Source organism: Triticum aestivum, chromosome 7A (genome assembly GCF_018294505.1).
Source record: "Triticum aestivum cultivar Chinese Spring chromosome 7A, IWGSC CS RefSeq v2.1, whole genome shotgun sequence".
In the NCBI taxonomy this organism is placed as follows: Eukaryota; Viridiplantae; Streptophyta; class Magnoliopsida; order Poales; family Poaceae; genus Triticum; species Triticum aestivum.
Window position 1 is genome coordinate 428,942,111 of NC_057812.1, and position 72,089 is coordinate 429,014,199.

Below are 72,089 nucleotides of genomic sequence, written 5' to 3' on the forward strand. Positions count from 1 at the left end.
TTTTATACATGTCACTCTTGATTCACTGCACATCCCGGTACACCGCCGGAGGCATTCACATCGAGTCATATTTTTGTTCTAGTATCGAGTTGTAATTCTTGAGTTGTAAGTAAATAGAAGTGTGATGCATTGTCCCATGCGAGGAAATAAAAAAACAGAGAAATGCCAAAAAAAGGCCCAAAAATGAGAGAAAAATATAGAAGGGACAATGTTACTATCCTTTTTGCCACACTTGTGCTTCAAACTAGCACCATGATCTTCATGATAGAGAGTCTCCTATGATATCACTTTCATATGCTGGTGGGAATTTTTCATTAGAGAACTTGGCTTGTATGTTCCAACGATGGGCTTTCTCAAACGCCCTGGGTCTTCATGAGCAAGCAAGTTGGATGCACACCCACTTATTTTCTTTTTTGAGCTTTCATAAACTTATAGCTCTAGTGCATCCATTGCATGGAAATCCCTACTCACTCACATTGATATCTATTGATGGGCATCTCCATAGCCTGTTGATACGCCTAGTTGATGTGAGAATATCTCCTTCGTTTTGTCTTCTCCACAACCACCATCTATTCCACCTATAATGCTATGTCCATGGCTCACGCTCATGTATTGCGTGAAAGTTGAAAAGGTTAGAGAACGTCAAAAGTATGAAACAATTGCTTGGCTTGTCATCGGGGTTGTGCATGATTTGAATATTTTGTGTGATGAAGACGGAGCATAGCCAGACTATATGATTTTGTAGGGATAAGTTTTCTTTGGCCATGTTATTTTGAGAAGACATAATTATTTTGTTAGTATGCTTGAAGTATTATTGTTTTTATGTCAATATTAAACTCTTGTTTTGAATCTTAAGGATCTGAACATTCATGCCACAATAAAGAGAACTACATGGATAAATATGTTAGCTAACATTCCACATCAAAAATTCTGTTTTTATCATTTACCTACTCGAGGACGAGCAAGAATTAAGCTTGGGATGCTTGATACGTCTCCAAAGTATCTATACTTTTGATTGTTCGATGCTATTATATTCTCTGTTTTGGATGTTTTATATGCATTAATATGCTATTTTATATGATTTTGGGACAAACCTATTAACCTAGAGCCCAGTGCCAATTTCTGTTTTTTCCTTGCTTTAGAGTTTCGCAGAAAAGGAATACCAAACGGAGTCCAAACAGAATAAAACTTTTGCCATGATTTTTCTTGGACCAGAAGACACCCAGGAGACTTGGAGTACAAGTCAGAGGAGCCTCGAGGCGGCCACAAGGGTGGAGGGCGCGCCCAGGGGGTGGGGCGCGCCCCCTGACCATGTGGGCCCCTCGTAGCTCCCCTGACCTAATTCTTTCACCTATATATACACTTATACCCCAAAAAACATACAGGGCAGCCAGGAGACCACTTTTCCACCGCCGCAACCTTCTGTACCTGTGAGCTGCCATCTTGGGGCCTTTTTCGGCATCCTGCCGGAGGGGGAATCGATCACGAAGGGCTTCTACATCAACACCATTGCCTCTCTGATGAAGCGTGAGTAGTTTACTTCAGACCTACAGGTCCATAGCTAGTAGCTAGATGGCTTCTTCTCTCTCTTTGATTCTCGATACAGAGTTCTCCTTGATGTTCTTGGAGATCTATTCGATGTAATACTCTTTTGCGGTGTGTTTGCCGAGATCCGATGAATTGTGGATCTATGATCAGCTTATCTATGAATATTATTTGAATCTCCTCTGAATTCTTTTATGCATGATTTGATATCTTTGCAAGTCTCTTCGAACTATTGATTTGGTTTGGCCAACTAGATTGGTTTCTCTTGCAATGGGAGAAGTGCTTAGCTTTGGGTTCAATCTTGCGGTGTCCTTTCCCAATGATAGTAGGGGCAGCAAGGCACGTATTGTATTGTTGCCATTGAGGATAACAAGATGGGGTTTTCATCATATTGCTTGAGTTAATCCTGATACATCATGTCATCTTGCTTAATGTGTTACTCTGTTCTTATGAACTTAATACTCTAGATGTAGGCAGGAGTCGGTCGATGTGTGGAGTAATAGTAGTAGATGTGGAATCGTTTCGATCTACTTGACACGGACGTGATGCCTATATTCATGATCATTGCCTTAGATATCGTCATAACTTTGCGCTTTTCTATCAATTGCTCGGCAGTAATTTGTTCACCCGCCGTAATAATTTCTATCTTGAGAGAAGCCTCTAGTGAAACCTATGGCCCCCGGGTCTATTTTACATCATATTAGTTTCCCATCAACTTGCTAATTTATGTCACCGTTCCCTTACTTTGCAATCTTTTACTTTCCGTTCCATAAACCAAAACTACCAAAAATATTACTTTGTCGTTTATCCATCTCTATCAGATCTCACTTTGCGAATAACCGTGAAGGGATTGACAACCCCTTTGTTGCGTTGGTTGCAAGTTGGTGTTTGTTTGTGCAGGTATTCGGTGGCTTGTTGCGTAGTCTCCTACTGGATTGATACCTTGGTTCTCAAAACTGAGGGAAATACTTATGCTCCTTTGCTACATCACCCTTTCCTCTTCAAGGGAAAAACCAACGCAAGCTCAAGAGGTAGCATTGATTTCAGCTCGTGAAGCTTAATGAGCTTAACGAGCGAGCTAAGGAGTTTCATGAGTAGCTCGTTAAACTCATTAGTAACAACACAACACATATTTTCATCTTATGTGACAAACTTTTTGTAGCATGTCAGCGCATCTATTCAATCTAATCGACATATGAGGCAACAAACTACTGAAATTTTTATAGTCACCATAATTCATCTTGAAAACCACACCTACACATTCATCATGTATATCGTAACACATTATAATCTGTTAACAAGAGCTCACGAGCTTAACGAGCTTGAAACGAACCGAGCCGAGCAGGGTTTTTTGCTCGTTAATCTTAACGAGCTTAACGAGCCGAGCCTTAACGAGCACGAGCTTAACGAGTACGGGCTTAACGAGTCAAGCTATTCATTAGTCCACCCCTACGTGTATGCACTGAGGGATTCAATATAGGCAGGCGGTTTCTCAGTTGGCCCTTAGAGGTTAGTGCTAAGTTCATCATTTTACTTGAGTTAATGCCACCGCTCATCCTGAATACTATTTAACATTGGCAGGGATATGAGGCTTGTGCCTTTGTTAACTGGATGGATGAAGAATGGCATGGCAGGGCTCGGAGTGTTATCACCAAGCTCATAGAAGATAACATAAAGCAGAAGAAGAAACTGGCTGACCTGGAATGTACAATCGGTATGATGAAGTAAGAAAGAATCAATCACATGCAACAGATGAAAGCAAGAGACAAGAAGGAACTAGCATGTGTAGTTGTGGTTGTCGCATTAGCCATGTTCTATGCGTTGTTTGCAATGATGATTAGGAGTTCTGTTTGACAGTATTGCTAAAGCACATCTAGATGTGCTCTAAGTAATGCACATCTAGGTCCTATGCCATTGATGTTACGCGAAGATTCATGCATATATTTTCCTTTGTCTTTTCTTCTTTTCCTTTGTAGTTTGATTATTATTGGCTTCATCAATAAGAAGAGCTCAATGTATTGCTTGCCAATAGTCCTACTCCATTCGTATCGGTATCGGTGCATAATCCCAAAACTCGTTCCTTGTTTTTGTCCTAAAAAATGAAATCAGCCAATAGGAGTCATGCGGCTAGTATGCATCCAATGACTTCAGACTACTTAGCATAACATGCATGGAATGTTCAATTCTCTGCACGCAATGGTATTGATTACCAAATAACCCCTCCGTCCCAAAATAAGTGACTCAACTTTGTACTAAAGTTAGTGCAATGTTGAGTCACTTATTTTGGGACACAGGGAGTAATCATCAAGTTATCTCGTTTTCCCCCACCTAGGTCATCGATACGAAGGGAGTAGAAGTACTACGAAAAATGCTTGTTTCATATTTGGAAGCTCCAACGTGTATGTGTAATTAATTATCACATTGAGAACTACGCAACCCCGAGAATTTGGAGCGACTGTGTACAAATAATTGCGGTTGATTATATCAGCGGTTAGATAATACGGTAACCCCCACTTCAATTGGCATTTCCTCTTCTCTGCATACCCCGCTTAAGTGTCCACCATCTTCATCGTCCCCGGCAGGCCGCGCTACGGACTTGCACACACTCTGCAATCTCGCTTTCTAGCGGTTTTTATATGACCACAGCCATGTCGAGCGACAACGAGGATGACAGTTCGTCCAACAGTCTAGCACCTGATGATAGGTCAACATCGGAATCATCCCGCTCGTCTTCCATGAGTCCGGCGTCGAGCCCAGACCTCGATTATATCTGGATCATGGAAGGGACGCCACCTCCGGAGTCGTCAGACGACAACGAGACAGACAAGGAGCCGTCGTAGGACGAAGAAGAGGACGACGATGATGAGTAGGAGGAATGGTCAAATGAGGAGGAGGAGGACAATGACAGCAATGATGATGATGACGAGGGTGGCAATGAAAAGCCAACGGTCAGCGGCAAGAACGTCCTAGCGAAGACGATGTCGCGGGGCCATCCAACAAGAAGAATAAGAAGAAGGACTAAGTTAAGAATATTGTATATATATATCTCTGTTTCCGTTCGCTCATATTAATTTGTTATCTCTCTTTATCCTGTCAATCTCATTGCAGACGGTTAGTAATACGTATTCGACAGAGATCTTCTACATTTTTGCTCACAGGTTGGTTTGTTGAACTGTGTGCCCTGACGAGCACACAATTCACAAAAAAAGACCGTATGGGTTGTCTATAATGATCGCACACAATTCTGATTACCGACCTGTTTGCTGGGTATCACACACATCTTGTTACGCCGAATCTTTTGTGTTCATCTCAATCATCGCAAATGGTTCATTGGAGCGAATTGTATGCCGTATATTGCACACACCTTGATCTGGCTGCCCGTTTCTGATGTTCTGTGTCATCGCAAACAATTAGTATGGATCAACCGTATGCCCCACGTCGCACACGCAACTAAAATCAGAACCATGTTTGGTGTATCATTCATTGCAAATGTTTTGCATCTTTTTTGACGGGTTTTTACATCACCGTTTGCGACTAATGCATCGCACATAGTTTCTCAAAGGGTCTTTGATCGTAGTGTCGCGTTAGCAGCATCCTGCAGTAGTGGTTACCCCCGGTTCACGCGCGGGCGCCCTAATTAGCCCCCCACGAATGTGACCCACGTCATTTTGGCGTCGCACATGCCGCGGGGGGGGGGGGAAGGGTTAACTCAGTCCTAGGTCAATGAAGAAGCAAAGAAGATCTCAAAAGAAAACACGGATTCCACTGCGACAAGGCCAGGGTGCAGGCTTATGCATTGTTTGGGGATTACCCCAGCGATGCCCGACAACATGTATGGGCCAGGCCCAGGGGCTCATGTCGGTGCAGCAACTATTCACGTTTGCTAACGAACTCATGCACAGGCGTGTTGACGATCATACATCCAATACCAGTGCACCAGACAAGGGTAAGACAGAGAATCCGCTCTTCGTGAGATCAAGAAGAGAATTAAGAGGAATAAGCAAGCAAAAGACCACCTCGGGGAGGCCTCCCTTGTCGGGCAGTAGAGCCTGGCTAGGTCGAGGCCGCACCTGAGGACAAGTCCAGTTCGCCCCAGCAAGGTTTTTGGGGCCGCCAAGATCAGGACCCGCCAGGCTCCTTGCCGGCAAACCTTAACCAGGACGTCGTCGCTCCACCTCATCATACCCAAGTCATCAATCTGTGCGGTGTCAAGCTATCAAGCAGCTAGGTGGATCCGTTCAAGCACGTGGCAGCATAGAAGAGAAGAGATTAGCTTTATTGACACCCGTCCTGGAGGCGTGTCAAGCTAATAAGGAAATAATGGATAAGCGGCGCGGAAGGCTTGCCGGGCTTCAACCTCAGCACGACACCTAGCAGTGCATTTAACACACTTTGTCCTAACTGCCAGAGTTAGGTATGATAGCACTGTTGGCTATCTAATCACCCTGAAATGACTATTGCCACTATGGTCGCCCCTTAACCTATAAAAGCAGGCCCAAGGCAACCTAGCAAGGGGTTCGAACATTTGATCCCTCAACACTTGTACGTTCACACTGCTCTTCCCGAGGCAACCTTGCCGGGCTAGAGCACGTTATGTATTCGTGTTCCTCCGGATCAATCCACGATAGCAGGAGTAGGGTTTTATGCTGCAAAGCGGCCCGAACTTGGGTAGAAGAGAGTAGTCCATGGTCATGATGTCCCCTACTGCTTCTGCTCTTTGCGCAACGTGGCCATCCCCATGCCGAACCACAAAGGGGAACTCCTACCCCATAGGTGATAGTGCTTCCACGCCGACAAACATTAACCCTCACAATCTCATGTGATCTAGATCACAACCGCACCTACTCATATAACTACTCATGATGCCACTATTGGGAAACGTAGTATAAAATAAAACAAAAATCGTGCCTACGCACACCTAAGATCAACATGAAGTTGCATAACAGGTTGCGATCACGATCGTTACCATCACTGAGTTGCAGCGGAAGAATAACGTGTCGGTGTAGATCATACTTGGAGTCCCTCCAACCGTCAATGAACGATCCCTCGAACTGCCCATGAATAGTCCCTCAAACTGAAGACCGAAAGCACAACCTCTCTACTTGGTTGCAAGCGTGCAACCTTCATGATCCGGCAGCGCTTCGCCGTCTAGAGCTAATCATCACCGGAGAATTAGAGGGAGGAGATTAGAACTACACGAGGCTTCTAATTATGAGGATTAGAGGATTAGTCTAGCTCTAATTATTCAACTAGGACAAACTAGAACTAGAAATAGAAGAACTAGAGGAAGCTCCAAAACTTGTGTGTCAAAAGGGTGGAAATGCTCTACTCCCTCCGTCTAGGTGTATAAGTAACCTTACTAAAACCAAATAATCCCAAAACACTCAGGCATGGTGCATTAAATCCCACCTCGTTTCTTATTTCTTGACATATCAACCAATAAGAGATGTGGGGCGTGCATATTTTTAATGACTCAAGACTACCAAACACAACATGCAGTGGTTAGTTCATTGCATGCAATGCTATTAATTAGAAAATAAACATTAAGTTCTCATGTTTTCCCCTCCTTCTTGGTCACCGTGCACAACCTAAGATGACTTATTCACCTAGACGGAGGGAGTAGTATATATAGGTTGGAGGGGAGAGGAGGGGCGCCGCAACGGGGGGGACGGGAAAGTCCCTCCCCTTTGTCCGGCCAAGGGAGGAGGAGTTGGACTCCTCCCCCATTTCAATTCGGCCTCCTTCTTAGGGAAGGGAGGCGCCTCCCCACTTGGGCCTTCGCGGCCAAAGTTGTCTTCCACCTCTTCGCCTTTTAAAGCCCGTTGATATTTAATTAAATATAAAATAGTTCTAAATACTTTAAGACCATTTTATATATAATTTAACATCCCGTAAACATTTTCCACCTATATATATATTTATTAGTAATACTCAGTATTACCCGATATTCACCGAATCCTTCCAATGACCCTGAAACGCTTCCAGATCCTCTCGGAACTATTTCAAATACTAATGAAAACATTCCACAAATATATTCTCATCACTTCGTTCTACTAACACTCACCAGATCATGATTGCCTTAATCTTGTGACCCCTTAGGTTCGGTAACTCATAGACATGAACGAAACCCCTTCGTTCAATGACCGATAGCGGAACCGTGGATGTCCATATCGATCCCTATGAGCACACGAATGACATTCGAGAGAACCTTTGGTTATCATGTGATGTTCTTGTTTGCTTCACGATACTTGACAAAACCCGGGATGCATCGGTATCATCCTGAGTCAACACATGTTCATTATACTGAAAGCCTCGTTACCGGTTTTGTTCCTTGTTCTCGTTATCATGTTTCGGCATCCCCGTGACATAGTCACCTGTGTCTGGCCAGACGATGATGGATGTCGTTGTCACATCAAGAGGGCCCTAAGAATATCTCTCCCTCGTCGGAGGAGCAAATCCCACTCTCAAGCTATCTAGTCCCTTGTCAAACTTTCTGATGAACCTATAAGTTGTCATTATGATCACCGTGTTATAGGTAACGTTTGAGCAACTCCAAAGCTCACCGTATGGTAAGAAGTGACTACGATACTCTCATGGTCTAAGGATCAAAATCACACATTAACACTCCGTGTTATTACAATTGATTACAAATGATATTATCTCAATTCATAACAAACAAGTTTGAGTCGATTCAATATGAATGTTATTCCTACGTCATAACCTCAATGTTGTTTTAGGACTATCATTACATTTAGCGATATCCTAAGATCTAGAAAACGTGATCGCCACCAAAATTTGAGCTAGTCTTAGAGGCGAGACTAGGAATCTTTATATTATCTGTTTATCATTTCACACGTGCATGTGGGTTTTCCACTGAATCGCATATTCCAAGACCATAGTAGTTATGACATGAAATATAAACACTTAATTATGAATATGGAAATATAATAATTCAAATATTATTATCTCTAGGGCATATTTCCAACACAACCCTAGCCGCTATCATTTCCCATCTCCATAGCCACAACCTTCACCACCACCACCATAGTTCTCAGCAATCTAATCATATTTGTAATCGTGCATCACACACGGCATCCATTGTAGGACATATTATCAATCAATCAATCTTCATGATGTGCTCTTCGATGTGTTCTTTGATGTGTTCTTCGTGTGATCTAATTTCCATGTGTGGATATTTCAGTAAGGTCATGGGTTGAGGCAAGAGCCTTGCAACCCGATGTATTTGTTGGAGGGATCAATGGAAGTACTTTAAATTAACGTCTTGCATGTGTAACATAAAATTGTTTTGTAGTTGTCTCTTGTCTCATTCGCGTTCTGCATCCCTATAGGTACCCAGGATCCTGGAAAGCAAGCCACGAAGAGGCTATGGGCAGGGAGACCGTGAAGTGCTATCTGAACACCAGTGATAGAAATGTTTAGTACGGTAAAACGGATCCTATCCTTGGGAACTAAAGAGGTGTAGTCATTAAACACCCAATGCTTTTGTGTGATTACTGGAGTCTTAATTATCGAGGCAACTCCACGCGACAGACAAGGCATTTGATTGGAAAATTGACTCTTGATGTGGGACGTGTGTCGGTCAAGACGTAATTTAGAAACATCCCCCATTTCGATACGTAACAAGCAGATCTTGATGGATGACTTTCTGAGCATAAATTAAGATCATATTTGGTCCCGTCCCAAATATATGTTTGTAAGCATAGGTCCTCATACCAATGCCTATTTTTATTATAAATGTTTTCAATGTCAGCTTGATTTACGATCCGGTCAAAAACTGGAACTAATTCTCTAGCAAAAGCTTGTTTGAACCCTAGCTTAAAGGGCACCGTCCTCCCGTGGGTTCGATAACTCAGAGTCACCTCTGGAAAAAGCGAGAATCCATTCTGCTCCATTTCCGGATCACTAAAGGAAGTAATCACGTGCCTCGCCTAGATCTCCTCCTCGATCTGGAACCAGCGCTTTGATATTAGCATAGCATACGTCGTCTTCTCTTGTCGGGTCATGGTAAAGCCGGACGGCGTGGGAAGAGTGAGGCGAAGCGGGGGAGAGGTGGATGGGCTCGGGCTGGCGGCATGGAGAGGAGAAGGTGGATGTGGCTAGGGCTGGGGGTGTTGTTCGGCTTAAATAGATGGACTTTGGACCTTGGGCGGCGAGCCGAGTGTTTTCCTTTAGGACCCAAACGTTAGCCCGGCGTGACGGACGTGCCCGATCGCGCATGGTCCGTCCCATATTCACCCCAGATTTGGGCTGGATATGAGAGGGGCCGGTCAGCCCGGACATTTGAGACCCGTTTGAGGCGCCCGTCTGGATCACATTTTTTTAACCAGTCACTGATCGGGCCGCCCGCCCGGCCGGGTGTTTGACGGGGATTTGAGGAGCCCGGTTGTAGATGTTCTAAGGTGTTTGATTAGAAACACATGGTAGTTTTGTTTTGAGTATAAGTGAAACAAGGTAAAATAGGACGAAAGAGTTGCAATCTTTGGGTTTTGGCTTGAGGCCCGGCCTTGGTACGACAGAGAACACGCATGCCGTCCAACTCCGACGTGGACCATTATTGTGTTCTTTTCTATTTTTGGCAAAGCATGCCTACTTTTATGTTGAGCACGGCTTAGCATTGATAGAGAATGAGAGGGCCAATGGGGCCAGGGGCAAGGGGTGGTCAAATACCTATCCCCTGACAGCTTGACTCCCTCTTTCCTCTGTGATCTCATCCCCATCTTCTGCCATTGCCATCAGTCGACCTGCTACTTCACAACTACAGTAGTGACGGTACAAGCCAAAAAAGTGGGGTATCCTCTCTTTCAGAAGCCCCTCCGGTATCCCTTTTTACAAATTCAAACTCGCCTCAACATTAAAAAAAAATCAAACTCGCCTCGTGCAAAGAAAAGTAATAATTCAAACTTGTTCCATCCAAAAAAGTATATCTGTTTTTTTTAATCCAAGGCCCCGACTGGATTATTGGATTTCTTATCCTGCTGTAAACATATATACTTGTATTTTACCGGGCTCGAGCAAAATCTGGGTGTAATCGCAGCTTCGCTGCTAGGCACAAAACAATTGGTCCAGGTGTGTATCCGATACTAGCTTTATGTAAGGGCATCTTCAACGGCGACTCATAAATTTTCTTCCTCATCCGTTCTTAAACAAGATGAGACCAGTCCACGGATACAGATACGGGAGGCTGTCATTCTTCAATTGTAGTCGCGTCCTCCATTACATTTTGAACTATCCGAACAAAATTCATTCAAAAACGATCGGATTTCGTATAAATAGGCCAGATTTCATTACATTTCGGATATACTTCAACTACAGACGGTGCTCGTCTCGCTCTGGAGGTATAATTAATTAATCTAAAATATGATCGTCGGCGTCCATTTCCCGTGTCCGGCCATGAGCCCCGAGAACTGAAGCTTCAACTTCTCCAGTTCCGCCTCGGAGCTCTCTAGCTCCGCCTCCGTAACCTCAGCCTCCGAAGCCCCAGGAACGAAAGTTGTCCGCCTCCACGTCGCCACAAAGCGGCTAATCGGTCGACGATGCTCAGCCCACTAACCTTGGCGTTGTGAAAGGAGAGGAGCGGTGGCCTTCCTGGGACCAAAGCAGCGGTGACCTGCCATGCACTACTTTTCCTCGCTGTCGGCGGCACCCTCGGATGTGTCGGCTTCGTGGTCGTGGTGGCGGGCCACGGCCTCGGCGGAGCCAGCGATGTCGTCCTCGTCATCGGTCTTGTCAGGCGATACCGCCAGCGGGTGAGGCAGATCTCGCGGGCGGAGCGGTAGCAGTCGAACAACGCCACCTGCTCCTCCAAGTCGGCGTCCAACGTGATCGCCCTGCCGGCAGCGAGCTACTCCTCCGCCTGTAGGTGCTCCTATAGGAGTTGGTGGTTGTAGGTGGCGCCAGCCTGCGCCTCCCGGAACTGCTCTTCCAGGTCGTCATCCGGCATGATCTGTTGGGGAACGCTATAATTTCAATAATTTTCCTACGCACACGCAAGATCTATCATGATGATGCATAGAAATGAGAGGGGAAGAGTGTTGTCCACGTACCCTCGTAGACCATAAGCGTAAGTATTATGACAACGCGGTTGATGTACTCGTGCATCTTCACGATCCGACCGATCCTAGTACCGAAAGTACGGCACCTCCGCGATCTGCACACGTTCGGCTCGGTGACGTCCCACGAACTCTCGATCCAGCTGAGTGTCGATGGAGAGCTTCCTCAGCACGACGGCGTGATGACGGTGATGATGATGCTACCATCACAGGGCTTCGCCTAAGCACTACGATGATATGACCGAGGTGGATTATGGTGGAGGGGGGCACCGCACACGGCTAAGGGATCAATGATTAACTTGTGTGTCTATGGGATACCCCCTCCCCCGTATATAAATGAGTGGAGAAGGGGGAGAGGGCCGGCCTCCTAGGCGTGCCCAAGGGGGGAGTCCTACTCTCGGTGGGAATAGGATCCCCCCTTCCCTAGTTGGAATAGGAGAGGGAAGGAAGGGGGAGAAGGAGAGAAGGAAAGCCCCCCCTCCAATTCGGATTGGGCTTGGGGGGCGCCCCCACCTTGGCCGCCTCCTCCTCCTTTCCACTATGGCCCATTAAGGCACATTGACTCCCCGAGGGGTTCCGGTAACCCCCCGGTACTCCAGTATATGCCCAAACTCTCTCAAAACCTTTCCGATGTCCAAACATAGTCATCCAATATATTGATCTTTATGTCTCGACCATTTCGAGACTCCTCGTCATGTCCGTGATCACATCCGCGACTCCGAACTACCTTCGGTACATCAAAACACATAAACTCATAATGCCGATCATCATCGAACGTTAAGCGTGCGGACCCTACGGGTTCGAGAACTATGTAGACATGACTGAGACACGTCTTCGGTCAATAACCAATAGCGGAACCTAGATGTCCATATTGGCTCCCACATATTCTACGAAGATCTTTATCGGTCAAACCGCATAACAATATACGTTGTTCCCTTTGTCATCGGTATGTTACTTGCCCGAGATTCGATCATCGGTACCTCAATACCTAGTTCAATCTCGTTACTGGCAAGTCTCTTTACTCGTTCTATAATGCATCATCCTATAACTAACTCTTAGTTATATTGCTTTCAAGGCTTATAGTGTTGTGCATTATCGAGAGGGCCCAGAGATACCTCTCTGATACTCGGAGTGACAAATCCTAATCTCGATCTATGCCAACTCAACAAACACCATTGGAGACACATGTAGAGCATCTTTATAGTTACCCAGTTACGTTGTGACGTTTGATAGCACACAAGGTGTTCCTTCGGTATTCGGGAGTTGCATAATCTCATAGTCAGAGGAACATGTATAAGTCATGAAGAAAGCAGTAGCAATAAAACTGAACGATCATTATGATAAGCTAACGGATGGGTCTTGTCCATCACATCATTCTCTAATGATGTGATCCTGTTCATCAAATGACAACACATGTCCATGGCTAGGAAACTTAACCATCTTTGATTAACGAGTTAGTCAAGTAGAGGCATACTAGGGACACTCTGTTTGTCTATGTATTCACGCATGTACTAAGTTTCCGGTTAATACAATTCTAGCATGAATAATAAACATTTATCATGATATAAGGAAATATAAATAACAACTTTATTATTGCCTCTAGGGCATATTTCCTTCAGTCTCCCACTTGCACTAGAGTCAATAATCTAGTTCACGTCGTCATGTGATTTAACACCAATAGTTCACATCTTTATGTTATTAGTTCACATCTCCATGTGACTAACACCCAAAGGGTTTACTAGAGTCAATAATCTAGTTCACGTCGCTATGTGATTAACACCCAAATAGTGATCATGTTTTGCTTGTGAGAGAAATTTAGTCAACGGGTCTGCCACATTCAGAGCCGTATGTATTTTGCAAATTTTCTATGTCTAGAATGCTTTGCACAAAGCTACTCTAGCTAATTGCTCCCACTTTCAATATGTATCTAGATCGAGACTTAGAGTCATCCATATCGGTGTCAAAGCTTGCATCGGCGTAACTCTTTACGACGAACTCTTTGTCACCTCCATAACCGAGAAACATTTCCTTATTCCACTAAGGATAATTTTGACTGCTGTTCAGTGATCCACTCCTAGATTACTATTGTACCCTCTTGCCATACTCATGGTGAGGTACACAATAGGTCTGGTACATAGCATAGCATAATTTATAGAACCTATGACTGAGGCATAGGGAATGACTTCTCATTCTCTTTCTATTTTCTGTCGTGGTCGAGTTTTGAGTCTTTACTCAACTTCACACCTTGCAACACATGCAAGAACTCCTTCTTTGACTGTTCCATTTTGAACTACTTCAAAAACTTGTCAAGGTATGTATTCATTGAAAAAACTTATCAAGCGTATTGCTCTATCTCTATAGATCTTGATGCTCAGTGTGTAAGCAGCTTCACCGAGGTCTTTCTTTGAAAAACTCTTTTTCAAACACTCCTTTATGCTTTCCAGAAAATTCTACATCATTTCCGATCAACAATATGTCACTCACATATACTTATCAGAAAGGCTGTAGTGCTCCCACTCACTTTCTTGTAAATACAGGCTTCACCGCAAGTCTGTATAAAACTATATGCTTTGAGCAACTCATCAAAGCGTATATTCCAACTCTGAGATGTTTGCACCAGTCCATAGATGGATCGCTGGAGCTTGCACACTTTGTTAGCACCTTTAGGATTGACATAACTTTCTTCTTGTATCATATACAACTCTTCTTTAAGAAATCCATTAAGGAATGCAGTTTTGACATCCATTTGCCAGATTTCATAAAATGTGGCAATTGCTAACATGATTCAGACAGACTTAAGCATCGCTACGAGTGAGAAAATCTCATCGTAGTCAACACCTTGAACTTGTCGAAAACCTTTTTGCGACAATTCGAGCTTTGTAGATAGTAACACTACTATCAGCGTCCGTCTTCCTCTTGAAGATCCATTTATTCTCAATGGCTTGCCGATCAACGGGCAAGTCCACCAAAGTCCACACTTTGTTCTCATACATGGATTCTATCTCAGATTTCATGGCCTCAAGCCATTTTGTGGAATCTGGGCTCATCATCGCTTCCTCATAGTTCATAGGTTCGTCATGGTCAAGTAACATGACCTCTAGAATAGGATTACCGTACCACTCTGGTGCGGATCTTACTCTGGTTGACCTACGAGGGTCGGCAGTAACTTGATCAGAAGTTTTCATGATCATCATCATTAGCTTCATCACTAATTGGTGTAGAAATCACTAGAACTGATTTCTGTGATGAACTACTTTCCAATAAGGGAGCAGGTACAATTACCTCATCAAGTTCTACTTTCCTCCCACTCACTTCTTTTGAGAGAAACTCGTTCTCTAGAAAGAATCCACTCTTAGCAACAAAGATCTTGCCTTCGGATCTGTAATAGAAGGTGTACCCAACAGTTTCCTTTTGGGTATCCTATGAAGACGCACTTCTCCGATTTGGGTTTGAGCTTATCAGATTGAAACTTTTTCACATAAGCATCGCAACCACAAACTTTAAGAAATAACAGCTTAGGTTTCTTGCTAAACCATAGTTCATATGGTGTCGTCTCAACGGATTTTTAGACGGTGCCCTATTTAACGTGAATGCAACTATCTCTAATGCATAACCCCAAAACGATAGTGGTAATTCGGTAAGAGACATCATATGTTGCACCATATCTAATAAAGTACGTTTATGACGTTCGGACACACCATTACATTGTGGTGTTCCAGGTGGCATGAGTTGCGAAACTATTCCACATTGTTTCAAATGAAGACCAAACTCGTAATCAAATATTTGTTTCCGCGATCAGATCGTAGAAACTTTAATTTTCTTGTTACGATGATTTTCCACTTCACTCTGAAATTCTTTGAACTTTTCAAATGTTTCAGACTTATGTTTCATCAAGTAGATATACCCATATCTGCTCAAATCATCTGTGAAGGTCAGAAAATAACGATACCCGCCGCGAGCCTCAACACTCATTGGACCGCACACATCAGTATGTATTATTTCCAACAAGTCTGTTGCTCGCTCCATTGTTCCAAAGAACGGAGTCTTAGTCATCTTGCCCATGAGGCATGGTTCGCAAGCATCAAGTGATTCATAATCAAGTGATTCCAAAAGTCCATCAGCATGGAGTTTCTTCATGCGCTTTACACCAATCCAACCTAAACGGTAGTGCCACATCAATGTTGGGGATATCGCTTATCGGGAACTTATCGGTCGACCTATGATAAGGGGTAAATCGGCCAATTTATCGGCATATCAGCCGATTTATCGCCATATCGGTTGATTTATCGGCCGATTTATCTTATCGTTCAGACCACGATAAGAGATAAATCGGCCGATTTATCGGAATATCGGAAGATATCTTGAACAGTGTGCCACATATAAGTTGCACTATCATTATTACCTTTGCATCTTTTGGGTTCAATATTATGAATATGTGTATCACTACGATCGAGATTGAATAAACCATTTATATTGAGTGTATGACCATAGAAGGTTTTATTCATGTAAATAGAACAACAATCATTCTTTGATTTAAATGAATAACCGTATTGCAATAAACATGATCCAATCATATTTATGCTCAACGCAAACACCAAATAACATTTATTTTAGGTTCAACACTAATCCCGAAGGTAAAGGGAGTGTGCGATGGTGATCTTATCAACCTTGGAATCACTTCTAACTCACATCATCACCTCGCCCTTAACTAGTCTTTATTTTGCAACTCCTGTTTCGAGTTACTATTCCTAGCAACTGAACCAATATCAAATACCGAGGGGTTGCTATAAACACTAGTAAAGTACACATCAATAACGTGTATATCAAATATACATTTGTTCACTTTGCCATCCTTCTTATCCGCCAAGTATCTAGGGCAGTTCCACTTCCAATGACCATTTCCTTTGCAGTAGAAGCACTCAGTTTCAGGCTTGGGCTTCTTCATGGGAGTGGCAACTTGCTTGCCATTCTTCTTGAAGTTCCGTTTCTTTCCCTTGCCCTTTTACTTGAAACTAGTGGTCTTGTAAACCATCAACGCTTGATGCTTTTCTTGATTTCTACCCTCACTGCTTTCAGCATCGCGAAGATCTTGGGAATCGTTTCCGTTATCCCTTGCATATTATAGTTCATCACGAAGTTCTACTAACTTGGTGATAGTGACTAGAGAACTCTGTCAATCATTATCTTATCTGGAAGATTAACTCCCACTTGATTCAAGTGATTGTAGTACTCAGACATTCTAAGCACATGCTCACTAGCTGAGCTATTCTCCTCCATCTTGTAGGCAAAGTACTTGTCGGAGGTCTCATACCTCTCGATTCGGGCATGAGTCTGAAATACCAATTTCATCTCTTGGAACATCTTATATGCTCCATGGTGTTCAAAACATTTTTGAAGTCCTGGTTCTAAACCGTAAAGCATGGCGCACTAAACTATCAAGTAGTCATCATACCGAGCTTGCCAAACGTTCATAACTTCTGCATCTGCTCCTGGAATAGGTCCGTCACCTAGCAGTGCATCAAGGACATAATTCTTCTGTGCAGCAATGAGGATAATCCTCAGATCACGGATCTAGTCCGCATCATTGCTACTAACATCTTTCAACATAGTTTTCTCTAGGAACATATCATAAATAAAACGGGGAAGCTATACACGAGCAATTGATCTACAACATAGATATGCAAATACTATCAGGACTAAGTTCATGATAAATTTAAGTTCAATTAATCATATTACTTAAGAACTCCCACTTAGATATACATCCCTCTAATCATCTAAGTGATCACGTGATCCATATCAACTAAACCATGCCCGATCATCACGTGAGATGGAGTAGTTTTCAATGGTGAACATCACTATGTTGATCATATGTACTATATGATTCACGCTCGACCTTTCGGTCTCAGTGGTCCGAGGCCATATCTTCATATGCTAGGCTCGTCAAGTTTAACCCGAGTATTCCGCGTGTGCAAAACTGGCTTGCACCCGTTGTATGTGAACATAGAGCTTATCACACCCGATCATCACGTGGTGTCTCGGCACGACGAACTGTCGCAACGGTGCATACTTAGGGAGAACACTTATACCTTGAAATTTTAGTAAGGGGTCATCTCATAATGCTACCGTCGTACTAAGCAAAATAGGATGCATAAAAGATAAACATCACATGCAATCAAAATATGTGACATGATATGGCCATCATCATCTTATGGCTTTGATCTCCATCTCTAAAGTACAGTCATGATCACCATTGTCGGTGTCAAAACCGGCGGATGTCGGGTAGGGGGTCCCGAACTGTGCGTCTAGGCCGGATGGTAACAGGAGGCAAGGGACACGAAGTTTTACCCAGGTTCGGGCCCTCTTGATGGAGGTAAAACCCTACGTCCTGCTTGATTAATATTGATGATATGGGTAGTACAAGAGTAGATCTACCACGAGATCGGAGAGGCTAAACCCTAGAAGCTAGCCTATGGTATGATTGTTGTTCTGTATCTTGTCCTACGGACTAAAACCCTCCGGTTTATATAGACACCGGAGAGGGTTAGGGTTACACAAAGTCGGTTACAATGGCAGGAGATCTGCATATCCGTATCGCCAAGCTTGCCTTCCACGCCAAGGAAAGTCCTTTTCGAACACGGGACGAAGTCTTCAATCTTGTATCTTCGTAGTCCTGGAGTCCGGCTAAAGGTATAGTCCGGCCATCCGAACGCCCCCTAATCCAGGACTCCCTCAACCATCGTCACCGGCATGACACCATGATCTCCATCATCTTGATCTTTATCAATGTGTCGTCACATGGTCGTCTTGCCAACTATTGCTTTTGCAACTATTGCTATCGCATAGCGATAAAGTAAAGCAATTGTATGGCGCTTGCATCTTATGCAATAAAGAGACAACCATAAGGCTTCTGCCAGTTGCTGATAACTTTAACAAAACATGATCATCTCATACAACAATTTATATCTCATCACGTCTTGACCATATCACATCACAACATGCCCTGCAAAAACAAGTTAGACGTCCTCTACTTTGTTGCTACAAGTTTTACGTGGCTGCTACGGGCTGAGCAAAAACCGTTCTTACCTACGCATCAAAAAACCACAACGCGGTATAGTGATTGCTTTTTGATCTTCAGAAAGAACCCTGTTCAGTGAATCCGATTCAACTAAAGTTGGAGAAACTGACACCCACCAGCCATCTGTGTGCGAAGCACGTCGGTAGAACCAGTCTCGTGTAAGCGTACGCGTAATGTCGGTCTGAGCCGCTTCATCCAACAATACCGCTGAATCAAGAATCAACTAGTGATGGCAAGCAATATGTATATACCCATGCCCACAACTCCTTTGTGTTCTACTCGTGCATATAACATCTACGCATAGACCTGGCTCGGATACCAATGTTGGGGAACGCAGTAATTTCAATAATTTTCCTACGCACACGCAAGATCTATCATGGTGATGCATAGCAACGAGAGGGGAAGAGTGTTGTCTATGTACCCTCATAGACCGTAAGCGAAAGCGTTATGACGACGCGGTTGATGTAGTCATACGTCTTCATGATCCGACCGATCCTAGTACCGAAAGTACGGCACCTCCGCGATCTGCAAACGTTTGGCTCGATGACGTCCCACGAACTCTCGATCCAGCTGAGTGTCGAGGGAGAGCTTCGTCAGCACGACGGCATGATGACGGTGATGGTGATGCTACCGTCGTAGGGCTTCTCCTAAGCACTACGATGATATGACTGAGGTGGATTATGGTGGAGGGGGGCACCACACACGGCTAAGGGATCAATAATCAACTTGTGTGTCTATGGGTTGCCCCCTCCCCCGTATATAAAAGGAGTGGAGGCGGGGGAGAGGTCCAGCCTCCTAGGCGCGCCCAAGGGGGGAGTCCTACTCCCGGTGGGAGTAGGATTCCCCCTTCCCTAGTTGGAGTAGGAGAGGGAAGGAAGGAGGAGAAGGAGAGAAGGAAAGGGGGGCCGCCCCCCCTCCAACTCGGATTGGGCTTGGGGGGCGCCCCCACCTTGGCCGCCTCCTCCTCCTTTCCACTATGGCCCATTAAGGCCCATTGACTCCCCGGGGGGTTTCGCTAACCTCCTGGTACTCCGGTATATGCCCGAACTCTCTCAAAACCTTTTCGATGTCCAAATATAGTCATCCAATATATCGATCTTTATGTCTCGACCATTTCGAGACTCCTCGTCATGTCCGTAATCACATCCGCGACTCCGAACTACCTTCGGTACATCAAAACACATAAACTCATAATACCGATCGTCACCGAACATTAAGCATGAGACCCTACGGGTTCGAGAACTATGTAGACATGACCAAGACACGTCTCCGGTAAATAACCAATAGCGGAACCTGGATGTTCATATTGGCTCCCACATATTCTATGAAGATCTTTATCGGTCAAACCGCATAACAACATACATTGTTCCCTTTGTCATCGGTATGTTACTTGCTCGAGATTCAATCGTCAGTATCTCAATACCTAGTTCAATGTCGTTACCGGCAAGTCTCTTTACTCATTCTGTAATGCATCATCCCGTAACTAACTCATTAGTTATATTGCTTGCAAGGCTTATAGTGATGTGCATTACCGAGAGGGCCCAGAGATACCTCTTCGATACTCGGAGTGACAAATCCTAATCTCGATCTATGCCAACTCAACAAACACCATTGGAGACATCTATAGAGCATCTTTATAGTCACCCAGTTACGTTGTGACGTTTGATAGCACACAAGGTGTTCCTCCAGTATTCGGGAGTTGCATAATCTCATAGTCAGAGGAACATGTATAAGTCATGAAGAAAGCAGTAGCAATAAAACTGAACGATTATTATGCTAAGCTAATGGATAGGTCTTGTCCATCACATCATTCTCTAATGATGTGATCCCGTTCATCAAATGACAACACATGTCCATGGCTAGGAAACTTAATCATCCTTGATTAACGAGCTAGTCAAGTAGAGGCATACTAGGGACACTCTGTTTGTGTATGTATTCACACATGTACTAAGTTTCTGGTTAATATAATTCTAGCATGAATAATAAATAATTATCATGATATAAGGAAATATAAATAACAAGTTTATTATTGCCTTTAGGGCATATTTCCTTCATGATCGCCCTGCCGGCGGCGAGCTACTCCTCCGTCTGTAGGTGCTCCTATAGGAGTTGGTGGTTGTAGGCAGCGTCGGCCTGCGCCTCCCGGAACTGCTCCTCCCATCCCTCGCTATGTTCATGTAATGGGCACGGGCGCTGCCAATGGTCATGGTGCAATGCACCGGCGAGAGTGGCGCGGGCGAGAAGGCAGGCACATACGAGGAGGGTGCCACTGGCTCGTCGTCGACCGCGCCCTCCATTGAGATATCGCCGTCCTCCGGCTGCCTGCCGGCTTGCCAACCGACAACAATGATGGCCATCTCCTTCTTTTGCTCCAATGTCAACCCTTTCTAGAGAGCTTTGGCGTGGGAGGAATCCATGGTGGGAGTGGTGCGGACAGGGATCGGAGGCGCGAGACTGTAGCTATGGCCGGGATAACAGTTTATATAACAATGGTGGGCGGCAGAAGGACGGACGGGTGGCGCCGGAGTAGCTGCATCGACAACTGCATGTCATTAATGTGGGTGGCAGACAGACAGACAGACAGACGGTCGTCGTGTTGTTTGAACACGGAGCAGTCGCGTGCATCGGGAAGCGCTGAAGGTGGCGCTCTTCGGCCGGTGCGCCGCTTCAATGCCGACGCTAGTGAGCAGTCGCGTCTGCTCTGGCCGCGCATAATGCGGGCACTGACGCTCTGGAGCGGCGCGGACCGTCTCGGATAGGAAGCACGCATGGGCAAGGGAGGGGGTTTGGTTGGGCCAGAGCGGTCAGTAGCGGACATGCCAGTGGTCCAGACGCGTGCAAAACCCCTCACATTTGTCTCCGGTTTATGAGGAAAAATACGTCCGAGTCATCGTGCTGACCGATACATGCCCATACTAGATGACTTTCATGATGTCTGACATATATGAACGGTTTGAAGATCGACATTGAAGATGCCCTAGCTAGAAAAAACCCGGTGTAATTATTACAACCATATAAAAGGACAATCCAATAACCAAATCGAGGATCACCTGACTTTTCTACGGAGGGATTTTTTTACGGGTGAATTCGACCGGAATACGACAATCCAATCGGGACCTAGTAGGAGTATATATGTGTTTGGTGTGTCCGGGGCACGTTGTCCCGGTCTGATTCTTTCAACGACAATGGTTTTGTTTTAAAAACTACTTTGGAGGTCCGTAAAGCTATTGATTAGCGATGGAGCCGTGTCGAGCTCGGGTGAAGAGGTGATATGTCTCATTTTCCTTAGTGGAGAAGGACATGCGCTGGTTTTTTCATAGGATTATCCTATCTTTTCAGTCCTGTAATGTCGATGTTTACGTGGCTTGTAAGTGAATCTTTATTTTACGAAAATGTTAACGCCCACACGTGTGGGCGTTTGCATCTCGCCCACACGTGTGGATCCGCGTCCGTTCGTGAGCGCACGAATCTTGGCATGTTTCTAGTGCCACGTAGGACTAGCCTGGTGTGTGGGCGTTCAGCCGGTCGCCCCCACAGCCGTTTCATTACACAGAAGGAGCTGGTGTGTGGGCGTTCAGCAGTTCGCCCACACCCACTTTGCACGCACACACAAGGGCTAGTGTGTGGGCATTTGCCATCTCGCCCACACGTCCGTCTCCTTTCCCACCCAAAGCACATGGCAACTGCCCCTAGTGTGCTTTATAAGCAGGTGACAACTCTCTTTTTTTATCCGAGTTTGCCATGTGTTTTGCAGGGTATACGACAACTGCCTAGTGTGCACGTAAGCAGATGGCAACTCTCTTTTACCGAGTTGCCATATGTTTTTGCATGGTACATGGCAACTGCACTAACGTGCATGTACATGGCAACTGCCCTGACGTACACGTAAGCAGATGGCAACTCTTCCTTTTTACATGACAACTGCCCTAGCATGCTTGTGAGCACATGTCAACTCTCTCAACTGCCTAGTGTTAGTGTGTGGCAACTTCTAAAGTTATGAAATCATGACAACTACAGTAGATCAGACCATACATGGCAACTGCAGTTGAGCAATCATGGCAACTGCAGTTGTCCGACATGGCAACCGTAGTTCAGCGACATGGCAACTGCAGTTAAACGAATATGGACGAGGGTCTGGACCATGGCAACTGCGGGCGCGCGATGACCGTCACGTGTGGCGTGCGGGATCAGGAGGTACGAGACCTGACATATAGGCGTGTGGGCGTTATCAACTTTGCCCACACGCACGCGTGTGAGAGGGATCGGGAAAAAAAAAGAGGCGTGTGGGCGCTAGTTGTTTTGCCCACACGTAGGTGTGTGGGCTGTTTCTCTTATACACCACACAAAATGTGTGAGCGGACTGCGTAACGCCCACACGTGTGGCCGGACTGCCTAACGCCCACACGTGTGGCATTTATCGGCGTCTTTATTTTATTAATAAGACACGTATTACTACGCAAAAAATATATGTATTCAGAAAAAATAGGAGTATATATCTCTTTTTTGGAAGACCGAAAAGTATATCTCGATACGTTTGTTTGGCAATATACAGTACGGAGTATCAAATAGTTGTCCTCTCCCATCCCGCAACAACAATAGTGCCCTGGTTCCCCGCCACGCTTCTCGACGCCGCTCGTCTCCTTCGGTTTTCGCCTTCTTTTCATCTCCTCGCGTGTTTCTGCTCTTCTCTGATCTCTCTTCCCAACTCCTTCTTGACCGTTGTCGCTCTCGCTCGTGCAACACAAACCGCAATGGCGGCCGAGAAGCTCGTCACCTCCGTGGACTTCGAGGACGACACGATCACCGCCACCGTCACGTCCTCCGGCGACGCCGTCAAGGCCTGGCTCCGCCAGATCCGCTACGTCTACCGCTGGGTCTACCACAAGCTCATCGTGGGGCTGGACGTCGAGTGGCGCCCCAGCTACGGCCGCGCGCAGAACCCCGTCGCGCTCCTGCAGCTCTGCGTCGGCCGCCGCTGCCTCGTCTTCCAGCTCCTCCACGCCGACTTCGTCCCGCCGGCCCTCCACCGCTTCCTCGCCAACCCGGACTTCCGATTCGTCGGCGTCGGCGTGCAGGACGACGGCGGCCGCCTCAGCGACGACTACGGCCTCGAGGTCGCCAACGCCGTCGACCTGCGCGACCTCGCGGCCGACGAGATGCGCAGGCCGTGGCTCCGCCAGGCCGGGCTCAAGGACGTCGCGGGCGTCGTCATGGGGGCCAACCTCCAAAAGCCGCGTAGGGTCACGATGGGGCCGTGGGACGCCTGCCGCCTCTCCCAAGAGCAGATCCAGTACGCCTGCATCGACGCCTTCGTCTCCTTCGAGGTCGGCCGGAAGCTCCTCACAGGCGACTACTCCTCCGACGAAGAGGAGAACTACTGAGGTGATCGATTGCCGTCGTCCCATGTCCTGCTAGATCTACCAGCTCCCAACTACTAGTGCATTTAGATTTAGTTGTTTATTATCTCATAACGCTAAGACTAGCCATAATGGGGAGTAACATAGAGTAGTAACATGCATATGTTACTACTCTTTGTTACTACCTCCATAGTGGGTAGTAACATAAAGGTAGTAACATGGAGGTTGCCATTTATTGTTTTGTGGGATCTATAGTAGTACTTTAACTTTGTGATCTATATGTGGCTGATCGGTCCATCAGGTGCACAATTAAAAATCCAATATGTTCACAATAACAATCCATCAAGTTCACACAATAATAATCCATCAGGTTCACACAATAAACTGACCGGGACAACAAAAGTGTTGAACAATCCATCAGGTTCACACAATAAACTGACCGAGACAAAATGCAGCAGGACAATTATCAAGTTCACACAATTAAGGATCCACCTAGTTCACACCATTAACTGACTGAATGTAGCTGAACAACCTATCCTCTGATATGCTTCATAGTGCATCGCTTCTTTCCCTTCAATCAACTTGCCACACAGTAGACAAATAATAATAGTCAGTAGCTGATCCGAATGGTATGATTCAGGTTCACAACAAAAATTAACCGATTAAGAGACAAACTATAAAAATACCTGAATCTCCTTCAGGAAATAACATGGGCTCCATTTTACTCAAAGCCTTAGCAAGTCGAGCCTTTTCAGCGTCATCCATCTTAGATGTGTCCGCTAAAAGCATTTTGGAGTAAACATCCAACAATTTTGTTTTGTTGTTGATCTTCGCAGTCTCAAGCTGTTGATTTGATAGAATCACCTGGCTGTCTATCACCTTTTGACGGTCCTCCATTGATTGATTGTTAACCTCGATGAATTTTTCCAATCTTTCTCCAAGCTCTTGTGAGAGCCCTCCTGACTTGCCTTTACCAGCACGTTCAACCTTAGCCTTATCACGGCCAGCTGATGGGCGCTCCTCGGCCTCCAAGTTAATCATATTTGGTGTGAGATTGGTCTCCACAGATGTTCTGTTCCCTACTTTTTCCGTCATGTTTCTGTAAGAGGCTAGCCATTTACCATCATCCTTGAGTTTTGCCCACATAGTTAAATGTTGGAAAGGCTGGTGATAGTTTTGTTCATACTTCTCCAAAGCCATTTTTTCCAGGTCATGTTGGCTGCAACCACTACGATACACTCCAATTACGTCAATCCACTCACCATGGAAAGCGGCGAGCCTTTTCTTGGTCCTTTGCCACTCCATCTTCAACTGATCCCGATCTCTCTTTCGGTTACTTTGCGTGGCACTGTTGTATAGAGCAGCAATGTTGTATAGAGCAGCAATGTCATCCCAGAACCGCTCATTCTTCTTTCTGTTCCCATTGATGGGATCGAGTGAACACTCCAGCCAAGCGCCTGCCTACATTGCGCCCATTTAATTTAGTTGAGCCCAACAAGCAACAAGAAATTACATGCACGTAATATGGATTTGAGCAATGATTATACTTACCAGTCTTTCATGTTCCTCGGGTAAATAGGGCAGACGATATGCGGTCCTTTCTCCCAATTCATCGTCATCTACATTGGTGACCTTCCGCTTCTTCCTTTTGGAGGAAGTAGAATCCACTTTGGCGGGAGCAGACCGAGATGCAACTTTAGGGTGCAGTGGTGGCGGTGGTGTTGAAAAGGAATCGTGTGGGGAAGCCCCAACAAAATGCAAATTCTCCATATTTTTGTGTCCTTGTTCAGGGTGGTGCATTGGCGGAGGTCGAAAATTATAAGGATGCATTGGAGGGAATTGTCCAAAACTTAGCAAGCCTTCAGGTGCAGGGGTGTACATTGGCCTCCTGTTACAAATATCAGAAGTCATGAGCATAGTACAGTAGCAATGAAATTTTGTACAACACCTCATCTCTCTATCAGCAAACACTTTTGTCACTTCTTATCGGTAGCTTCTTTCCAACAAAAAGATGTGATATATCACTTGTTCAATGAAGCAAGCAAAAACAAAAAGATGTCAAGTGAAGCTCACTGTTTAGGTAATTCAGGCTACACCTACACACGCCGAATCAGACTTACAAATTCAGACTTAGATGTACAAATTCAGACTTAGATGTTAGTAAAGACTTGCCAGTACAAAAATTACCTACTGCTGAACAACAACACACGCTGAGTCAGGTATTCTAGACGCTGAACACAAAATAGAAATTACCTAATGCTGCAAATTCGATCTAAAAAAACTGCAATTGCCGAAGATGGAATTAAAAGCAGAAATTTATACCATGTAGGGTTTGCAGTAGAGGATTCCATGAGAGGGGGGTACAGGTGCGGCGGTGTCGACGGACTGGTGGACGAGCTAGTCGGAGCGCCGGGGTAGAAGAGCGGCTGCCGCACGAGCCTGCCGGGGCGCCGGGGACGTGCTGCGTCGGCGGCGAGGTCGCCGATGACCGGGCTGGTGCCGCCTCCTTACGGGCACCAGACTTGGCCATGATTCAGGTGGCTTTGCCCCGCCGGCCAGAGCCACCGCCGGCCGACGAGACGGAGAGCGGGGCGAGGGAGATCGAGGCGACAGGGAGGGAGGGGATGGAGGTGCAGCCGTGGAGAATGGGGAGCGGCGTTTTTCTTCTTTTACTTTGCGATGGGGACGCCCGCAGCGGATCGGTTCGCATTAAAAAAGTATCGTAAGAAGCGCTATGTTACGGTAACTAGCTATGTTACTGCATCTATCTATCTCCTCATTAACTCGCTGCCACGTAGACAAATTTGCTGAGGTGGACTTGAAGTTACTGCTGAAGTTACCCCCACTATGGCTAGTCTAAGCAATGGATGGTTTATTAGGAGTTTACCTGCAAACTCTAGCTCTTAAGTTTAGGACTTTATGGATCTGTGATGAAAGAATCAGCCAGACATTAGTGATGATGAGGAGTTGAGGACCGTTTCTTCTACAGAGTTGATGGGCTCGTGCTGCTAGTGGCTTTCAATACAAATGCCCACCTTTGATCTTGAGGGTAAAATGCATAATTTGAGCCACAAACTGAAATTGGTGATGGTGAGGAGTTGAGGACCGTTTCTTCTAAAGAGTTGATGACCACGGCGACGCCTGTAGCTAGTGGCTTTCGGTACAAATGTCCACCTTTGATCTTGAGGGTGAAATAATTTGAGCCACAAACTGTTGGTACTCAGTGAAGTTGTTCCACAAAGTTCTCTTTTGTGTGACAAATAATTATGTGCACCCATCTGTCCTAACAACTCCGCAGGCGTGCTTCATCTAGTGAAAATATATGGGTTGTCCTTAATTATCACGGTATTCATAGCCCAAGTTTTCTGATTTTCTAGGACGTGGAAAATGATGTTATCGTAGGAATGTCACATGGGATAATTGCTGAGACAAAGGAGAAAGAACCCAGAAGAAAATAGTTGCCTTCTCTTAATTAAAATATGATCTCCTGGCAACAATATCTTTCATCACATATTTAGAAATATCTAGTTACTAAAGACAAGGCTGGGATAACCCCCATTGTATAATCATTTTTATTACTATTTCTACATTTCGTGGTGGAGTTATCATAAGTATGTCTTGTCAACTAGTACTGGCATGTTTTTAAGGTGGCATTTAGACTTGAGATAATTAGAGCATCTACAAAAGGAGCCTCCCCCCCCCCCCCCCCCCCCCCCCCCCCGCCTCCCCAAAAGAAAAAGAACGGACAGGCTGATCGGACCCCCCATACCTAGCCCGTATGTGGCTAATATGGGGATGTCCGGACGTGTCCGCCACGTCGGACTCGACAAGCCAGACCCATCCCAAATCAACTCTAAATTGTTATGAAGTGAGCCTATATTCCATCGGGCCAACAGGCCAGCACATATACATGAAGGGAAATAAGCAAAGAAGCCCCTATACAATATGATAACTACACACACAGCACAACCCTGTTCTAACACCCCCCCTCAAACTCAAGGGGGATCTTGGACACCGAGTTTGGACAGGAAAAAGCTGTGTTGGGACCGTGTCTGAGCTTTCGTCAGAAAATCAGCAAGCTGAAGCTCCGAGGGCACATACTGAGGGGCCACAATTCTGTCTTGCACCTGAGAACGAGTGTAGGAGGCATCAACACCGATGTGCTTGGTGAGCTCATGCTTAACAGGATCACGGGCAATGCTGAGTGCCCCAGTGCTGTCGGAGAGCAGAGGGGTCGGTGTAGCAGTGGAAACACCAAAATCCTGAAGAAGCCATCGTAGCCAAGTAATTTCTGCAGTCACGGACGCCATAGCTCGCAGCTCAGCCTCAGCACTGGAGCGAGATACAACATTCTGCTTCTTGGTCTTCCAGGCAATCAGGGAGGAGCCAAGAAAAACACAATAGGCAGAGAGAGAGCGGCGATCAGTGGGATCGCTGGCCCAGGTAGCATCACAGTAGGCCTGAAGCTGAAAAGAGCTGGAGTGAGGGAAGAATAAGCGACGAGTCACGGTACCACGAAGGTAACGAAGAACACGAAGAAGGTGACTGTAGTGAAGTTGAGTGGGAGCAGAGACAAACTGACTTAGAATGTGCACAGCATAAGAAATGTCAGGACGAGTGATGCCTAGATAGACAAGGCTCCCAACAAGATGGCGGTAGCGTGTGGGATCTGCAAGGGGTTCACCCTCACCAGGACGAAGATGGAGACCAAACTCCATAGGAGTGTCAACCGTGCGCTGATCAGTGAGGCAGGCACGAGTGAGAAGATCTTGGATGTACTTCTCTTGAGAGAGATAAATACCCTCAGGGGAAGAAATGATCTCAAGTCCAAGAAAGTAGCGAAGAGAACCCAAATCAGTCATCAAGATTGCTCATGTAGACGTTTCTTCACAAAATCAATGAATTGGTGGTCAGCCCCTGTGATAATCATGTCATCAACATAGAGTAGTAAAAGGGTGCGACCGCGAGAAGTGTGAATAAACAGAGCAGGATCATGAACACTAGCAGAGAACCCGATCCTTGTGATGACGGCGGAGAAACGCTCAAACCAGGTACGAGGAGCTTGTTTCAGCCCGTAAAGAGCGCGCCGAAGGCGACAGACAGTGCCATCAGAGACAGTATAGCCAGGAGGCGGCTGCATATAGACCACTTCCCGCAGCTCACCATTCAAGAAGGCATTCTTGACATCTAATTGAGAGATGGACCACCGCCGAACAGCAGCAACAACCAAAAGAGTGCGAACAGTGGTCATGTGAGCAACAGGAGCAAAAGTCTCATCATAGTCACGACCATACTCCTGCTGGAAGCCACGCGCAACAAGACGAGCTTTATAGCGCACGAGAGAACCATCTGAATGTGTCTTAACCTTGTAGACCCATTTGCAAGTGATGGGTCTAATGCCTGTAGGCAGGGGTACAAGGTCCCAAGTGCCTGTGCGCTCAAGAGCATGAATTTCCTCTGCCATAGCATGCTGCCATTCAGAATGAGCAGCAGCCTCACGATACGTAGACGGCTCAACAAGAGTGGTAGCAGCAGCAACATAGTACGCAGGAGGCTGGAGAGTGTGGCGATCACGCAGATTATACCGAGGAGCAGGAGGGGTAGGTGGTTCTGAAGGAATGGGACCCAACAGGGAAGGAGTGGAAGTGGAAGTGGGCGCATCCGAGGGAGAAGGGTGCCGAGCACGACGGGAGTAGACAAAAGGAAGCGGAGAGAGAGGGGAAGTGGAAGGTGGCGCATCAGAGGGAGAAGGGTGTTGAGCACGACGGGAGTAGGTAAAAGGAAAAGGAGAGAGAGTGGATGGCTCAACCCGAGTAGGAGAGTCAGGAATAGAAACCTCATCCTGTGTAAGCTGAAGCTCATGAGCAGACACAGGTGAAAGGCTAGGAGTGGACCTACCAGGTGACGATAAAGGTGAAGAATCAGGTAGAGTCAAAAAAGAGAGAGGCTCGACTAACGACTCGGTTGTGGCAGTAGAAGAATGACGAGGGTAGAAGGAGCGAGACTCATCAAAAGTGACATCTTTGGAGATTCTCAGTCTTCGAGCAATAGGGTCCCAGCAACGGTAACCTTTGTGCTCCAAACTGTAGCCAAGGAAAACACATTCAACAGATTGAGCAGTCAATTTGGTGCGTTCATGAGGGTGGAGAAGAACAAAACAGGCACAACCAAACAGGCGTAGACCACTATAATCAGCTGGACCATCACCTAGATGATCAACTGGTATCCCTCCCTGAAGAGCAACAGAAGGCTGGATATTAATGAGATAAACAGCGGTAGAGACAGCCTCAGCCCAAAAGTGCGGGGGAACAGCAGAAGATAAAAGAAGAGTCCGAGCAGTCTCAAGGACGTGACGATGTTTGCGTTCAGCCACCCCATTTTGAGCGTGTGCACCAGGACAGGAATACTGAGGAAGGGTACCCTGTTCAGCAAGGAAACCACGAAGCGCACGAGATAAGTACTCGCCAGCCGAATCAGCACGAAAAACTCGAACAGAGAAATCATACTGAGTGCGAACCATGGTAGCAAACGACTTGTAAATTTGAAGCACTTGACTACGAGATGACATAAAGTAGATCCAAGTGTGGCGAGAGAAATCATCAATGAAAATTATATAATATTTGTGACCCCCTTTCGAAACAAAGGGGGCAGGACCCCATACATCAGAGTGAACAAGTTCAAAAGGTCGTTGAGAAACAGAATTACTAGAGGGATATGGAAGTTGTATCTGCTTGCCAAGCTTACAACCCATACAAGTTAGTGAACTATCACCAGATACAGACCCTAGAACACCACTCCTAACCAAAGAAGACAAGCGGGAGCCACAAATGTGACCCAATCGATGATGCCACTGAGCGAAGGATGTGGTGGAGGTGGCAGCTGAAGCAAAAGGGGTGGTGATGTCCGACTGGCTAGAGGACGCAGCGGAAGGAAGGCGCAGCCAATCGAGCTCCTAAAGGCGCTGAGAGTCATGGCGCCGAGGACCGATCCCAACCAGAGTCCCCGTACGACGATCCTGAACACAACAAGAGTCAGAATCCAGAATAACACGACAACCCAAGTCAGTAAGTTGACCAGCAGATAGAAGTTGCATAGTCAGTTTAGGAACATGAGAAACGGCAGGGACATGAAAAGAAGACGTGGAAAGAGTCCCTCTTGCGGCAACAGAAAGAGAAGTGCCATCTGCAGTCTGAACTGTAAGAGGAGAAGGCACGGAATTGACAGCACAAAGATGATCTCTGTGTGGTGTCATGTGGAAGGAGGCCCCAGAATCAAGAATCCAGGGCAAAGATGTACCTGACGAAGAGTGCGGTGGTGGACCAGACGTCTGACCAGCAGAACCAGCAGAACCTGAGGATGGTGCAGAAGCAGTAAGGCGGCGCAGCAAGGTGAGCATCTCCTGGTGAACCTTCTCAAGGGAGCCCTCACGAGAATTAGAGGAGCCTCCCGAGTCCTTTTGAGGACGGCCACCACGGCGACCCTGTTTTCTCCTCTTGATGCACTCCGTGATCATGTGACCATCCTGCTTGCAGTAGTTGCAAAAAGCACTAGTGGAGGTTGCTGCCACCTGTGTAGAAGAGGGCACACCAGGCAGCGGTGGTGGAACGCGGGCAGCCAGGACTGCTGAAGAGGATGGCAATAAGCCCGTGCTCCGTAGGCGCACCTCCTCAGATCGCACCTCAGCAAGGGCCTCCAGAGTAGAGAGCCGAGGATGGCGTGCCAATAGCTAAGCACGACTCTGCTCGAACTCCGGCCGGAGGCGAGTGAGGAAGTCGTAGAGGCGACGAACCTCCAGCTTAGCTTGTTGCCGCACACAACACTGACATCTGCGACAAACATCAGCTCCCAGAGAGTCCAATTGGCGCCACACCGCCGACATCTCCTTGTAGAAATCATCCACAGTAGCATCTCCCTGTTGTAGTTGTTGCTCTTGACGAACAACAGAGAGATACATGGCATCCCCTGTAGACTCATAGCGATGGCGAAGGTGCTCCCACATCTGATATGCAGTGGTAAGGGCCACCACATCCATGGTGAGATCAACATCCATGCTGTTCACCAAGATAGAAGAGGCTCGAGCATCATCATTTGTCCATTGCTTGTATAAGTGGAGTTGATTCTGATACTCTTCAGTGGCCTCTTCAAAAGCATCTAGCATCTCACGTTGCTTGGTTTCATCGGCATCAACAGGGAAGGCCAACTCAGCTGGAGGAGTGGGCAGCAGGGGACAAGGCAGAGCACCAGAGAGGTGCTCCCAGACCAGCTGGCCCCTCATGTGCAGCTTCATGTGCTGCACCCAGTCCCTGTAGTTCTGTCCATTGAAGATAACAGGACATCGTTGAAGACCAGCAGCAGCAAGAGGCACAGCTTGATGGCAGCAGCAGACCAGGAGGAGAAGAGCAGCAGCAGCCGCACTTTGAAGAGCAGCAGTAGTAGCTCGTTGAAGAAGAGCAGTAGCAGCAGCAGAGAAGAGGTGCAGCAGCAGCAACAGCTCGTTGAAGAGCAGCAACAGCACGTTGAGGCGGCGGCGCCGGCCGGGAAGGACGGCGGCAGCAGCGGCCTGGAACGGTGGCGGCCTGGACCAGCAGGCGGCAGCAGCTACCAGGAAGAAGAGGGGAGAGGCTCGATGAAGAGAGGAGCGGCGGCCGCCGGCGGCGGCGGCGGCGGCCAGAGGCGGCGGCGGCGGCTGGGGAACCTAACCCTAGCTCTTATACCATGTTATGAAGTGAGCCTATATTCCATCGGGCCAACAGGCCAGCACATATACATGAAGGGAAATAAGCAAAGAAGCCCCTATACAATATGATAACTACACACACAACACAACCCTGTTCTAACATAAATTGACCAGGCCCATCAAATTGACCACATTCCTTCCTCACATGTCCTCCATTTTCCGTGTCCACACCGCCGCCCTCCTCCACCCTTATCCCCGAAGTGTCGCCACCTTCATTCGCCGTCATAGATGTCGTCGTCGGGTACCTTGTTCGTCTCCGTTGGCATGGATGATGCCTCAATGCAATCCCTGGGCTCCCGAGAGTGGTCATGAGTTGCAAGGTGGAGAACGTTGCCTGGAGGCAGCGCTGTAGGAAGCAATGCGAGTGTGAAGCGATGGGGAAGGTAGCTGCAGAGAGGGCCGGTATGGAGATCTCGGCCGAGGAGATGGGCTTGGGCGCGTTTCGTATGGCAACCGCGACCAATCCGTTTGCCGTGGCTGCGGCAAAGAACTCGTCAACAAACCCAACTCTGTTCCGTCCTCCAGTGGTCGGGCATCCATAGCTTTCCGGAAGATGCCACCGCCGAGGAGACGGTGTACGACTCGTCACAACTCCAAAGGCAGTGGAAAACACCGGGCAAGGCCGGCACCGGGCATGCCCACATGTTGTTCAACCATATGCCCGAAGACCCGACACATTTTTTTGCCCCATATGCCATTTGCATTGGCTGATTCATTTGTTGCACATACCATTTGATCAATCTAGGGATCAGTCTAGGAAGAAGCAAGAGAAATATGTAAAATGGAAGCTAAAAAAGAAAGCGACATTGCAAGGAATTGACCTCGAGAGAGGGAGGTTGAGGCTTGCGAGACAAATGGAGTTGGGGATTATGTCGCGGGACATGAAGAAAATGGTTGATCGGCATGAAGAAAATGATCAACGAGCGCAATAATGAAGGCGTTTGATTCATTGATGTACCCCATATCTATGTATGAATTGGTATAACTTTATTTTGGCAAGTAATGAATTGTTAAATTGCTGTTTATTTGTATCCTCGAATTGTTGAATTATTGATGAATTTATGTTATATGATGGACGTGCATGCATTTGCATGAGGGTTTGGCATATTGAAAGTGTGGTTGTCCGAGAGGACAAATAAGGAGCCGCTTGGCACCATCTGCAAGTGTGTCTAGTCGCGCCGGTGACATACATGGGGTCGGATTTGGCCAGTTTGGTTGTTGATGCTTTTTTAATGGATGGAATATATTCCACGTGATATTGACGAGAAGGACCATATGAAGGTCCTATGGATTAAAATATCTTTGTTATTTCCAATTGAGAAATAGCTATAGCTCAATCAATGCTATAACCAGCGGACTATATATGTGGAGATTCATTATTATTTTTCTTTAGTTTTTGGTTGTTGTTTTTCTATTGTATTCCGCTGGAGACGATTGAGAAATAGTTATTTTCTCAATTGATTGAGCTCTAGACACTCCCAATGAAAATCCAGTAAAAATGCAATGGGAATCCTATATCCAAAAAATAACTCTAAATTTGCAATGCTTCGGTGTTGGACCAGATCATCTCTTTTCGATTGCTCGACCACTGCACAAAAGTTGTTTCATACTTCCATCATATGAAAATGTTGCATCCGATTGAAACAGGGCCACAGTGAGTAGTACAGTATTTTTCGAGAAACTCATGGCAATACTGCAGTTCTATTTTCGTTAGAAATAAAACCAGGTAAAAAGAAAAGAGTTGCAAACTTTAGTGTTTTTCAACTAACCTTGGCACGACAAAAACACGCCGGTAGAAGAATCGCATGAAAACTTTTACTTGAGCTAGCACGACACATCAACTTTTTTTTACCGAAGTCAGCAGGAGCTCTGCCATTGCATTTCATATGGGGGAAAACTGCACACTAGCTGCAAGCAGCTTACAGACGCTCCGGGAGGGAGCGGAGCAAAGAAAATAAAAGAAAGGAAGAAGAAAACAGAGAAAGAAAGGAGTGCCCAGCGTCACTCAGGGTTTGTTCCAGAGAATAATTGTCAAGTCTGCTTAGAGAAGGAGCAGCGAAGCAGGAGCCTATCCGTGGTACAGTTTATGTTTTGGAGCAGAAGCCAAATGAAAAACTTGATCTTTCCTTCCACTCTTTTCCTCCACGCCCAGCTCAGTTCCGATTGCTTAATTCAGCCAATGAACTGGGCGTCGTAAGCGGCCTTGTCAGAGTAAACTCCATTGCTTGTCAGCTTCCAGGAGAAGGCGTCCTCAGAGTCTTGCATATTGAAGCTACTCCCATAGCCCCAGGATCTGATGGATCTCGTCTTCCGTGTACATGCGAAGCAACCCAATCATCCATCTCCCATTTTGCAGCTCCTCATTGCCCGAAATGTTCCTTTTCTGCGAAAGCTTCCAAATGAGCGGCAGCATCTCAGCTGGAAGAGCACCTAGAGTGCTTGTTGCATCCTGCTACACCCTCTGTTCAGCTTGGCCACTCCTTGGCACACTCACTCCACTTTGTTCCATATGACTTTAGCTTGATTATGTACACAAGTGTACGGAAATGTACAATGTGATGGCAAGGCAAAATATCTGGACATTGTGTATACCACCTGGTCAAGAAATAGTTATTAGTTTTTTTATTGTTTGAACACCATCGTTCAATTAATATGTGCCCATGATAATAAGATGGGGTTTCTAAGGATTAACTCTGTCAAATTTGACTTCTGTAGGTAGAACATATAGCAGTATAACTGTTGCATCGGTACAAGACATCTATCAATATCTGATTCCATTTCATTGTGTAATTTAGCTGAAAACTAACGACACCATGCTTTCACCGAGCAGACCGGAATAGCGGTGGCATAAAAGCTCATGCGAGGAGAAAAACATGACCAGGATATTTGCATAGCCCGCCCCAAGCCTGTCACATGCAGCAAGATTGTTATGCAAATTCAAAATGGTATTTAGTTCATTGTTTCAGGCCTGAAGCGAACCTGCAGTATGTATAATGCTTATCCTCCCAATGCTTCTTATCTGAACCAGCAATCATTGGGCACTTAACAATTAACAACTGAAACAGATGCAGGTATTTAGTCTCCCATCCCATAAATCCGTATACCTAATGTACAAAATGAACAAAGGTAAAGAAGAGAAAAGTACAAGAGATACATGGAGGAACAGAGATCACCTCACAAACAGACCACCTCAAGACAAACTCTAAAAATAGTTTGTGAGGTGGAGTGCTCTGAGAGAAGGTGCATGAAGGAGTAGGAGGGTAAAGACCGCGGGGAGCATGAAATAGAGGTGGAATACCTTTAGCTTGACTTCGTCTCTGGAGTCTGAACATGCCTTGGGGTGTCCGACTCCGATCTGGTGGCGGTGGGCCTCGTGGTGGCCGCAGATGTAAGTGGTGTGCTTTGAGGTCGTCGGATCCGCTGGTGGTTCGTGCCTTGGCTTCAGTTGTTCCTGATGGTAGAAGGATGATTCGGCGAGGTTGGCGACGCACATCATGGTGAGAAAACTTGGCATCGAGGCGATGCACTCTTGCAACCTGAGCCCATGACGGTGCTATAACTGGACCCGGCATGGAAATCTTCACAAACCCTTGTATTCTTAAAAATCCTCAAGGTTAACCTGAATCTGAGGGTCGGGCTTGGATGGGCTCAAGCCTGCCCAAATAAATAACAACTTGTGCGACAGCTACAAAGTAGAAATTTAATTAAAAAAATAGAATAAGGATATACAAACAAGAAAATGGGAAAATTTCATTTTACTACTAGTCAACAGCACATCCCAAACGCAACAAGGGCTGCAGCCCTCCCCCTCCTGCTCCCCCCTCCCCCCGTGCGGCTTTGGTGGCAATCAACTTCATACATGGAAGTAGGAATAATAATAGAGAAGCTCATGTTTAGCTCGTTCTTCTATTTCGTTACTACCTGGCCGTCATGGCCTGGTTCAGCACCTGATGGCATTTATATGAATATTAGTTCTACAATTTAATAAGGTTTTTGTGAGCCCTAAAAAAAACCCACCAGTTTCTTAGCGCGTTCACCAGTTCGATCTCTATTGGTTGTCTATATTGGCAATGCCAAAGTTTTGGTTCAAATTTTGATTTTTAGAAAAAAACTGAAAAACAATCCAATAAATACTACTTCCGCTGTAAAGAAATATATGAGTGTTTAGATCACTACACTAATCTGGAAAATTTTGAGCTTCTTTGGACAGAAGGATCGGGATATAATGGCTATTTGGCTTAAATGATCCAAGTTTTGGTTCAAAATTTAATATTTAAAAAAAATCAGTAAATACTACTCCCTCAAATGGTCCATTTATGCGACAAGTAATTCCGGATGGAGGGAGTACATGTTTCCAGTAGCAATATTGGGAAGTTTGAGCTTATTTACACTTTACTTCAAAAAAGTGTTAAGTTTACCCGGTGTTAACTTTGAGCTCACCCTTCATTTTCTTCCTGGATTCGCCAGTGCCGGCATCTGCATTTTAAGACTCTCATCCATCTACATCATGCAGCGCAAAATCAAGATCTACAACATAAACCATTGCCGTCGTGTGCTCCTCTAACTGGTCCAATCTTTCATGAATCAAACAAGGCTGACAAGTGCAAACTGTCAGTTGATCTGAACTCATGAATCAACTACTGGTGCAGTACGAATAGTGCTGGGACTTGGAGCATACACATCTCCAACTACCTGATACCTAGATGTGAATTATAAATCAAATGCGCTTCATCAGTCCTTCCATACACCTTGCTTCTTGATTTTGCACTCATGCCACATCAATCAACAATTTCTGTGTCAAGTGCCGCAATAGGTTCTAAAGTTTTGCCTAACCTCACAGGGCACAACATGTTGTCCAAGCAACAACACTAAGAAACCACTATGGTAAATTCTCACATGTTAGGATGTTGACTACTTCACAGATCCAATGCATCACATGTCTTGCTCTTGTTAAGGATCAACTACTGTTGCATCCCTATTAAATTTACCTTGTTACTGTCTTTCTTCACCAGTAACCCCCACATGAACAATGCCCACCTTTAAAGTGATGGAAACGTGTTGTATCCCTCAGGATGATTTCTCGATCCTCGATCTTGGAGATGAGCTTCGCAGCATTATGGCAATCTCCACAGACCCTGAGATTCTTGAATATCCTCAAGGTTAACCCAGGTGCAGTACTAATGAGGCCAAAAGCAATAGCGAGCTTCTCACTGTGCCTCATTAGCATCTGCACCTTAAGACTTTCGTCTACATCATGCAGTACAAAATCAAGATCTGGAGCATAACCCATTGCCTTCATCCGCTCTTCCAACCAGTCCAATCTTTCATGAATCAAACGAAGCTGAGGATGTAATCTGTCATTTGATCTGAACTCATGAACCACACCCTTTATCTCAACCCAGCTATACCCAGGTGTTTTGACAACTGCATTATCCTTCATCCACCTCCTTACTCTGGAGACCTCGGCCCACTGATTTGCTGCAGCATAAATATTTGCCAACTGTACATAGGCGCCTGCGTTGTGTGAGTTCTGTTGGATCAGCTTTCCAGCAGCAAACTCAGCAAACTCCAAGTTCTTGTAAACTCTACAAGCAGCCAATAGAGTGCCGTAGGCAGAAGGATGTGGCTCAAAAGGCATAGAGCGAATCAAGCACACAGCTCTTTCAAGCAAACCAGCTCGGCACAGAAGATCCACCATGCAAGAGTAATGATCAGCCCGGGGCTTGACTCCGTAGATTTCCTGCATTGTCTCAAAACACTGTATTCCAAAATCGCAAAATCCAGTGTGGATACAAGCAGTCAATACTGCCACAAAAGTAATCCAGTTAGGCTTAACACCTTGAGCCTTCATCTTTTCAAACAAGTTGATAGCTTCCTGCCCGTGGCCATGCTGTGCATAGCCTGAAATCATAGCATTCCATGCAACCACATCCCTTGTACGCATCTCACTGAACAGCTTGCACGCGCCCTCCAAGTCGCCGCACTTGCAGTACATGCTCACGAGCGACGTACCAACAGTTATTCTCCGACTCAGCGGCAGCTTGATGCACCACTGATGTACCTGCCTCCCAAATCCCAGCGCAGACAGGTTGCTGCATCCAAGGAGCACGCTACTTAATGTCGACTCGTTTGGCCGAACATCAGCATCCCTGACTATCGTCTTGAACACCATCAAAGCATCATCCGTGCGTGAATTTTTGACATAGCCCGCAACCATGGCGTTCCATGAGACCAAGTTCCTCACCGGCATTTCCTGGAACAACTCCGTTGCCTTGTCCACATCGCCAGCATCCATGTACCCTGACACCATGGCTGTCCAAAGAACGGCGTCCTCCTTGTCGGGCGCGTCCCTAAAGCACTCCTCGGCCATGCCCATGTCTCCAGCGGAGGCAAACCCGGAAACCATGGCGTTCCAGGAGACGGAGTTCCTCGCGGGCATGGCCAGGAACAAGGCCCTGGCCTCCCCCACGGCCCCGTTCCTGGACAGCCCGGACACCATGGTGTTCCAGGACGCGACGTCCCTGTCCGGCATCGCGGAGAAGAGCTCCCGGGCGCCGCGGACGTCTCCGCCGGCGAAGTGGCAGGAGAGGAGCGTGTTGTAGGAGACGACGTCAGGGTGCGGGATTCGGCCGAACAGGTGGCGCGCGTCCGCGAGGCGGGCGCCGGGCGACCTCGCGTAGCCCGCGAGGAGGCGGTTGTAGTCGGCCGTGGTCTTGCGGGGCGCGGACGCGAAGGCCTCCGCGGCGCCGGCGAGGTCCCCACGCCGGACGGCTGCCGTGGTGAGGTAGCGGGCACCAACACCGAGACGAAGTCGGCGCCCGATCATCTGTGTGGCACCTGGACAGGCATGGGGAACGCGACAAGGAGAGTGGGAGCGTGGGAGCTGTACACACCCTCTCTGCTCTCTTCCCTTCCCTTTTGTTGGAAAAAAAAAGTTAAATATGTTTTTTTAGAAGAAAAAAAAGTTAAATATGTTGGAAAACTTGTCCTGCGCAGTCAGTTTAGTGCCTAAAGTTACAAAATACATAAAATAGGTGCTCGAACTTGTCGGACTGTGTAAATATGATGCCTACATTTGTATCCAGACGTACGTCGTCCAACCCATGTAGCGTGTCAATGTGGTGGTGGCCCAACTGTCAGTGGCTAGGAGCAGGGAAGTCGTTGGGTGGCCCGGACATGAGGATTTTAAAAAACCGCTCAAATTTTACTTAATCACATAGGAAACCCCACAAATTTACGGATTATGTTGCACGCATAGGGGGTCCACCAGGCCATACCGTGCTTAGTAGATATATACTAAGTCGAACTTTATATATTGCGTTGTTATGCATAATGTAATTTTGGAGCACCGGCACATTGTGTTCATTTTTTCGAAGGTCAAAGAAACAGATTTTTATAGCTAAAAAACTTCTGACATTTTTTGTACATGCACACATAGAAGTGTGAGATACAAAAAAGACAAATACATGCAAAAATCAACTAATTTTTTTGGCTGGATTATTGTATTTTTTGCAGGGTAAAATATAAAAAAATTTCAAACAAAACTTGAAAGTCACTTAGAGCACATGCATACGTTTTATTGTGAAATTTTTAAAATTTGTATGAAAGTTTTAGCCAGTTTTAAAAATTTCAAGAAAAAAACATGCTCAGTGGCCACCGTGCTCCAAAATTCCTCTTTGGTTGCCATGTACCTCTCAAGCTTGCTCAGTTGATGTATATATATGGCGCTCGTATGGGTCTACACACTTAATTTTCAAGTTCTTTATTTTTATTTTTCACTTATTTTCACCATTTGGAAAAAAAGGTAAGAACAAAATAAAACTGCCATAAACTTAAAGAAAATGTTAGTGCATTTGAAAAGTGTTCAACATGTTGTTGGAAAATGTTTCACATGTACTAAAAATTATAATGCATTTTTGAAAAATGTTTGGCGTGCGTTAAAAAAGTTTACAACATGTATTTTTAAAAGATTTCAACGTGATTTAAACAATTATTGTGTAAATTATCCTTACATTTCTATAAACACAGTTTACAGAAATGTAAGAAATTATCCACATAAATTAAGTTCAGCCTCTTCAAAGTACACAATAATGATAATGGAAAAATATTAAAATATAAAATATTTGCATATTGATAATTGTATTTTTCATATGGGAAAATTTATGCGTTATGAAACTAAACAGGAACTTGGAAAAAAAAATTAAAAATAAAGAAATTTGTAGAGTGATTCGTGGATTGTATTTAGTATTTACACAGCTTTGTAGCTAATAGTTGAATTCGAAGCATACTGTGGCCGGCTGGCCAGATCGTGCCATTGTTGAACATGATGTGCCAGGTTCAATACCTCTCAATTGAGTTTTTTTTTCATGTTATTTCTCGATATCATACAATGTTTTTGATGGCTTTTTATTGATTAAATAAATATGAGGGAGGGTTTTGTAAAAAAATCCCCACGTGCGGGCCACCCGGCGCCTCTTAGACACTGATAGGCGGGCCATTGCCACGTTTGTACGCCACGCGGGCTGAATGTATGTCCTGATGCAAATGGAGGCATCGTATTTGCACGGCCTGGCAAGTTCGAGCACCAGTTTCACGTATTTTGCAACTTTAAACACTAAACTGACCGCCTAGAACAAGTTGAGGCACCTCCAATGTATTTAACTCAACAAAAAATGGTGTTCTTTATCTTTGGTGAAATTTACTCAACAATCAAGCAAATGTTCTTGCATATGAGGATGATGATATGGCTGGTGTGGAGGCAATACAAAAAGGGTAATGATTTAAATCCGGTGTCGCTCACGCAGCTCTTTACACATCTCACGATGATAGACGCCGGGCAAACGGGGGAAGGGGACCATCCATTTGATCCCTACGGTCGTGACACCACTTTCTAAACAAATGTTTCCAAAATCCGCGCGGGGGGGGGGGGGGGGGGGGACGCCACTGGCATCGTCAATAGTTGTAACCGACGGCAGAAAAGCTTCAACTGGTAGCGCGATTTGTTGCGACTAGCGTCTTGCTAGGGCAAGATAAGACAAAAACGCTACAACCGGCAATGTGATTTGCTGCGACGACCGGGTAAAAAGAGCTGCAATCAGTGATGGGATGCTCGAGCCGTGGCCAATGAAGCTGGAACCGGCGGGTTTTTTTTTTGCTTCAGCCGATAGAAGCGGTCCTGCGACAACACCGGGTGGCAACAACTGACACTTGTACACAAGCAAGAGCTACAACAAGATTGTAATGGTGAGGTTGCAAGCACATCGTCAACAATGAGGCCTTTCACGTCCATGGTTGGGGCTGGGACGGTCAGCGACGCTCACTGTCGCTCCACCTACATGCGTGTAACACCCGGGATGTAACTTGCCATATTTGTAACTCCGACTCTTGCCATTTTCGGCTTTAAGTTATGAGATTCCCTTCGTGGTTGGATTTTGTCTTTGTTTTGCATTTTGTTCATGTCATGCATTTCATATCATGTCATCATGTGCATCGCATTTGCATTCGTGTTCGTCTCATGCATTCGAGCTTTTTCCCCGTTGTCCGTTTCGCAATCCGACACTCCCACACGCATCCGGCGCACCCCTCTTGTCTCTTTCGTGAGCGGGATGAAAACGTTCTTGGAATGGATCTAGATTTGTCAAGTGGCCTTGGTACACCACCGGTAGACTGCCTGTCAAATTTCGTTCCATTTGAAGGTCGTTTGATGCCCCAACGGTTAACTGGGTAACCACAAAAGCCCCTTGTGTGTTGCAGCCCAACACCCCTCCAAAACATCCTAATAACCCATCTAAACTACCTCCATGTTCTCCGTCGTCGGATCACGATCGTGTGGGCGAAAACCGCACCTTATTTGGACACTCCTAACTCCTTCTACCTATATATATGCACCCCCCCCTCCAAAAATCGTAGGTGAAACCCTAGACAAACTCCTCCCCGCGCCGCCGAACGTATCCATCCGCGCCGGACTCGTCCGCCGGCCACGCCACTGATACGTCTCCAACGTATCTATAATTTTTGATTGCTCCATGCTATTATATATTCTGTTTTGGATGTTTAATGGGCTTATTTATACACTTTTATATTATTTTTGGGACTAACCTATTAACCGGAGGCCCAACCCAAATTGTTGTTTTGTTTTGCCTATTTCAGTGTTTCGCAGAAAAAGAATATCAAACAGAGTCCAAACGGAATGAAACCTTCGGGAGCGTGATTTTTGGAACAAATGTGATCCAGAGGACTTGGAGTGGACGTCAAGCAACCAACAAGGAAGCCACGAGGCAGGGGGCGCGCCTACCCCCTGGGCGCGCCCTCCACCCTCGTGGGCCCCTCATGGCTCCACCGACCTACTTCTTCCTCCTATATATATCTATGTACCCTAAAAACATCGAGGAGCACCACGAAAACCTAATTCCACCGCGGCAACCTTCTGTACCCGTGAGATCCATCTTGGGGCCTGTTCCGGCGCTCCGCCGGAGGGGGCATTGATCACGGAGGGCTTCTACATCAACACCATAGCATTGCCGATGATGTGTGAGTAGTTTACCTCGGACCTTGGGGTCCATAGTTATTAGCTAGATGGCTTCTTCTCTCTCTCTTTGGATCTCAATACAAAGTTCTCCTCGATTCTCTTAGAGATCTATTCGATGTAATCTTCGTTTGCGGTGTGTTTGTCGAGATCCGATAAATTGTGGGTTTATGATCAAGATTATCTATGAACAATATTTGAATCTTCTCTGAATTCTTTTATGTATGATTGGTTATCTTTGCAAGTCTCTTCAAATTTTCAGTTTGATTTGTCCTACTAGATTGATCTTTCTTGCAATGGGAGAAGTGCTTAGCTTTGGGTTCAATCTTGCGGTGCTCGATCCCAGTGACAGTAGGGGAAACGCCACGTATTGTATTGTTGCCATCGAGGATAAAAAGATGGGGTTTATATCATATTGCATGAGTTTATCCCTCTACATCATGTCATCTTGCTTAAAGTTTTACTCCGTTCTTATGAACTTAATACTCTAGATGCATGCTGAATAGCGGTCGATGTGTGGAGTAATAGTAGTAGATGTAGGCAGGAGTCGGTCTACTTGTCACGGACGTGATGCCTATATACATGATCATACCTAGATATTCTCATAATTATGCTCAATTCTATCAATTGCTTGACAATAATTTGTTCACCCACCGTAATACTTATGTTATCTTGAGAGAAGCCACTAGTGAAACCTATGGCCACCGGGTCTATCTTCCATCATATTAATCTCCCATCAACTAGCTATTTCTGGCACCGTTTATTTTGCAAACTTTAATTTCAATCTATATCATAAAAATACCAAAAATATATATCTTATTATTATTATCTTTATCAGATCTCACTCTTGCAAGTGGCCGTGAAGGGATTGACAACCCCTTTATCGTGTTGGTTGCGAGGTTCTTATTTGTTTGTTTAGGTACGAGGTGACTCGCGTGTGGTCTCCTACTGGATTGATACCTTGTTTCTCAAAAACTGAGGGAAATACTTACGCTGCTTTGCTGCATCACCCTTTCCTCTTCAAGGGAAAACCAACGCATGCTCAAAAGGTAGCAAGAAGGATTTCTGGCGCCGTTGTCGGGGAGATCTACGCCAAGTCAAGACATACCAAGTACCCATCACAACTCTTATCCTTCGCACTATATTATTTGCCATTTGCCTCTCGTTTTCCTCTCCCCCACCGAAAGGATCGAGAATAAGTGTCTAGAGAGGGGGGGGGGTGAATAGACTATTAGCAATAAAAGTTGCAGTTTTCAATTTCTTTAGGTTGAAGTAGAGTTTTAGCACAAGTTCACACATTTATAATACATATGAAGCAAGCATGACAAGAGTATATGAGCAGCGGAAAGTAAAGCATGCAAGTTGCAAGAATATAAAGGAATGGGATTCTGAGGGAGCAAACGCAATGTAGACACGAAGATTTTTGGCGTGGTTCCGATATGTGGTGCTATCGTACATCCACGTTGATGGAGACTTCAACCCACTAAGGGTAACGGTTGCGCGAGTCCATGGAGGGCTCCACCCACGAAGGGTCCATGAAGAAGCAACCTTGTCTATCCCACCATGGCCGTCTCCCATGAAGGACTTGCCTCACTAGGGTAGATCTTCACTAAGTAGGCGATCTCCTTGCCCTTACAAACTCCTTGGTTCAACTCCACAATCTTGATGGAGGCTCCCAAGTGACACCTAACCAATCTAGGAGACACCACACTCCAAGAGATAACAAATGGTGTGTTGATGATGAACTCCTTGCTCTTGTGCTTCAAATGATAGTTCCCCAACACTCAACTCTCTCTCTCTCTCATAGGATAGGATTTGGTGGAAAGATGATTTGAGTGGAAAGCAACTTGGCGAAGGCTAGAGATCAAGATTTATGTGGTTGGAATGGAATATCTTGACCTCAACACAAGTGTAGGCGGTTCTCTCTCAGAAAATGTATGTTGGAAGTGTAGGCATGTTCTGATGGCTCTCTTCACGAATGAAGAGTGGGTGGAGGGGTATATATAGCCTCCACACAAAATCTAACCGTTAGACACAATTTACCAAACTTGGTGGGACCGAATCGTGAAACTCGGTCAGACCGATTTAGTTCATAATGTGACCGTTAGGATTTTCGGTGGGACCGCCATGTCAACTCGGTGAGACCGATTTCGTTAGGGTTATGGCATAACGTAATCTCGGTGAGACCGATTACACAAACTCGGTGGGACCGATTTTGCTAATAGACAAACATGTTGGGAATATGCCCTAGAGGCAATAATAAAATGATTATTATTATATTTCCTTATTCATGATGATTGTCTATTATTCATGCTATAATTGTGTTATCCGGAAATCATAATACATGTGTGAATACATAGACCATAACATGTCCCTAGTGAGCCTCTAGTTAACTAGCTCGTTGATCAATAGATAGTCATGGTTTCCTAACTATGGACATTGGATGTCATTGATAACGGGATCACATCATTAGGAGAATGATGTGATGGACAAGACCCAATCCTAAGCATAGCACAAGATCGTGTAGTTCGTTTGCTAGAGCTTTTCCAATGTCAAGTATCATTTCCTTAGACCATGAGATCGTGTATCTCCCAGATGCCGTAGGAGTGCTTTGGGTGTACCAAACATCACAACGTAACTGGGTGACTATAAAGGTATACTATAGGTATCCCCGAAAGCATCTGTTGGGTTGACACAGATCGAGACTGGGATTTGTCACTCCGTATGACGGAGAGGTATCACTAGGCCCACTCGGTAATGCATCATCATAATGAGCTCAATGTGACCAAGTGTTTGGTCACGGGATCATGCATTACGGTACGAGTAAAGTGACTTGCCGGTAACGAGATTGAACGAGGTATTGGGATACCGACGATCGAATCTCGGGCAAGTAACGTACCGATTAACAAAGGGAATTGAATAGGGGATTGATTGAATCCTCGACATCGTGGTTTATCCGATGAAATCATCGAGGATCATGTGGGAGCCAACATGGGTATCCAGATCCCGCTGTTGGTTATTGACCGCAGAGTCATCTCGGTCAGGTCTGCGTGTCTCCCTAACCCGTAGGGTCTACACACTTAAGGTTCGGTGACGCTAGGGTTGTAGAGATATTAGTATGCAGTAACCCGAAAGTTGTTCGGAGTCCTGGATGAGATCCCGGACGTCATGAGGAGTTCTGGAATGGTCCGGAGGTGAATATTTATATATAGGAAGTCCAGTTTCGGCCATCGGGAAAGTTTCGGGGGTAATCGGTATTGTACCGGGACCACCGGAAGGGTCCCGGGGGTCCACCGGGTGGGGCCACCTATCCTGGAGGGCCCCATGGGATGAAGTGGGAGGGGAACCAGCCCCTGGTGGGCTGGTGCGCCCCCCATGGGCCTCCCACTTTGCTAGGGTTGGAAACCCTAGGGGTGGGGGCGCCCCACCTGACTTGGGGGGCAAGTCCCCCCCCCCTTTGGCCGCCGCCCCCTTGGAGATTGGATCCCCTAGGGCCGGCGCCCCCTAGGGGCCCTATATATAGTGGGGGGGAGGGAGGGCAGCCGCACCCCAAGCCCTTGGCACCTCCCTCTCCCCTCGTAACACCTCTCTCTCTCTCTCGTTGGAGCTTGGCGAACCCCTGCCGAGATCGCCGCTGCTTCCACCACCACGTCGTCGTGCTGCTGGATCTCCATCAACCTCTCCTTCCCCTTGCTGGATCAAGAAGGAGGAGACGTCTTCCTAACCGTACGTGTGTTGAACACGGAGGTGTCATCCGTTCGGCACTTGGTCATCGGTGATTTGGATCACGACGAGTACGACTCCATCAACCCCGTTCTCTTGAACGCTTCCGCTCGCGATCTACAAGGGTATGTAGATGCACCCCCTTTCCCTCGTTGCTAGATGACTCCATAGATTGATCTTGGTGATGCGTAGAAAATTTTAAAATTCTGCTACGTTCCCCAACAGTGGTATCAGAGCTAGGTCTATGCGTAGTTTCTATGCACGAGTAGAACACAAGTTGTTGGGGGCGTTGATTTTGTCAATTTACTTGCCGTTACTAGTCATATCTTGATTCGGCGGCATCATGGGATGAAGCGGCCCAGACCGACCTTACACGTACGCTTACGTGAGACTGGTTCCACCGACTAACATGCACTAGTTGCATAAGGTGGCTAGCAGGTGTCTGTCTCTCCCACTTTAGTCGGATCGGATTCGATGAAAAGGGTCCTTATGAAGGGTAAATAGAAATTGGCATATCACTTTGTGGTTTTGGCGTAGGTAAGAAACGTTCTTGCTAGAAACCTATAGCAGCCACGTAAAAACTTGCAACAACAATTAGAGGACGTCTAACTTGTTTTTGCAGCATGTGCCATGTGATGTGATATGGCCAAAAGGATGTGATGAATGATATATGTGATGTATGAGATTGATCATGTTCTTGTAATAGGAATCACGACTTGCATGTCGATGAGTATGACAACCGGCAGGAGCCATAGGAGTTGTCTTAATTTATTTATGACCTGCGTGTCAACATAAACGTCATGTAATTACTTTACTTTATTGCTAAACCGTTAGCCATAGTAGTAGAAGTAATAGATGACGAGACAACTTCATGAAGACACGATGATGGAGATCATGATGATGGAGATCATGGTGTCATGCCGGTGACGATGATGATCATGGCGCCCCAAAGATGGAGATCAAAAGGAGCAAATGATATTGGCCATATCATGTCACTATTTGATTGCATGTGACGTTTATCATGTTTTTGCTTCTTATTTGCTTAGAACGACGGTAGTAAATAAGATGATCCCTCACAATAATTTCAAGAAAGTGTTCCCCCTAACTGTGCGCCATTGCGAAAGTTCATTGTCTCGAAGCACCACGTGATGATCGGGTGTGATAGATTCTAATGTTCACATACAATGGGTGTAAGCCAGATTTACACATGCAAAACACTTAGGTTGACTTGACGAGCCTAGCATGTACAGACATGGCCTCGGAACACAAGAGACCGAAAGGTCGAACATGAGTCGTATGGAAGATACGATCAACATGGAGATGTTCACCGACGATGACTAGTCCGTCTCACGTGATGATCGGACACGGACTAGTTGAGTCGGATCATGTATCACTTAGATGACTAGAGGGATGTCTAATCTGAGTGGGAGTTCATTAAATAATTTGATTAGATGAACTTAATTATCATGAACTTAGTCTAATTTTTTTTGCAAAATGTCTTGTAGATCAAATGGCCAACGCTCATGTCAACCTCAACTTCAACGCGTTCCTAGAGAAAACCAAGCTGAAAGATGATGGCAGCAACTATACGGACTGGGTCCGGAACCTGAGGATCATCCTCATAGCTGCCAAGAAAGCATATGTCCTAGAAGCACCGCTAGGTTAAGCACCCATCCCAGAGAACCAAGACGTTATGAACGCTTGGCAGTCACGTGCTGATGATTACTCCCTCGTTCAGTGCGGCATGCTTTACAGCTTAGAACCGGGGCTCCAAAAGCGTTTTGAGCAACATGGATCATATGAGATGTTCGAAGAGCTGAAAATGGTTTTCCAAGCTCATGCCCGGGTCGAGAGATATGAAGTCTCCGACAAGTTCTATAGTTGTAAGATGGAGGAAAATAGTTCTGTCAGTGAGCACATACTCAAAATGTCTGGGTTGCACAACCGCTTGTCCCAGCTGGACATTAACCTCTCGGACGAGGGGTCATTGACAGAATCCTTCAGTCGCTCCCACCTATCTACAAGAGCTTTGTGATGAACTACAATATGCAGGGGATGGTGAAAACTATTCCTGAAGTATTTTCAATGCTGAAATCAGTGGAGGTGGAAATCAAAAAGGAACATCAAGTGTTGATGGTCAATAAAACCACTAGTTTCAAGAAAGGCAAGGGTAAGAAGAACTTCAAGAAGGATCGCAAGGGAGTTGCCGCGCCCGGTAAATCAGTTGCCAGGAAGAAGCCAAAGAATGGACCCAAACCTAAGACTGAATGCTTTTATTGCAAGGAAAAGGGACACTGGAAGCAGAACTGCCCCAAATACTTAGCGGACAAGAAGGCCGGCAACACTAAAGGTATATGTGATATACATGTAATTGATGTGTACCTTACCAGTACTCGTAGTAGCTCCTGGGTATTTGATACCGGTGCGGTTGCTCATATTTGTAACTCAAAACAGGAGCTGCGGAATAAGCGGAGACTCGCGAAGGACGAGGTGACAATGTGTGTTGGGAATGGTTCCAAGGTCGATGTGATCGCCGTCGGCACGCTACCTCTACATTTACCTACGAGATTAGTTTTAAACCTCAATAATTGTTATTTAGTGCCAGCTTTGAGCATGAACATTGTATATGGATCTCGTTTAATACGAGATGGCTACTCATTTAAGTCCGAGAATAATGGTTGTTCTATTTATATGAGAGATATGTTTTATGGTCATGCCTCGCTGGTCAATAGTTTATTCTTAATGAATCTCGAACGTGATGTTACACATATTCATAGTGTGAATACCAAAAGATGTAAGATTGATAATGATAGTCCCACATATCTGTGGCACTGCCGCCTTGGTCACATCAGGTGTCAAACGCATGAAGAAGCTCCATACAGATGGACTTTTGGAGTCTCTTGATTTCGAATCATTTGACACATGCGAACCATGCCTCATGGGTAAAATGACCAAGACTCCGTTCTCCGGAACATTGGAGCGAGCAACCAACTTATTGGAAATTATACCTACTGATGTGTGCGGTCCAATGAGCGTTGAGGCTCGCGGTGGCTATCGTTATGTTCTCACTCTCACTGATGACTTAAGTAGATATGGGTATGCCTATTTGATGAAACACAAGTCTGAGACCTTTGAAAAGTTCAAGGAATTTCAGAATGAGGTAGAGAATCAATGTGACCGAAAGATAAAATTCTTACGATCAGATCATGGGGGAGAATATTTAAGTCACGAATTTGGTACACACTTAAGGAAATGTGGAATAGTTTCACAACTCACGCCGCCTGGAATGCCTCAGCGTAATGGTGTGTCTGAACATCGTAATCGCACTCTATTGGATATGGTGTGATCTATGATGTCACTCACTGATTTACCGCTATCATTTTGGGGATACGCTCTAGAGACAGCTACATTCACTTTAAATAGGGCACCGTCTAAATCCGTTGAGACGACACCGTATGAATTATGGTTTGGGAAGAAACCTAAGCTATCGTTTCTAAAAGTTTGGGGATGCGATGCTTATGTCAAGAAACTTCAACCTGAAAAGCTCGAACCCAAGTCGGAAAAATGCGTCTTCATAGGATACCCTAAGGAAACCATTGGGTATACCTTCTACCTCAGATCCGAAGGCAAGATCTTTGTTGCCAAGAACGGGTCCTTTCTGGAGAAAGAGTTTCTCTCGAGAGAAGTAAGTGGGAGGAAAGTAGAACTCGATGAAGTACTGCCTCTTGAACCGGAAAAGTAGCGCAACTCAGAAAGATGTTCCTGTGGTGCCTACACCGACTAGAGAGGAAGTGAATGATGATGATCAAGGTACTTCAGATCAAGTTGCTACTGAACTTCGAAGGTCCACAAGGACACGTTCCACACCAGAATGATACGACAACCCTGTCTTGGAAATCATGTTGTTAGACAACGGTGAACCTTCGAACTATGAAGAAGCAATGGCGGGCCCAGATTCCAACAAATGGCTTGAAGCCATGCAATCCGAGATAGGATCCATGTATGAAAACAAAGTATGGACTTTGACAGACTTGCCCGATGATCGGCGAGCGATAGAGAATAAATGGATCTTTAAGAAGAAGACGGGCGCGGATGGTAATGTTACCATCTATAAGGCTCGACTTGTCGCTAAGGGTTATCAACAAGTTCAAGGGGTTGACTACGATGAGACCTTCTCACCTGTAGCGAAGCTGAAGTCCATCCAAATCATGTTAGCAATTGCCGCATACTATGATTATGAGATATGGCAAATGGACGTCAAAACGGAATTCCTTAATGGCTTTCTTAAGGAAGAATTGTATATGATGCAGCCGAAAGGTTTTGTCGATCCTAAGAATGCTAACAAGGTATGCAAGCTCCAGCGCTCCATCTATGGGCTGGTGCAAGCATCTCGGAGTTGGAACATTCGCTTTGATGAAATGATCAAAGCGTTTGGGTTTATGGAGACTTATGGAGAAGCCTGCATTTACAAGAAAGTGAGTGGGAGCTCTGTAGCATTTCTCATATTATATGTGGATGACATACTTTTGATGGGAAATGATATAGAACTTTTGGACAGTATTAAGGCCTACTTGAATAAGTGTTTTTCAATGAAGGACCTTGGAGAAGCTGCTTACATATTAGGCATCAAGATCTATAGAGATAGATCGAGACGCCTCATAGGTGTTTCACAAAGCACATACCTTGATAAGATATTGAAGAAGTTCAATATGGATCAGTCCAAGAAGGGATTCTTGCCTGTGTTGCAAGGTGTGAAATTGAGCTCAGCTCAATGTCCGACCACGGCAGAAGATAGAGAAAAGATGAGTGTCATCCCCTATGCCTCAGCCATAGGGTCTATCATGTATGCCATGCTGTGTACCAGACCTGATGTAAACCTTGCCGTGAGTTTGGTAGGTAGGTACCAAAGTAATCCCGGCATGGAACACTAGACAGCAGTCAAGAACATCCTAAAGTACCTGAAAAGGACTAAGGATATGTTTCTCGTATATGGAGGTGGCGAGGAGCTCGTCGTAAAGGGTTACGTCGATGCTAGCTTCGACACAGATCTGGATGACTCTAAGTCACAAACCGATACGTGTATATTTTGAATGGTGGGGCAGTAAGCTGGTGCAGTTGCAAGTAAAGCGTCGTGGCGGGATCTACATGTGAGGAGGAGTACATGGCAGCCTCGGAGGTAGTGCATGAAGCAATCTGGATGAAGGAGTTCATCACCGACCTAGGAGTCATACCAATGCGTCGGGGCCGATCACTCTCTTCTGTGACAACACTGGAGCTATTACCCTTGCCAAGGAGCCCAGGTTTCACAAGAAGACCAGGCACATCAAGCGTCGCTTCAACTCCATTCGTGAAAATGTTCAAGATGGAGACATAGATATTTGCAAAGTACATACGGATCTGAATGTCGCAAATCCGTTGACTAAACCTCTTCCGCGAGCAAAACATAATCAACACCAGAACTCTATGGGTGTTCGAATCATCACAATGTAACTAGATTATTGACTCTAGTGCAAGTGGGAGACTGTTGGAAATATGCCCTAGAGGCAATAATAAAATGATTATTATTATATTTCCTTGTTCATGATGATTGTCTATTATTCATGCTATAGTTGTGTTATCCGGAAATCATAATACATGTGTGAATACATAGACCATAACATGTCCCTAGTGAGCCTCTAGTTAACTAGCTCGTTGATCAATAGATAGTCATGGTTTCCTGACTATGGACATTGGATGTCATTGATAACGGGATCACATCATTAGGAGAATGATGTGATGGACAAGACCCAATCCTAAGCATAGCACAAGATCGTGTAGTTTGTTTGCTAGAGCTTTTCCAATGTCAAGTATCATTTCCTTAGACCATGAGATCGTGTAACTCCCAGATGCCGTAGGAGTGCTTTGGGTGTACCAAACGTCACAATGTAACTGGGTGACTATAAAGGTATACTACAGGTATCCCCGAAAGCATCTGTTGGGTTGACACGGATCGAGACTGGGATTTGTCACTCCGTATGACTGAGAGGTATCACTGGGCTCACTCGGTAATGGATCATCATAATGAGCTCAATGTGACCAAGTGTTTGGTCACAGGATCATGCATTACGGTATGAGTAAAGTGACTTGCCGGTAACGAGATTGAACGAGGTATTGGGATACCACGATCGAATCTCGAGCAAGTAACGTACCGATTGACAAAGGGAATTGAATACAGGATTGATTGAATCCTCGACATCGTGGTTCATCCGATGAGATCATCGAGGAGAATGTGGGAGCCAACATGGGTATCCAGATCCCGCTGTTGGTTATTGGCCGGAGAGTCGTCTCGGTCAGGTCTGCGTGTCTCCCGAACCCGTAGGGTCTACACACTTAAGGTTCGGTGACGCTAGGGTTGTAGAGATATTAGTATGCGGTAACCCAAAAGTTGTTCGGAGTCCCGTATGAGATCCCGGACATCACGAGGAGTTCTGGAATGGTCCGTAGGTGAATATTTATATATAGGAAGTCCAGTTTCGGCCATCGAGAAAGTTTCGGGGGTAATCGGTATTGTACCGGGACCACCGGAAGGGTCCCGGGGGTCCACCGGGTGGGGCCACCTATCCCGGAGGGCCCCATCGGCTGAAGTGGGAGGGGAACCAGCCCCTGGTGGGCTGGTGCGCCCCCATGGTCCTCCCACTACGCCTAGGGTTGGAAACCCTAGGGGTGGGGGTGCCCCACCTGACTTGGGGGGCAAGCCCCCCCCCTTTGGCCGCCGCCCCCTTGGAGATTGGATCCCCTAGGGCCGGCGCCCCCCCTAGGGGCCCTATATATAGTGGGGGGGGGAGGGCAGCCGCACCCCAAGCCCTTGGCGCCTCCCTCTCCCCTCGTAACACCTCTCTCTCTCTCTCGTTGGAGCTTGGCGAAGCCATGCCGAGATCACCGCTGCTTCCACCACCACGCCGTCGTGCTGCTGGATCTCCATCAACCTCTCCTCCCCCTTGCTGGATCAAGAAGGAGGAGGCGTCTTCCCAACCGTATGTGTGTTGAACGCAGAGGTGTCTTCCGTTTGGCACTTGGTCATCGGTGATTTGGATCACGACGAGTACGACTCCATCAACCCCGTTCTCTTGAACGCTTTTGCTCGTGATCTACAAGGGTATGTAGATGCACCCCCTTTCCCTCGTTGCTAGATGACTCCATAGATTGATCTTGGTGATGCGTAGAAAATTTTAAAATTCTGCTACGTTCCCCAACATAACAGAAAGTTGGTCAGCCAAACTCGGTGGGACCGATTCGCTCATCTTGGTTGTACCGAAACATTACGAAAGGGAAACAGAGAGTTTGCATTGCAATCTCAATGGGACCGATCGCTCATCTCGGCTTGACCGAAATGTTACGAAGGGAAACAGAGAGATTACAATCCCATCTCGGTGAGACCGAGATCCCTATTGGTAAGACCGAAAATACTAGGGTTTCTGGCAGTGGCTATGTCAACTAAACGCGGTGGCACCGGATAGACAGATTCGGTGGGGCCGAGTTTGACTTTTGGTTTGGGACATATGTGGATGTGAGAAAGTAGTTGAGGGTTTTTGGAGCATATCACTAAGCACTTTGAGCAAGAAACTCATTAAGCAACACCTCACCCCCTCTTAATAGTATTGGCTTTCCTATGGACTCAATGTGATCTTGGATCACTAAAATGAAAAATGTAGAGTCTTGTGCTTTGAGCTTGAGCCAATCCTTTGTCCTCAGCATCTTGAAGGGGTTCCACATCCTCTAGTCCATGCCACTCCATTGTTGGACTTATCTGAAACATACTAGGTAGAAGCATTAGTCCAATAAGAGATATGTTGACATTAATTACCAAAATCACCCAGGGAGCACTTGTGCTTTCAATCTCCCCCTTTTTGGTAATTGATGAAAACATACATCAAAGCTTTAGATAAAGATATAGAGACTAACAAGTAAAGCTTTGGAAAGACATGTAACATGCATAGGCCCCCCCTACATGTATGCAATCATGTAAATAGGGAATATAGGTGCATGTGAATGCATAAGAATGACAGAGTAAGCAATGTGTTACATGTATCTTGGTTATATGCATCAGAGCAAATGATGTGAGTATAGGGAATGTACCTTCTTGCTCACGAGTCCTTCTTGCAAACAGTATGTACATCAGCAAGAAATCCTCATGCACATGAGTGTGATACATATACTTACCTTGTGGTCTTGAGTTGGCTTAGGAAGGAATGAACCTGAGTAAACAAGGTTAGATAACACAGATACATCTACTAGCCAGAGCAAACAAAGAAACCACAGGAATACCAAGACTGGGATGACATGTAGAGAGTGAGTACTGAGTACTCTATTGGATATAGACATGTCCCCAAAGGTAAAATGTGAATGAATTCAAGGATTTCCTTCCCTTAGATGTCTTGCTCCCCCTGAATCTAGCATGGGATACTAGGAGAAGATAGGGAACAGAAAAACAGAGCAAAGAAAAGAAACAAAGCTAATGCAAACAATCAACTATGAACATGTCTTTCTCTCTTAAAGACATGTGACTTCTCTCCTCTTGAACACCAAGCATCTGGGGTTTCTTACACTCTCCCCTGAGTATTCTCTCCCCCTATATAAATGATTAAGCTTTGATGTGATCTCTATCTCCCCCTTTGACATCAATTTCCAAGAAGGGTTCTTCTGGATTTTTGTTACCAATGGGTTTGGTCCTTGAGTCACAAAGCAAAGTAGCAAGTCGAATGTGATGCTGGTAGAGGACAAGAATCATTGAGTGGAGCTGGAGAAAAAAGAATCCAGGAACAGGTGGCAAGCTGTCTTTCCTGTAGTGAAATCGGTAGCACCGAGTTGTGCGCTTTGGTGGCGCCGAAAGGATTCAGTTGGACCGAAGGAAACAAACCGGTGTGACCGAGTTCATCGTAGTGAAAACACTTGTCACCTCAGCTCACTAGGCAGGTAAAATCTCACAAGGATTTGCAAGGAATTTGCTAAAAGATTTGCAATGAATTGGATGCAGGGAATGCAGAACAAAACAAAGAAAAGAAAAATCTAGATGAAGTCACAAATGGAAGGGAATAAACATGCAAGGGACAAATGCAAAGAAAAAATGCAAAAACTCAGAGAAGCAGTAGAGAACTTCATCTAGAATTGGGCGGTGACTGGGTCACCTATGTTAGAGTATTTTGACTGAGGAGTCAAGTGAAAACACTTGATCGTAGGTCATACTCATCGTTTAAGCTCAAAATGGGGTTACCGTTTTTCGTTAAGCATTTGATGTATTCACATCTTGTTGAGTTGCTTTAACCTATCACTTGAGGTTAAGCTTCTCTAAGATGGAATGACATACCTTGGGTGGTGGTGTTGATCCTAGTCATGTAGTCGAACTTGTGTGAGTTGCTTGAGGTTAATGTAGTTCATCAAGAATTGAGAGCAGCACTTTTAATTTGAGTTCATCTACCTACATGGGTTAGTTTTGCAAGGAAGCACACTTGTGTATCCAAAATGACAATTATGAAATTCTATACATATAATTTGTCAAAGGATATGTTGAAGGGTTTCGTGCTTCCTTGTCATCGACCACCGTATTGTAGAGACTTGGTGATGTAGAGATTGCTCAAGATGTGAGAGGGTTGCAATCTCATAGATTTAGATTCATCCAAGTACCTACAAGGGTTAGATAACATGCAAGGGTGCAAATATATCCAAGACATATGAATATCATTATGAAAGAAATATCAAGGATTAGTCATAGATTCATGCCTTGCATGTATCCAAATGGAGTTCCTACTCCAAGTTTGAAGCATCAATGATGTTCAACTCACCTCTCAAATGACAAAAGACTTTCTCATCAAGCAGTTTGATGAATATATCCGCCAATTGCTTATCGGTATGAACATGCTTAAGATCAATGTCCCCTTTAGCAACATGATCTCGAATGAAATGATGACGAACTTCAATATGCTTAGTTTGAGAATGTTGCACGGGATTGTGAGCAATCTTAATAGCACTTTCATTGTCACAAAGTAATGGAACATGTTTCACATTGATCCCATAATCTTTAAGAGGGTCATCCAAAGTAATTGAGCGCAACATGAACTGGCGACAATGTATTCCGCTTCGGCGGTGGATAAGGATACTGAGTTTTGTTTCTTGGAAGACCAAGACACAAGGGATCTACCAAGAAATTGACAAGTACCCGAAGTAGACTTTCTATCAACCTTGTCTCCGGCATAGTCCAAGTCGGAATAGTCAACAAGATCAAAAGAGGACCTCTTAGGATACCAAATGGCAAAATTTGGTGTATGTATTTAGTATATCACTATCCTTTTCACAACCTTAAGATGACATTCTTTGGCGGCCGCTTGATATCATGCACACATGCACACACTTAGCATAATATCTGGATGGGAGGCACATAGATATAACAATGAACCGATCATAGAGCGGTAAACCTTTTGATCAACCGGTTCACCATCCTTAGTCAAGTCAAGATGTCCACTAGTAGACATGGGTGTATTCATACCTTTGCATTCTTGCATATTGAACTTCTTGAATAAGTCCTTGGTGTACTTTGTTTGAGAAACAAAGGTACCTTCCTTAGTTTGCTTCATTTGCAAACCAAGAAAGAATTTGAGTTCACTCATCATAGACATCTCAAACTTCTCCGACATAAGCTTTCCAAACTTCTCACTAAAATGAGGGTTAGTCGAACCAAATATAATATCATCAACATAAATTCGACACACAAATAGTTCTCCATTAACCCTTTTAGTGAAAATAGTAGAATCTTTTTCCAATTTCAAAGCCTTTTTCAATAAGGAACTTGGTCAAGCATTTATACCACACTCTAGGGGATTGTTTAAGACCATGAAGAGCTTTGTGAAGTTTGTAAACATGATTAGGTTTCTTAGGATTGACAAAGCCGGGAGGTTGCTTAACATAAACTTCCTCCTCAATTTCACCATTTGGAAAAGCACTTTTAATGTCCATTTGGTACAAGGTGATACCATGGTGATTAGCATAAGCAAGTAAAATGCGAATGGACTCAAGTCTAGAAACGGGGGCATATGTCTCACCATAGTCCATACCTTCGACTTGAGTGTAGCCTTGGGCGACTAGACGAGCTTTGTTGTGGACGACTTGACCGTCTTCATCTTGCTTGTTGCGAAACACCCATTTGGTAACAATGATGTTGTGGTTGTTGTCGGGCTTCTCGACCAATGTTCACACTTGATTTCTCTCAAAGTTATGTAGCTCTTGATGCATGGAATTTATCCAATCCGGATCTTCCAATGCTTCTTCAACCTTCATAGGTTCAATGCTAGAGATGAATGAATAATGTTCACAAAAGTTAGCCAAACGAGTTTTAGAGCGAGTGATTCTCCCAGTTTGAATATGTTGAAGATTTGTTCGACGGGATGATCTCTTGAGACTCTTGCTCGAACTCGTGAGAGCTTATGCTTGGGTTGGGGTGGACCATCTTCTTCATCATCTTGTCCTTCTTCTTGGCCTTCTTCATTATTGGCGTTGTCGTTTTCTTGTCTTGGTGGAGAAGGAGGTTGATGAGGTTCATCTTGATGTACTTCCTCGCTCTCTTCATCTTGGTGCGTCCCACTCGTGGATGCTTCCATGTCGATGGTTCACCTTGTTGTGAGGTGGAAGCCTCCACTTGGACGGACGAGGTACTCTCCTTTACCTTCGTTGGACGAATCTTGCCGATAGACAAGTCTTGGATTGCTTCCGAAGGGTCTTTGTCTCCTACATCAATTGGCAATTGCTCTACTTGTGAGCCGTTAGATTCATCAAACTTCACATCTACCGTATCTTCAACCTTTCGGGTGAAATTGTTGTAGACACGATAAGTGTGAGAGTTTGAGCCATAACCAAGTAGGAAACCTTCATGAGATTTAGGAGCAAATTTAGAACAACGATGCTTATCAACAATGTAGCACTTTGAGCCGAATACTCGAAAGTATCCAACTTGGGGTTTATTACCGGTGAGGAGCTTGTATGCCGTCTTGCCAAGTAGCTTGTGAAGATACAAGCGATTTGTTGCATGACAAGCTGTCTCAACCGCTTCCGCCCAAAAGTGTTTTGGAGTCTTGTACTCATCAAGCATCGTTCTTGCCATCTCAATAAGAGTCCGGTTCTTCCTCTCAACAACTCCATTTTGTTGAGGCGTGTACATAGCCGAGAACTCATGTGAAATCCCTTCTTCGTCAAGGAAGGTATCCACATTTGCGTTCTTCAACTTCTTTCCGTTGTCGCTCCGAACCTTCTTGATCTTCACTTCAAATTGATTTTGGGCCTTCCTAGCGAAGTTTTTGAAGATCTTTTGGACCTGCGATTTATCATCAAGAAAGAACACCCACGTAAATCTTGAAAAATCATCGACTATGACTAGACCAAATGAGTTACCACCGAGACACTTGTAGGCATTGGGACCAAAGAGATCCATGTGAAGTAGCTCGAGTGGTCTTCTCGTGGTCATGATGTTCTTCACGGGATGACTTCTTCCCACTTGTTTTCCTACTTGACAAGCACTACAAAGTCTATCCTTGTCAAATATAACATCTTTTACTCCAAGGATATGATCACCTTTAATAAGCTTATCAAGATTTCGCATGCCCACATGACCTAGCCTTCTATGCCACAACCAGCCTTTAGAAGATTTAGCAATTAAGCAAGTTCTAGGTTGAGCTTTTCTAGTGAAATCAACAATGTAAAGACCACCTCTACGTATACCGGTAAAGACCATTTTATGATTATCTCTACGAAACACTTGGCAATCTACTTCAGTAAATAGGACGTTGAAACCAAAGTCAGCAAGTCTAGATACGGAAAGTAAATTGTAGCCAAGAGATTCAACGAGCATAACATTTTGTATGGAGCTATCATGTGAGATGGCCACCTTACCAAGGCCAACCACCTTACCCTTTGAGTTATCACCGAAAGTGGCATACTTTCGAGGGTCATCGTTTTCAGCAAGCTCACGAAGCATATCTTTGTCTCCGGTTGAAAGGAACGATATGGTTGACTAGAGTGGGGGTGAATAGGCAACTAACAATTTTTAGCTTTTCTTTAACAATTTAAACTTTGCATCAAAGTAGGTTGTCTAGATATGCAACTAGGTGAGCAACCTATATGATGCAACAAGGATAGGAACACAAGCAAGCAAGAGATATAACACAAATAAGCTTGCACAAGTAAAGGCACGAGATAACCAAGAGTGGAGACGGTGGAGACGAGGATGTGTTACCGAAGTTCCTTCCCTTTGAGGGGAAGTACGTCTCCGTTGGAGCGGTGTGGAGGCACAATGCTCCCCAAGAAGCCACTAGGGCCACCGTATTCTCCTCACGCCCTCACACAATGCGAGATTCCGTGATTCCACTATTGGTTCCCTTGGAGGCGGCAACGGAATCTTTACAAACAAGGTTGGGGCAATCTCCACAACTCAATTGGAGGCTCCCAACGACACCACGAAGCTTCACCACAATGGACTATGGCTCCACGGTGACCTCAACCGTCTAGGATGCTCAAACACCCAAGAGTAACAAGATCTGCAAGGGATTAGTGGGGGAATCAAATTTCTCTTGGTGGAAGTGTGGATTGAGGCCTTCTCAACCACTCCCGAGCAAATCAACAAGTTTGATTGGCTAGGGAGTGAGATCGGGCGAAAATGGAGCTTTGGGTTGGAAGAGATGAGTCAACGGGGAAGAAGGGGACCCCTTATATAGTGAGGGACAAAGATCCAATCGTTATCCACCTACCAGCCCGCGGCCAGCGGTACTACCGCACCAGGCAAGCGGTACTACCGTGGGGCCATGTGGTACTTCCGCTTGCTGCCAAGCGGTACTACCGCAAGGTCACGCGGTACAACCGTGCAGGCTCGCGGTACTACCGCTGCACCAGCAACAGCTAGGAAGACCTGTGGCACAAGTGCTGAGGGCGGTACTTCCGCAGGCGCAGTACTACCGCTCCCCCTTGCGGTACTACCGCAAGGCAGGAACCTCCTAGCCTGGGAAGAGAGTGGATAAGGAAACATCCGAGCCTACTTCCGCTAAAAAACGGAAGAAGCAAAAACCCGACACAGTACTACCGCAGAGGGGCGGTACTACCGCCTGACAGCTGAGCACGGTACTACCTGGAAGGAAAGCGGTACTATCGTGGTAGGCGCAGATGTAAAAAATTACATCCGCCCCTACTGCCGCGGGGGAGCGGTACTAGCCTAGTGGGCCACGGTAGTGCAGCTCGAGGGGAGCGGTACTACCGTGGGCACCTGCGGTACTACCGCGCCACATCACGGTACTACCGCTGGTGCCTATGGTACTACTGCTCACCTGGGAGCAGTACTACCGCGAGCCAACACAGCAGCCAGAAACAAGGTGATGAGATAAACAACGGAGGAAGCTCCAAGGTGCAAGGGAAAGGAGGGGACAAGGAAGAAACGTGTACGCGATGATTCCACCCAAACCTTTCTGACGCGGACCCCCTCTTAATAGTACGGCTTTCCTACGACTCAAATCCACCAAAAAGAAACGAGAAAAGACGCCGTCTTCAACAATCTTCGAGGGGCACCCAATCGTCTTGTGCCTAGCGATGAAATGTCTGGGATACTCAAGGCACACGATTAGTCCGCAAACGCATTGTCATCAATCACCAAAACAACTTAGGGATAAATATGCCCTTACAATCTCCCCCTTTTTGGTGGATTGATGACAATACAGGATTTGCACAAGGGAAATAATATTAAGCAAACGCAAACCCCTCCTCTAGAATATAGACGGGCTCCCCCTAGATGTGTGCCAACTAGATGGGTGCTTTGGACTGCACGGCACACATACTAGGATCAAAGCTCCCCTATATTATAGAGACAAGGCATATCTAGTAATAGGAAGGCTAACACTAGACAAGATAGCACAGACATAAGTTAACTAAGATAGATAAGAGTGCATATGTCTTACACCATATGTAGGATAAGTCTCGAAGGCACAAACCAAACAAAGGCAAACGAGGCAAACGAGGTTCAAATGACAAAGCAAACACACCAAGCACGACACAACGCAAATCCCTACACTCTCTCCCCCTTTGGCATCGAGACGCCAAAAAGGCAGAGAGGACACCTACACACATGGGGTGGCTCAAGCAGAGAAGTCATCCCACTGCTCCTTGTGTTCCTCATCAGACTCAAGGGCGGGGATGGACTGCTCGATGTCCTCCTCTGAACTGGTCCACTTGTACCCCTGCTTCGCCATCCAGGCAGCCTCTGGCGTGATGACATCCTCAGAACCGCCAGAGACATCCTCTCCAAAGAGCCTCATAACCTTCTTGTCATGGCGGCGACTCTCCTTGTCTGCTACATGAGTCATGTACTGTCCCTTTGCCTGCATGCAGAAGAGAGTCTTCATATTGTCCTTTAACTTCTTGGCCCACGACGGCTCAGAGGAAGGTGTGGTAGACCTAGCAGCATGGTCCTCAGCAACATTCTCTGCACCAGCCTCCTCCTCACCACCAGCCCTCCTAGCAGAAGAAGCCTCAGTGCGGGTAGTAGTGTTGGCCTAGTTGGGCTTGACGCGGAGACTGATGGACTCATGCCGAATCCAGTCTGGAGCAAGGAACTCATCACCAGGGTACATCTTCTCCCAAGTTGTGGAGAGCAGCAGAAAAAGGTACGGTCCATAGATAGGTACCTTGCGGGTGAACACCGCAAACCGAAGCTCACACCACATGATGTGTGAGACATCAAGTGGCTGAGTCTGAGACGAACGTGCCTCTGCACACAGGAGCAACATGTCCACTAGATAGGAATGAACCTTGTCCTTGTCGCCAATGCGTGGGAACAGAGAGTTGCGGAAGATGCGATACATGATGTCCAGAAAGGAGTTCAGTACCCAAGTCGACTTGCCATTGGGGAGCACCTTCTCAACAAGGAATGGTTGAAGCAAGTTCTTGTTGGTAGACTCAGAGTTGGCGTGGGGGCGAACACCAACGGGTGTGTGAAGCCCATCATCAGGAATGTGAAGCAGATCCATGAACTCCTTCCATGTAGCAGACAGCTGACGGCTGTTGGTCATCCAGGCCATCCTCCGCTCATCCCCGGGGTGAAAGTAGACTGATGCAAAGAACTGACAAACAAGCTTAGGGTCATAGTCAAGGTGAAAGGAGATCACAGGGTCAATAGCAAACTACTCCACCAAGTCCAGAGCCTCTCCAAAATAGTCACGAAACTTGTCCTTCCTCATGTGATTCATGTCTATCCACTTGACATCCACGAAGGTATTCTGCTTGTTCTTGATCACATCCAGATAGATAAGAGCCTGCTGCTTGGTCCAAAACAACTCAGTGCCTCTGAGGACAGCACAAGGATTCACATAGGGGTTGATCTTCCGGCGTTCGACATACTCATTGAGGGAAATCTCATCCATGCCCTTAGCAGGTTCCTTGTGCTTGCTGGCAGTGGTCTTGACATTGCGCTTGGGGGCATTGGAGCCCTCTGGTGCTTCATATTGGGGATTGCGCAGACGCTTGGAGCCAGTGTCACGACTGGGATTGGAGCGACGAGAGCCACCACCTGAGACACAAAACGCAAAACACACGCGACAAGCAAGAAGGATTAATGCAAAGACCACAACAAAGCAAAAGAAACATGTAGGAAGCACACAAGATAATTGCCATGAGAGAGATTTGACCCCTACGGTAGAACAACCAAGTGCTGCGGTACTAAGATTGTAGTACCGCTCCTAGTCGCGGTAGTACCATGTAAGGCCATGGTAGTACCGGGTCTGGGAGCGGTAGTAGGATCTTAGTGCCATAGCTAGCGCGGTAGTACCGCACGAGCTAGCACGGTAGGACCACACCTGATGAGCGGTAGTACCGCACGAGCGGCAGTACCGCACATGAGGCGCGGTAGTACCGCATCACGTCAGATCCGAACAGGTTCAAATCTGAGAAAGCCCGCGAAACCATGGCGGTACTACGGTTGGAAAAATCTATCACAAGACAACATATCAAGTACAATTCCTATGCAACACGACTCTCCTACATCCTACTCTTGCATAGATTTGGCCTAAAAATCTCAAGAACAACATGCATCTCCCCGAAAACCTAGAAGCGAGAGAACAACCAAGAAAGAGAGGGATTTGGGGAAAAACCTTGTTCCATGGCAAGAGGAAGTGGTGGGGAACGATCCCACCGGTTGGAATCCGAGGAGAGTGGCCGGAGACGGAGATCCGGCGAGGACCTCCGGCGCCGTTCTTGAGCGAGCGAGCGAGAGAGAGAGAGAGACGTGGGGAGAGAGACAAGTGAATGGGTATGGGGAGTTGGAACTCCCCTGCCCGAGTCATAACCCCCACACCCACTCGATGGCGCGGTAGTACCGTGCATCATCGCGGTAGTACCGCTCGGCGGAAGTACCGCACCTGAGTGATAGTACCGCTCTCCTGAGCGGTAGTACCCTTCCCTCTCAAGCGGTAGTACCGCGGCAAGCCACGGTAGTACCGTGGGCTCAAAAAGTTGCAAGTTTCAAGCAGGCCTTTGCACAAAAACTTCGAGGCAACACGACACCACAAGACCCCGCGACACACGAAGGAAGAAAGGCAAACGACAACACGAAACAACCACAAGATGCCACCTCTCCAAAGAGAGAGCGGTGGCCGGAGCCACCTATGTTTGAGTCAATTGGTATGGCACCGCGAAGAATTATCCTTGGGCCCATGACCAAAACTCGTCTTTGAGGCACAAGTACCATCAAACATGGCTAATGTGAAAGACTTGATCAATTTATGCATAATGGGGGGAAGGAGAGTTCATTGAGAGAACAACACTCCCCCTATGTCCATGCCTACATCTAAACAAGACAACAAGTTGAGTATGGTGGGGTATGCAAGGGTTCAAGCAACATTGCTCGAATCAATGATATTTAGCTCATGCCTTAACTCGCAAAATCTTGCTTCATCCAAGGGCTTCGTGAAAATATCTGCAAGGTTATCATGAGTGTTGACATAGTTGAGCTTGATCTCTCCTCGCCTAATGTGATTCTGGATGAAGTGATACCGAATCTCAATATGCTTCGTCTTGAAGTGTTGCACCGGGTTGAGAGAGATCTTGATGGCACTTTCATTGTCACACCACAGAGGCACTTTGTCACAAATGACACCGTAATCCTTTAAAGTTTGCCTCATCCATAAGAGTTGTGCACAACAACTACCAGCCGCCACATACTCCGCTTCGGTGGACGAGAGAGACACGCAACTTTGCTTTTTGGAAGACCAACTTACCAAAGATCAACCAAGGAATTGGCACCCTCCAGAAGTGGACTTCCTATCCACTTTGTCTCCTGCCCAATCAGAATCCGAACCCCCTACAAGCTTGAAGTTTGCTCCTCTTGGGTACCATAAGCCGAAGTTTGGGGTATGAGCCAAATATCGCCACATAGTGACTTTCCTTAGGTGCGTCTTGAAACCATGCACAAATTCCCACACTCAACATGATATCCGGTCTAGATGCACAAAGGTAAAGCAAGGAGCCTATCATGGAACGATATACCTTTTGATCCACCGCTTTACCATTGGGATCTATGTCAAGTTGGCACTTGGTGGGCATTGGAGTGGAAGCCGGCTTGACATCACTTAGCTTGAATCTCTTGAGCATGTCTTGAGTGTATTTGGTTTGGTTGATGAAGGTTCCTTCTCTTCTTTGCTTCACTTCGAACCCTAGAAAGAACTTCAACTCTCCCATGGAAGACATCTTGAACTTTGAGGTCATGAGCAAATTCCTCATTGAAAGCTTTGTTAGGGGAACCAAAGATAATATCATCAACATATAATTGGCACATAAACAACTCCCCTTGACCTTCTTAGTAAAAGGAGTGGGGTCGATTAGCCCAACTTCAAAACCACGGTCTTGTAACAACTCGGTAAGGCGGTCATACCACGCACGTGGGGCTTGTTTAAGGCCATAGAGTGCCTTATCGAGTTGATACACATGATCGGGAAAGTAGGGATCCTCGAACCCGGGGGGTTGCTTGACATAAACCAATTCACTAATGGGGCCATTAAGAAAAGCACTCTTCACGTCCATTTGTTGTAACTTAAAGTTATGATGAGAAGCATATGCAATCAACATGCGAATGGATTCAAGACGAGCAATGGGAGCAAAGGTTTCACCGTAGTCGATACCCTCGACTTGGGAGTAGCCTTGTGCTACCAAACGAGCCTTGTTGCGAATGATAATCTGATGACCCACAAGTATAGGGGATCTATCGTAGTCCTTTTGATAAGTAAGAGTGTCGAACCCAACGAGGAGCAGAAGGAAATGATAAGTGGTTTTCAGCAAGGTATTCTCTGCAAGTACTGAAATAAGTGGTAACAGATAGTTTTGTGATAGGATAAATTGTAACGAGCAACAAGTAACAAAAGTAAATAAAGTGCAGCAAGGTGGACCAATCCTTTTTGTAGCAAAGGACAAGCTGGAACAAACTCTTATAATAGGAAAAGCGCTCCCGAGGACACATGGGAATATCGTCAAGCTAGTTTTCATCACGTTCAATGATTCGCATTCGATACTTTGATAATTTGATATGTGGGTGGACCGGTGCTTGGGTGTTGTTCTTACTTGAACAAGCATCACACTTATGATTAGCCTCTATTGCAAGCATCCGCAACTACAACAAAAGTATTAAGGTAAACCTAACCATAGCATGAAACATATGGATCCAAATCAGCCCCTTACGAAGCAACGCATAAACTAGGGTTTAAGCTTCTGTCACTCTAGCAACCCATCATCTACTTATTACTTCCCAATGCCTTCCTCTAGGCCCAAATAATGGTGAAGTGTTATGTAGTCGACATTCACATAACACCACTAGAGGCTAGACAACATACATCTTATCAAAATATCAAACGGATACCAAATTCACATGACTACTCATAGCAAGACTTCTCCCTTGTCCTCAGGAATGAACATAATTACTCACAAAGCATATTCATGTTCAAAATCAGAGGGGTAATAATATGCATATAGGATCTGAACATATGATCTTCCACCAATTAAACCAACTAGCATCAACTACAAGGAGTAATCAACACTACTAGCAACCTACTAGCACCAATCCCGGACTTTGAGACAAGAATTGGATACAAGAGATGAACTAGGGTTTGGAGATGAGATGGTGCTGGTGAAGATGTTTATGGAGATTGCCCTCTCCCGATGAGAGGAGCGTTGGTGATGATGATGGTGATGATTTCCCCCTCCGGGAGGGAAGTATCCCCGGCAAAACAGCTCTGCCGGAGCTCTAGATTGGATCCGCCAAGGTTCCGCCTCGTGGCGGCGGAGTCTCGTCCCGAAAAGTTCCTCCCTATTTTTTTCTCATCGAAAGACTTCATATAGGAGAAGATGGGCGTTGGAGAGCCACCAGGGGGCCCACGAGGTAGGGGGCGCGCCCTAGGGGGGGCCCCACCCTCGTGAGCAGGGTGTGGGCCCCCTGGCCTTCATATTTGGCGTGGATTTTTCTTTATTTCTTTTAAGATGTTCCGTGGAGTTTCAGGACTTTTGGAGTTGCGCAGAATAGGTCTCTAATATTTGCTCCTTTTCCAGACCAGAATTCCAGCTGCCGGCATTCTCCCTCCTTATGTAAACCTTGTAAAATAAGAGAGAATAGCCATAAGTATTGTGATATAAAGTGAAATAACAGTCTATAATGCAATAAATATCGATATAAAAGCACGATGCAAAATGAACGTATCAACTCCCCCAAGCTTAGACCTCGCTTGTCCTCAAGCGAAAAGCCGATAACAATAAATATGTCCTCATGTTTAGAGGTAGAGGCGTCGATAAAAATAAAATACGGACATGAAGGCATCATGATTATTCTTATAACAACAACATATATAGGTTTTGTCATATGATTACTTATGTTCAAGTGATGATCTATTCACAATGCAAAAGTATAAATCATAAACCTTATTGGGTTCCAACAAACTATAATCTCAGTCATTGAAGCAATTGCAATTTATCATAACATCGGAAAGAGTCTATGTCAGAGCTAAAAAGCAAGTCCACATACTCAACTATCATTTAGTCCTCCATAATTGCTAACACTCACGCGATACTTGTGGTTACAGAGTTTTAATTGGACACAGAGAAAGATAGGGGCTTATAGTTTTGCCTCACAACCTTTTACCTCAAGGGTAATGTCAACAATAATGGTTCATGCTCCCCTACATCCAATTAGATATATATATCATGTTCTTTCCGACATGCTGAGCTTGCCAAAGGATAAAAGGAAAAAGGAAAGGTGAAGATCACCGTGACTCTTGCATAAGGTAGAAGATAATAATAAAGGATAGGTCCTTCGCAGAGGGAAGAAGAGGTTGCCATGCGCTTTTATGGTTGGATATATAAAATCTCAATGTGAAAGAACGTCACTTTATATTGCCCCTTGTGATATGAACCTTTATTATGCAGTCTGTCGCTTTTATTACTTCCACATCACAAGATCGTATAAAGCTTATTTCTCCCACACCAATCAATCATACATATTTAGAGCAATTTTTATTGCTTTGCACCGATGACAACTTACTTGAAGGATCTTACTCAATCCATAGGTAGATATGGTGGACTCTCATGGCAAAACTGGTTTAGGGATATTTGGAAGCACAAGTAGTATTTCTACTTGGTGCTGAGAATTTGGCTAGCATGAGGGGGAAAGGCAAGCTCAACAAGTTAGAGGAACCATGACAACATACTTTATCTCAGATATAAGAAATACATAACTCATTACGTTGTCTTCCTTGTCCAACATCAACTCTTTAGCATGTCATATTTTAATGAGTGCTCCCAATCATAAAAGATGTCAATGATAATATATCTATATGTGAAAACATCTCTTTCCTTATTACTTCCTATTAATTGCAACAATGACCAAAGCTATGTCTGCCAACTCCCAACAACTTTTAATCATCATACTCTTTCTATGTGAAGTCATTACTCTCAATAAGATCAATATGAACTCTTGGTTTCTTTTTATTCTTTTTATCTTTTCTTTTATTCACCCAAGATCATGGCACAATAATCAAGCCCGTGACTCAACACTAATCTTTATTATATATAGCTCACGGACTCGATTACATAGAGGGATCATAAAGCAAAACTCAAAACTAGATCATGCCATAAACTTTATTTTACTAGATCAAATACTACTAATAGATCAAACTAATAAAAACGTAAAGATAGGAGTTGTGATTGTTGATACCATACCGGGGCACCTCCCCCAGCTATGGCAGTTCCACAGGGGAGTTGCCCATACCCAGATACTCAATTTCTTCTTTGTTTGGAGAGACTGGTGGTGGTGACGGGTAATCACACATTCTAGCGTAAGAGCGTCCTCCAGCTTGCGATATAATGCCCCTGCAGAAGCGACCAATATACTCCTGTCAACAAAATATTGTTCTTGTGTGAGTATACTTGGTTTTTATATGAGCTAACTTCAATCATATTGAAAGCTTCGGATCTCAGTTGGGTAAGAGGTTGATGATCAAGTTTGAAGGATGTCTTTTGCCCTACCCGGAGCTTGATCCTCCGTGGCCTTTTTGCATCCTTTCATCCTCTGTTGACCCTCTGTGGGGTTCTTCCTTCTTCAGATCTATCTTCACTAGCCAAAGCATCGTTGGCAACCATTGTTGGAGGAGGGATACGACATGATGCTTAGCCTGGAAAACCCTGACAGAAAATAGCTCGAAACAAAAATAGAGGAGGTTTGCGTGATACGGGAGTCAAAACCTTCGGGAGAATATATAATGAATTTTTACCGACCAAAATATGTAACATGCAAGAAAACAGAGTCCGGAGGGCACACGAGGTGCTCACGAGGTAGGGGGCGCGCCCAGGGGGGTAGGGCGCGCCCACCACCCTCATGGGGCCCTCGTGTCCTTCCCGGACTGCTACTTATTTTTCTATTTTTCTAAATATTCCAAAACGGAGAAATATTGCCTTAAAAATTGTTTTGGAGTCGGTTTACTTACCGTACCACATACCTATTCCTTTCCGGAGTCTGAAACGTTCCGGAAAGTGTCCCTTATGTATTCCTCCGGGGTTATGGTTTCAATAATATTGGTTTCAACATTTATGGGATTACCTGAGATATAATGTTTAATTCTTTGACCATTTACCACCTTCGTATTTGTGCCCTCGAAGTTGTTGATTTTTATGGCACCGGAACGATAGACCTCTTCGATAACATAGGGGCCTTCCCATTTAGAGAGAAGTTTTCCTGCCAAAAATATTAAACGAGAGTTGTATTGCAATACATAATCACCTACATTAAACTCACGCTTTTGTATCCTTTTGTCATGCCATCTTTTAACTTTTTCTTTAAACAACTTGTCATTTTCATAAGCTTGGGTTCTCCATTCATCAAGTGAGCTAATATCAAATAACCTCTTTTCACCGGCAAGTTTAAAATCATAGTTAAGCTCTTTAATAGCCGAATATGCCTTATGTTCTAGTTCGAGAGGTAAGTGACATGCTTTTCCATAAACCATTTTATACGGAGACATACCCATAGGATTTTTATATGCAGTTCTATAAGCCCATAATGCATCATCAAGTTTCTTAGACCAATTCTTTCTAGACCTATTAACAGTCTTTTGCAAAACTAAATTGAGCTCTCTATTGCTCAATTATACTTGACCACTAGACTGTGGGTGATAAGGATATGCAATTCTATGATTAACATCATATTTAGCAAGCATTTTACGGAAGGCACCATGAATAAAGTGTGAACCACCATCAGTCATTAAATATCTAGGGACTCCAAACCTCGGAAAAATAACTTCCTTAAGCATTTTAATAGAAGTGTTATGATCAGCACTACTAGTTGGAATAGCTTCTACCCACTTAGTAACGTAATCAACAGCAACTAGAATATGTGTGTACCCATTAGAGGCAGGAAAAGGTCTCATATAATCAAAGCCACAAACATCAAACGGTTCAATAACAAGTGAATAATTCATAGGCATTTCTTGACATCTACTAATATTACCAATTCTTTGACATTCATCGCAAGACAAGACAAACTTACGGGCATCCTTGAAGAGAGTAGGCCAATAAAAACCAAATTGCAATACCTTATGTGCAGTTCTATCTCCAGTGTGGTGTCCTCCATAAGACTCGGAATGACACTTGCGTAGGATTTGTTCCTGTTCATGCTCAGGTACACAATGTCTAATAACACCATCTACTCCTTCCTTATAAAGATGTGAGTCATCCCAAAAGTAATGTCTTAAATCATAGAAAAACTTTTTCTTTTGCTGGTATGTGAAGCTAGGTGGTATAAACTTAGCAACAGTATAGTTAGCATAATTAGCATACCATGGAGTACTACGAGAAGTACTTATAACATTTAATTGTTCATCAAGAAAGTCATCATTTAGGTAGTGGGTCATCAAGAATATTTTCTAACCTAGATAAGTTGTCTGCAACGGGGTTCTCAGCTCCCTTTCTATCAACAATATTCAAATCAAATTCTTGTAGCAAGAGAACCCATCTAATAAGTCTAGGTTTAGCATCTTTCTTTTCCATAAGATATTTAATAGCAGCATGATCAGTATGAATAGTTACTTTAGAATCAACAATATAAGATCTGAACTTATCACAAGAAAATACAACTGCTAAAAGTTCCTTTTCAGTAGTAGCATAATTTCTTTGAGCATTGTCTAGAGTCTTACTAGCATAATGGATAACATTTAATTTCTTATCAACTCTTTGCCCTAGAACAACACCTACAGCATAATCACTAGCATCACACATAATTTCAAAGGGTAAATTCCAATAAGGTGGCTGAACAATAGGTGCAGAGACTAATGCTTTCTTAAGTATTTCAAATGCTTCTACACAATCATCATCAAAGACAAATGGTATATCTTTTTGCAATAAATTAGTCAGAGGCCGAGAAATTTTTGAGAAGTCCTTAATGAACCTCCTGTAAAATCCGGCATGACCAAGGAAACTTATTATACCTTTGATGCCCTTGGGACATGGCATCTTTTGAATAGCATCAACCTTG

The 72,089-nt window shown here is 45.3% G+C and overlaps 4 protein-coding genes across 6 annotated transcripts; 1 reads left to right on the top strand and 3 right to left on the bottom strand.

The window, feature by feature from the left end:
• The first annotated feature begins 23,266 nt into the window (after window positions 1–23,266).
• Window positions 23,267–36,026, top strand: LOC123147375 (Werner Syndrome-like exonuclease). 2 transcript variants are annotated; one of them, XM_044566612.1, is made up of 2 exons: window positions 23,267–24,072; window positions 35,615–36,026. In XM_044566612.1, the coding sequence occupies exon 1, from the start codon at window positions 23,442–23,444 to the stop codon at window positions 24,069–24,071; it is 630 nt and encodes a 209-aa protein (XP_044422547.1). In that variant the 5' UTR covers window positions 23,267–23,441; the 3' UTR covers window position 24,072; window positions 35,615–36,026. The 2 variants fall into 2 exon arrangements, with proteins under 2 accessions (XP_044422547.1, XP_044422546.1); XM_044566611.1 differs by lacking the exon at window positions 35,615–36,026 and adding an exon at window positions 33,530–33,889 and having other exon boundaries at window positions 23,270–24,072.
• LOC123147374 (uncharacterized) lies at window positions 24,395–26,648 on the bottom strand. Its single transcript, XM_044566610.1, has 4 exons — window positions 26,370–26,648; window positions 25,599–25,935; window positions 24,734–25,508; window positions 24,395–24,628 (listed from the first exon to the last, which is right to left on the bottom strand). Exons 1-4 carry the CDS (start codon window positions 26,396–26,398, stop codon window positions 24,621–24,623), a joined length of 1,149 nt encoding a protein of 382 aa, XP_044422545.1. The 5' UTR covers window positions 26,399–26,648; the 3' UTR covers window positions 24,395–24,620.
• Window positions 34,637–37,405, bottom strand: LOC123147376 (uncharacterized). Of its 2 annotated transcripts, XM_044566613.1 has the most exons (4): window positions 37,203–37,405; window positions 36,083–36,469; window positions 35,764–35,888; window positions 34,637–35,690 (listed from the first exon to the last, which is right to left on the bottom strand). In XM_044566613.1, exons 2-4 carry the CDS (start codon window positions 36,296–36,298, stop codon window positions 35,576–35,578), a joined length of 456 nt encoding a protein of 151 aa, XP_044422548.1. In that variant the 5' UTR covers window positions 36,299–36,469; window positions 37,203–37,405; the 3' UTR covers window positions 34,637–35,575. The 2 variants fall into 2 exon arrangements, with proteins under 2 accessions (XP_044422548.1, XP_044422549.1); XM_044566614.1 differs by having other exon boundaries at window positions 35,764–35,840; window positions 36,083–37,209.
• On the bottom strand, window positions 37,400–39,665 carry LOC123147373 (pentatricopeptide repeat-containing protein At4g16835, mitochondrial). Its single transcript, XM_044566609.1, has one exon. It carries the CDS (start codon window positions 39,608–39,610, stop codon window positions 37,790–37,792), a length of 1,821 nt encoding a protein of 606 aa, XP_044422544.1. The 5' UTR covers window positions 39,611–39,665; the 3' UTR covers window positions 37,400–37,789.
• Between the last annotated feature and the right edge of the window lie 32,424 nt (window positions 39,666–72,089).

Excerpts from the sequence above, each read along its gene's own strand:
- LOC123147373 (XM_044566609.1), bottom strand. The coding sequence starts at position 39,610 with ATGATCGGGCGCCGACTTCGTCTCGGTGTTGGTGCCCGCTACCTCACC.
- LOC123147375 (XM_044566612.1), top strand. The coding sequence starts at position 23,442 with ATGGCGGCCGAGAAGCTCGTCACCTCCGTGGACTTCGAGGACGACACG.
- LOC123147374 (XM_044566610.1), bottom strand. The coding sequence starts at position 26,398 with ATGGAATCCTCTACTGCAAACCCTACATG. Across the intron at positions 25,936-26,369 it reads TCTACTGCAAACCCTACATG|GAGGCCAATGTACACCCCTG; the intron begins GTATAAATTTCT and ends TATTTGTAACAG. Across the intron at positions 25,509-25,598 it reads CCGAGGAACATGAAAGACTG|GCAGGCGCTTGGCTGGAGTG; the intron begins GTAAGTATAATC and ends GGCGCAATGTAG.
- LOC123147376 (XM_044566613.1), bottom strand. The coding sequence starts at position 36,298 with ATGCCAAGTTTTCTCACCATGATGTGCGTCGCCAACCTCGCCGAATCA. Across the intron at positions 35,889-36,082 it reads GAGACGAAGTCAAGCTAAAG|GTATACGGATTTATGGGATG; the intron begins GTATTCCACCTC and ends TTTGTACATTAG. Across the intron at positions 35,691-35,763 it reads AAGCATTATACATACTGCAG|GCTTGGGGCGGGCTATGCAA; the intron begins GTTCGCTTCAGG and ends TGCATGTGACAG.